The sequence below is a fragment of the Phoenix dactylifera genome, chromosome 1 (genome assembly GCF_009389715.1).
Source record: "Phoenix dactylifera cultivar Barhee BC4 chromosome 1, palm_55x_up_171113_PBpolish2nd_filt_p, whole genome shotgun sequence".
Lineage (NCBI taxonomy): Eukaryota > Viridiplantae > Streptophyta > Magnoliopsida > Arecales > Arecaceae > Phoenix > Phoenix dactylifera.
Genome location: NC_052392.1, coordinates 20711244 through 20783332, shown reverse-complemented (window position 1 = coordinate 20783332; position 72089 = coordinate 20711244). Strand labels below are relative to the sequence as shown.

Genomic DNA, 72089 nt, shown 5'->3' with positions numbered 1-72089 from the left:
CTGCGCCGAAGTTTCCCTCGTCCTCACTTACATGCACCTCTGTGTGGAGGATTGGAGGTGGTGGTGGAAGGCATTCTTCGCATCCGGGTCGGTCGCCATATACATCTTCTTGTACTCCGTGAACTATCTGGTGTTTGATCTCAAGAGTTTGAGCGGGCCGGTCTCGGCCACTCTCTACCTTGGCTACTCGCTCTTCATGGTCCTTGCCATCATGCTTGCCACCGGCACCGTCGGCTTCATTTCTTCCTTCTGGTTTGTCCACTACCTTTTCTCCTCGGTGAAGCTAGATTGAGATGCCATGGCACGGCACACAGAAGCTTTTCCTGAGTCCGACAAGTATTTGAGATCCCATTATCAGCTGGAGATGATACCTCCTTAATTTGAGCTCTCATGATTCTTCTATGCTCGACCATCTATCTCCCTGCTGCTTTTGTCTGCTGGAATCTTTCGGTTTTTTCAAGATGTAGTTGCTTTTGTATGAGTCCAACCTTTTCTATTCTTTTCATATAGTCTGTTAGTCTGGAAATGAAGAACTGTTTCCGATTCTCATTGGATAGATGAATTTGTATGTATAAGTATGCTTTGCTCTTTGCTATGATGTGTTCTCAGGGAGAATGTTCGAGTCGAGCCATGAGCAATATATCCAATACAGGGTATAGCATGATTGAAATGTGCATCTTTTCCTCCATCCAAGATGATTATTCTTATTGATTTTGGTCTTTATTGATCTCTCATGAAAGCATGTTGATTTCTTGTTTCAAAACAATTGTTCCCATGCATTTTCACTGCTGGAAGGAAGGTTTCGAAGTACTTGCTTACTGTGTCCCCCCCGCAGCGTTTTGTTAGATCTTCTCTCTTCTGGCAAGAATCTTGATATTATTTTTGACTGGGGTAGCATATGCATGTGGGAGGAGACACCTTAGTGTCTATCTGTATCCAGTGACCAAACTTTAATTCATCGGAGGGCGGGGCATTGACTTGGAAGTACACTTATGTGTGGCATTCAGCCCGAGTTCTGCCTATCAGAGGCTTGAGGTTTACCTCGGCCAGATATCCTTGGGTGGTTTGAGCTCCACCAATCAAGGGGGTTCGAGTCACCTTTTCCAGTCCAGCCATGATGAGAAAGGGCCACGCTGTCTGTGAAGTGGTCCAATCTCCTGTGTATTGAGCAATCTGGCAACACTTTTCCTTGAGTCTCTCTAAAAGCTTAAAAAAAAAAGAAAAGGATGCAACCTTTTAGAACCACAATCTGGCAGCAGTTGGTTGTCAAGTCGTACAGGGTAAGAAGCCTGGAGGAAAGTTGTCGGTTCTCATGTTCATGGCTCTTTCCATGATGCTTTTCACCTCCTGACACTGCTCCCTTGTTGGCTTGTAGCAGGATTTGTGGATTTATAACTGCGGACGCTTGCAATTTGTTTGTAAACCTAAATTAGTTTATGGCAGCGATACGAGTCGTACGTCTCTAAGCTAATCTCTCCGTGTCCATTTTGTTGCATAAGATCCAGGAACCCTGTCTGCTTTTCCGTAGCCATGAGGTTCTCCTTCCACCATGTTTTCCAAAGAGATTGCAAAAATTGATGCTCTGCTGCTAAACCAAATTTCAGGAGGGAACCGGCGAACAACGATTGTTTTGCTCGGCTAGAAAATAAGTAATAGGATTCGAGCAGTGTGTTTTTCTTGGCATTTTTCTGGCAGTAGATTGCGTGACAAAGGTTTCAACTTGCGCCTGCCTTATTTTTAGTCCCAAAGTAGGTCACAGATCCTTCTCAATTGCAAGTTGGCCACATTCTCCTAATCGCTTGTTTATGATTTTGACTTCTGAGCTGTTTCTGGCCATATTTCTTGCCTACTATGTATCTTATTGCAAGTTGAGCAATGCCTCTTAGGGGTACAGGGGTGCAACCCAGGCACATGCACATCTAATCTTGATTACTTGCCGTTAATTCTCTATCATATGCGTTTGCAAGAGTTGTTGGTTATCTTAATATTTTTCTAAACCTAATCATCATATAACTCCATTTGCTCCTCACAGGATATTTCTTGTGGCAATGTGCTTGCTGCCAAATATTCCACTATAGAGAGAGGACGTCAGACCCCATTATTTAGGTTCAGCAGGCAGCACGCTTTTAACTAAGGTGATGATGCATAGTCCTACATTTTTGGCCGTAACGTTGAGATGGCGAAAAATCCATTTGAAGAAGAAAAAGAAATAGACACAAACCAGCATCTTCCATTTGGAGGGGAGAACTTTCATTCCAATCCCATAAAATGCCAAAGTTCATGATGTTGGTCGATGTTCCACAAATCACGGGCCACCTTGCATTTTATTCTAATGGTAACTCCCCTTAAGCATTTTTATTCAACTTTGCTAGCCCGCCACCCTTGTTTGAACTTTATTTGGACCAACTGAAGCTGCCATGGCATTCTTTTCCATGCATTTCCACTTAGCCGTGTCAATATTGTCGTCGGCGCGGTAGGTGTGGAAAGTTGACATGGATCGCTGTGAACGAGTGCTGTTTCGGTGTATGCAGTTCAGCATGCTTTGGACCGGAAAAAATTGATAGTCCTGAGGCTATTCCAGTTGGTTTTCCGGCATTCTGATAACCTTTAATATTTTTATTTTTATTTATATGTCTAGATCAAATCTGTTCACGAGACATCTTGGTTCTTGTGTCAACTTGTCCAAGTTTTTTTCAATCAGATCTCGAGTTCTCAGTTTTTGAATCGTGATATAAATTTCTCCATCATTGTCTCTGATACTTTATCCAAGACTAAATCTATAGTACTCTCAAAAGCTAGTAGTTCTAAGCTTTTAATCCTACTCATGGCATTGGCTGTTAACCTAATTTAAATCAATTTAATCACTAATGCAATGATAATCATGCAAAGTTATGGTAACAATCCAGGTTCTTACATAAAATGACTAGTGAGAAGGTATATTTTTGAGTTTCTTAGTCCTATATAAGTACCCAAAATCTTCTTGGCGAATAACCGATGTGGGACTAAACACACACCCACACAGATCCTCACATAACCGAGGACGTTAGGGCTTGAGGACCCATGCGGGCGTCTGTTTAGTCCCATATCGGTTATTCGCCGAGAAGATTTTGGGTACTTGTTGCCCAAGGAGACAACCCAAGGGGGGGTGAATTGGGTTTTAATTAATTATTGACCAATCAAAAATAAAGTGAGTGATTAACTAAATCTATTGCAAGTGGATTAGTTATATCACTAGATGCAATGAATGAAGAGAGAGAAAGAGACAAAGACCAATACAAACACAGAGAGGTTTATAGTGGTTCGGAGCTAACACTTGCTTTTACGTCCACTCCCCAAGCCGCACTTGGGAGTTCACTATAATCCCTAGGATTATAGCTAATTGTTTTTCAAGCTCACAACCAAACTTGTTGTTTTCACGAGATCACAACGAACTCGGTCGGTTTTGACAGGCTCATCGACTAGAACTAAACGATTGTTTTTCCGGGGTTACAATCAAACCCAGTTGGTTTTCCCCGGTTCACCAACCACAACCTTACACCGTTAGTTTTATCTTTGGCTTACCAACAAACCTTACAACCCTTGATTTAATTCCCTGATTGAGTCAAATACAAAAAGCAAGAGTTTAAAGTTCACAAGTAGAGCTTCTGAAAAGTAAATATGAAACAATATAAACAAGATTGAGTTAGAAGCTCTCAAACAGATTTGAGATGAGGAAGTGAGGCTTCTCGATTTCTGAGTCTCCTCTTGAATGAACCGAAGGATGGAAAACAGTCGGTAGAGCTTTTAATGCGAAGAAAGCCTATTTGGTTTTAGTTAAATGCACTTCTCCCTTCTTTTGCTTGGATTCGCTCTTGAGATGCTTTTGGTGGTTGAAAACCTTTTATGCTCAAGTGGAATAACTCTCTTCTTATCTACTACTGTTCACTCTGGCTATCTAAGTGATTCCATTTGAAAAATAGCTGTTAGAGGGGAGAATAGAGCCGTTCTAACCCATCTACACAATCTGATAATGTATACGTTGGGATCGGAGTCGACTCACGCGATTTGGAGTCGACTCGGCTGTTACTGGAGTTGACTCGCGCTATACTAGAGACGACTCGGCCACTGTTTCAAATTTGAATTAAAGTGCATGCATTGTCCTGGAGTTGACTCGGACCAAACTAGAGTCGACTCGCCAACAGCTGAAGACGACTAGGGCACTTAGGGGTCGGCTCGTTCTCAGGAATCCAGAGAACCCATTTTCTGTTTTTCTTCCTCGAGTCGACTCGGGTTAACTTGGAGTCGACTCGGCTGACTTGAGAGGCGACTCGAAATCTTCGGAAGACGTCTCGCTCTCAGAGACTGAAAAATTGATTCTCTGTCTTTTGGAACTAATCTGCCTCGAAGTCGACTCGGGCTTTGTTGGAGTCGACTCGGCTAATTTGGGAGTCGACTCTAGATCCATTGGAGACGACTCGATATCAGGTCTTCAAAAATCAATTCTCTGCTGTTTTCGCTGTTTTCTTCTGGAAGTCGACTCGGGACCATCTGGAGTCGACTCTCTAAGCACCGGAGTCGACTCGCAACCTTTTGGAGTTCACTCGCTCTTAGGGTCGAAAATCCAACGTTCTATCTTTCTGTTTGTTCTCAGTGGAGTCGACTCGGAACTATCTAGAATCAACTCGCCAAGCACCGGAGTCGACTCGCAACCTTTTGGAGTCGACTCGCTCTCAGGGTTGAAAATCCATCGTTCTGTCTTTCTGTCTGTTCTCAATCGGAGTCGACTCATAGAGTCTCGGAGTCGACTCAAGCTTGTGCCAGAAACTTCAAGTGTCCCGGAGTCGACTCGCAGAGTCCAGGAGTCGACTCGTGATGCAGACTTTGGTTCAGACAGAATTCAATACTTAACCAAAAGACTCTGAACTAAAGCTCAAGGCACTTAGACATAATTTAATAAAGATTTCTTTGAAATACTAGATTGAATTTATTAGAACAACATAAAACATACTCAAGTGCTTTGAACTAATCAAAATCAACTAGGGGAATATTCAATCACTCTACAATCTTCCCCTTTTTGATGATGACAAAACATTGAGTATTTGTAAAGTGAATTACTTATTTAAGGAATGAATCATGGTAAAGTTTTGAAATGAATTCAAATGTCTAGTCATTTAGTATATCCAAAATTGAAAGGTATGAGTCAGTAAACTCTGAAATTAAAGTTTTCCCTTTTATTTGGAATTATATAAGCCTTCAAATCATTCAATCAATTGTTTGGCTTGTATGTCTTTAACGAGTTTGCTTTCTTAGAATTTCAGATTCTCTCCCTTAACATGTGCATTTAATTTTGTTTAAACTTTGTTCAAGTTTTCTGGATGTTCTTTTAGTGTTCTAAACTTGAACTTAAGTTCTTAATTATAGAAGAAAAAATCTGACAATTTTGCTTAAATGTTTTCTTGTTTAGTGATTCCCTTTACTTACAATATATCATATTTTCTCCTCCTTTTTGTCATCGTAGGAAAAAGGTGAAGTATTAAAGAGTCAAAACATACAAGAAGCATAGTAAATGAGACAAAAGGATATGCATTTTCATTCACTGTAAACTTGAATACATAAAAGATGTTCTGAAAGTACATTTATAGTAAAAAGATACATGTGTTAAAAACACAAAATGCATACAACCAACACAAAATACACTATGCAGCAAATACAAAATCATCCTCTAGAGGAGGGTGGACGAAGGCGAGCACTCCTCTGCGCAGAACATCGTGCTTGAGTAGAAGACGACGCCCGAGATGATGATGGTTGTGCCTGAGTGGCAAATGAAGGCAGTGAAGAAGTCGAGTTCGGCCTCGATGATAAAGGCTGTGATGGATTAGGTGCGGAGGCTCTGGCCGGAGGAGCAGAAGGCCTGGGAGGAGAAGGCTGAGGCGCTGGCGCGCCAGCACCAAAACGAACCTCCAAACCAAGTAAGAGCCTCTCCATTGCATCGGTCAAAGTACTGAATTTTGACCGCTGCAGTTCATAAAAGGTTGCCAGCTGAGAGCAAATCTCAGCTGTGGAAGCTTCCATCCTCCCCTTCAGGATTTCGGCCTCCTTTGCAAACTCGGAGATGTCGAGTTGCTCAGGTTGCGTCAGTCCTGACACATAGGCAAGGATGCTCTCAAACCACTCAGTGATGCTTTCCTGATGACTGCACTGGCTCCTCTCAACTGACTTGACACTCTCCTCAAGAGCGTCAATCCGGTGGTGCAGCCTCTCAAAAGCAGACTCATACTGGGCAGTCACCTCACCAGCAATCCTCCCTACCAAAGAATCGATCAACTCAATACTCAGCTGTGGTATGAAAGAACTAGAGGTGGAGGAGGGATGATTAGAGGGAGCAGATGGTGGCACAGTGGATGAAGGGCCAGCAGTGGATGGGAAGGTGGAGGGATTAGTGAAGGTATCTGGATCACGATCAGAAGTGGGAGAGTGAGAAGCAATGGGGTCAGATGGTAGATCAGAAGAATGCTTTCTAATCCATGTACCCTCAACTTTGTAGAATCCCATTTGGTGGAGTGTCTCCTCGTCCATATAGTTAGTATAACGAAGTGAATGGGAGGGTTCCCCCTCAGGAATAGGGACCTCAAACTTCCTAAAGATTAGAGTGAAAAGCTTACCATATGGAAGACTCAATCTAGATTTTTCTAAGGGATCACATAGATGACTGTAATTGAGTTTAGGAAAATTGAGAGGGGTGTCATGTAGGGATGTGGAATATAATAGCAAGGTCTCTCTCAGAAATAAAATCAAATCTTTCCATTTTTGAAAAGAGGGTGCGAGAAATAATGCTAAGAAGAATCCGCATCTCAGCGGAGAGCTGATTTGCGAAGACTTCTTCAAGAGGGGACTGGGGTACTCTTCCTAAAATGGCCTCGGATTTGTCAGAGGGATGAGTGGGGAAGATACCCTCCTGAGAGAGGTGGAGGACTCGGATAATGAGGTCCTCAGAGATGCAAATAGAGACATTGGCTATCCTCCCTTGAAGACCACCGCCACCCCGTGTGACAGTGTTATAAAATTTCTGGACTGACCTAGGGTATGTGGGAAGATCAAGAGAGCAAAAGAAATCTAGATCTTGACCCCTAAGACGATGCCCTAGAGTAAACCCTTCTCGGGAGAGGAAGTCAAAATTGACTTTCCTCCCGGTTGAGACGACTCTCCCGGCGCACGAGCGTGAGGGAACCGACCGAGGCTGAGAGGGAACCCAAGGAGATGATCTTACCGGTTCGTTCCTCGCCTTGGATCGTCTCTCGGCGCCGCTCGCAGTGAGAGGTCTCTTCCGGCAAGACACGGTGGCTTTCCTAGGACACATCCCGAGCTACCCATGGAGGGAAGGACGTGAAATGGAAGGAAAATAGGAGGAAAAACGAAGGAGCCTGAGACGACAATGGGGGACGACTCGAGGGGTTTTGGGACAGTGACGGCCGAAGAGAAATATTTGGGAAAAAGTCGATTTGGTTAGGGTTAAAAGATGATTTTCCGACCTCGAGTCGACTCCTGAAAATTCGCGAGTCGACTCACGCACGAGTTGACTCTCACGATCATCCGAGTCGACTCGAGCTCTGGCACAAACCAACTCAGTCAGAACCATGCCAGATTAGAGAGAGAAAGTAATCTTTAGAGCTTGAGGGATGATTTGATGATCATAGGCATAAGATACTATATAAAACATGAATTAGTGATCAAAATCAATGAATGAGAGAAAAGAATCAAAGAAATGGATCAATCACTCCTAAGCCTCTTCTAAGAATACAAAATCGATCTTCACTCAAGAGTTTTGTGAAGATATCAGCAAGTTGATCATTAGTACATACAAACTTAAGTATCACATCACCATTTAACACATGATCTCTTATGAAGTGATGTTTTATCTCAATGTATTTAGTTCTTGAGTGCTGAATTGGATTTTTAGTTAGATTTATGGCACTTGTATTATCACAGTTTATGGGAATATTTGTTTGCTTAATGCGATAATCTCCAATTGTTGTTTGATCCATAGAATTTGTGCACAACAACTTCCGACAGCAACATATTCGGCTTCCACCGTAGATAATGCAACCGAGTTTTGTTTCTTGCTAAACCATGAAATTATATTTTCTCCTAAGAATTGACATGACCCGCTGGTGCTTTTCCTATCAAGTTTACAACCAGCGAAGTCAGAATCAGTGTACCCTATTAAGTCTATGCTTGATTCTTTAGAGTACCATAACCCTATATCTTTTGTTCCTATTAGATACTTAAAAATTCTTTTAACTGCAATTAGGTGTGATTCCTTAGGATTAGATTGATACCTAACACACATGCATACACTAAACATGATATTCAGTCTACTTGCTGTAAGATATAATAATGAACCGATCATATCTCTATACAGCTTTTGATTTACTGATTTACCTGATTCATCTTTGTCTAGATTGCATGACGAGCTCATGGGGGTGCCGATTGAGTTGTTTCCATCCATATCACATTTTTTTAGCATCTTCTTGATGTACTTATCTTGATTGATGAAAATTCCTTCCTTAGATTGTTTGATTTGAAGTTTGAAAAAGTAGTTCAGTTCTCCCATCATGCTCATCTCAAATTCACTTTGCGTTAAATCAGCAAACTCTTTGCAAAGGCAATTGTTAGTAGATTCGAAGATAATATCATCTACATAAATATGCACTATTAACATATTTTTGTTTTTCTTTTTCAAAAACAAGGTTGTATCAACATTCCCTCTAGAAAATTTATGATCTAATAGAAATTTACTAAGTCTTTCATACTATGCTCTAGGAGCTTGTTTTAGACTATAAAGTGCTTTATTTAATTTGTAAACATGGTTGGGGTATTGATGATTTTCAAACCAGAAGGTTATTCTACATAAACCTCCTCATTAATATACCCATTTAAGAAAGCACTCTTTACATCCATTTGAAATAATTTGAAATCTTTATAACATGCAAATGCTAGTAGCAATCTAATTACCTCAAGTCTAGCCACAGGAGCAAAGATCTCATCAAAGTCTATACTTTCTTCTTGATTATATCCCTTTGCTACTAATCTAGCCTTGTTCCTAATCACAACTTCATTTTCATCAAGCTTATTTTTGTACACCCACTTTGTTCCAATTATTGAGTATTTAGAGGGTCTTTCAACTAAGTTCCATACATTGTTTCTTGTAAATTGGTTAAGTTCCTCTTGCATAGCATTTATCCAATTTACATCATCTTCAGCTTCTTCGATGTTTTTAGGTTCTAAATGTGATACAAATGCAAGATGATTATTTAAGTTTCTAGAGAAGCTCTAGTTCTAATAGGTTGAGATGGATCGTCTAAGATTAACTCTTTAGGGTGATCGTAAGCATACCTCCAAGCCCTTGTAAGCTCATGATTAGCAATTACCTCTTGGTTTGTTGAAGTCTCTTCGATTTGCTTCGGTTCTTCCTCTTGCAAGGTCATATCATTCATCTTTTCTTCAAGTTTCTTTGCATCATCATTAAAAGCTACTTTCTTACTAGTGGAAGCATCATTAGTCTCATCAAAAATAACATGAATAGATTCTTCAACAACAAGAGTTCTTTTGTTGAAGACTCTATATGCCCTACTTAATGTAGAGTATCCCACAAAGATACCTTCATCAGATTTGGAATCAAATTTGCCTAAGTTATCTTTACCATTATTATGAATGAAACACCTACAACCAAAAACATAAAAGTAGTTTACTTTGGTTCTCCAAAGTTCATAAGGTATTTTCTTTATAATTGGTCTCAACAAAACTATATTTAGAATATAACATGATGTGTTAATAGCTTCAACCCAAAAGTACTTTGGGAGATCATATTCACACAACATGGTCATAGCCATTTCTTCTAGAGTTCTATTATTTTTTCTACCACTCCATTTTGTTGTGGAGTCTTAAGTGCAGAAAAATTATGAGTTATGCCCTTTTTACTTACAAATTTTTCAAAGATATGATTTTTAAATTCTATTCCATGATCACTCCTGATAGCTATAACTGACGTATTTTTTACATTAGTTACTTCTTATGGAATTTCTTAAACATTGAAAATGCTTCATCTTTATGAGCTAAAAATATGATCTATGTATATCTAGAAAAATCAGCTACTATCACAAGACCATACTTCTTTCCACCAAAGCTTGTGGTCCTAGTTGGTCCAAAGATGTCCATGTGAAGTAGTTCAAGGGCATAACTCATAATTTTTCTGGCTCCACAGTACTTATATGACTAAGAAACCCAAAAATATATCTTCTGGCTAGCTATTTTAGATGAAGTCATGGGTTATTACAAATGGTATCAGAACGGATCCGACCCATAACCTATGTGAATTAGGGGACACTGCAGCATGATTCCATTGGGGTTGACCACGGGCTGATTGTGATGCTTGTGATTAGATTTGAATGGATTTGAACCCTTAGCCTGATGGAGATGCCATGGCTTAAACGGTCTATGTGAGGACCCGTGCGGACTGTGTTTAGTCCCATATTGATTATTCGCCGAGGCGTCTGTTTAGTCCCATATAGTTATTCGCTGAGGAGATCCTGGATAATTATACATGATCAAAGAATCCAAATAATATATTTCGGTTAGCTATTTTGAATGAGGTCTTGAGTTGTTATATCAAATTAAATCATCATTGCAATGGTTGAATCATTGACATATAATTTTATAGAAAAAAAGGATTTACTGATTTGTTATAAATCATCCTTAATCCCAAATACTGGCTCTATATATGATAAAGCACCATACGTTAAAATTAGAAACTCCGCGTTATATGTATCGTGTACTTCTTTCCTTTCAACTCTCCTTCGTTCTTCCTTCTTCCCGTGACACACTCTCTTCCTTGGCCTACTCTCTTCGTGAACCCTAGCTTTCCCAAATACTAGCACAACATTTCTTCATTTGGCTAAGAAGGATAAATTAAAGTTTCTCAAAATCAAAAGAGGAGGTTTACCTTTCTTAATGTTTGCATTTCTGGGTTTTCATATGTTGCTGGAATTTGGACCCGGGGGCAACTAGTGGCTGAGAAGGGGGGAGCTCCGGCAAGAGATGGCGGGTGGCGGTCCGTCGGCGGGCGGCGTCCTCTGGAAGACCTGCAAAAAGCCGATGGCCGAGGTTTCCGGTGCCGGCCCTTCGATGCTTAAGTCAGAGGGGGCTAATGTGTAGAGGGAGAGAAAGTATTCTCTAGAGTTTCAGAGTCCCTCCTTCTAAGGGTGAGGGATTTTCCTTTTATAGAGGGGTACAGGTATACCTGTGATATGACGGGGCGAACGGATTACCATCGTGATTGAGCATGATCATACGAATTAATGCATTGCCGTGGAAGATCAGGCCGGAGCCAGTGAGTCGTCGTGGCTGATCGGACGTCGCTGAGTAGCTCAACTGTCTGCCGTGGAGGGCTTGAGGTCCGTAGATAGCATTAATTGTTGAGTGAGCCGGAGATCAGCAGACGCCATGCGCATTAGTTGTTGAGTGAGCTGGAGATCAAAAGAGGCCCTGCGCACTAATTGTTGAGTGAGCCGGGGGTCTGCAGAGGCCATGCCCATTAATTGTAGACAGCGGTAGCAGGGCATGGTCCTCGGTCGAGCTGCAGAAGGATGTGACCGCAGCGGGCGAATGGCGAGGCCGGACTTCCGAGGTCAAGAATGCTAAGGTTGGGTGCCCGGGTCGGACGTCTCGAAGTCGAGCGCCTGGTGGGGCGCCAGGTCGGGAGCTCTGATGTCGGGAGTCCTGAAGTCGGGCGCCTCGAAGTCGAGCGCCTGGTCGGGCACCAGGTCGGGAGCTCTGATGTCGGGAGCCCTGAAGTCGGGCGCCCCCAGGTCGGACCCCTTCTGGTCGGGTGCTCAGATCGGATGCCTTCGATCACGTGCTGGCGATGTGCTCACGTGCTTCGGGGCGATTTATTTTCCCCCAACATCATCTAACTTTAATTAATCCATTCTGATATTCTGGTGAACAAAAGAAGGATCTGAAGATGAGACCAGTCAGGCTAAGATTTGTTTCGACATCTCACCGTTTTGCTTGGTTTGGGTTTATCTTCAAGTTCTATAATCATAAACTCCTACAATAATTTGCTTTCCTCCTTTTATTTGATTGTTAATTTAAAGACTTTTATATGTCTTGCATTAGCTTAGGCTAGCTGAACTTAAACAATATTCATATTATAATATTATAAATATGAATAGATAAAGTTAAAAGGTTTGATAATGACTTGACTACAATAGATCCTTATACGAAATTATTTTAACTTTGTAAACAAAGTTTCCTACGGAGTTTCTAATTTATTTAATTTAGTGCTCTCCCTGTTACTACAAATTTCTCTCATTGCAAAATCTTAGAAAAAAAAAATTGTTGAGGAAAAGTGGAAGGTTTCAGTTTTCTTATCAAAGATTGAGAATATATATATATATATATATATATATATATATATATATATATATATATATATATATATATATATATATATATTTTGTAAAATGAATACGATAGACCATCTTCCTTCAAAAAAAAATAAAAAATAGTGCTGCAAAATATGTTTTGGGAAGAGAGAAAATAACCTCTAGATATTCATTGTATGTAATATAACCCCAAATGGTCAAATAAAGAATAGTATTTGATGTGTATCTTTAGGTGTATTATAATCCAGTGCCTTTATTAGGATTTATATTTATTATTTTTGCTTGAATGAGATAAATGCTATTGCCATTTTATACTGTATAAGTTATTTCTAAGTTTATAATAACCTCTAGATATTCATTGTATGTAATATAACCCCAAATGGTCAAATAAAGAATAGTATTTGATGTGTATCTTTAGGTGTATTATAATCCAGTGCCTTTATTAGGATTTATATTTATTATTTTTGCTTGAATGAGATAAATGCTATTGCCATTTTATACTGTATAAGTTATTTCTAAGTTTATAATGCAATTTATTACTAGATGATTGATAGTTTGATACACAAATTTTCTATTATGAGCTATAATATTATAGCAGTAGCAACCTAGTCAAAAAAAATTTAGTTATATCACTTCAATATGTTGGAAAATTTTGAAATCTGAGCCAAGTTTAAGGCTCCAATTGAATTCTGGACCCCAACTAGTAATACTAGTTTGAATCGGCAGAGATTAATATGTAATAATATGGAACTAGCAAAGAAAACTTAAAATGAGGTTAAGCAATTCAAAATTAAACTCAATCCAATCCAACCTAATAAGTGAAATGGTCACTCTAGCTCTAATAGCCCTTTTTTTTTTTTTATGAATCGACTCTAGCTCTAATTGTCAAACTTTAAAATTAGGCGACGAAAAAAAAACTATTTTTTTTTAAATAAGAGAAAGAGAGGGAGTCTCACCTGAGGAGAAACCAATATTTTATTTTTAATTATATAAGACCAGAATTTAATCAAACATTATATTGTTATTAAACTTAAACTCAGTTAAAGATGTTGATTATAATTTGGCAAATCAAGCATATTTGTAAAGATGAACAAAGAATTTTTGTACACTTTAAGGGTAATTGATCACAGCCATAGGGTTTATCAGTCCATTTCAATGTAGGTTCAATTATAAGCTGAAAGCAAGTGGCCCAAATTGATATGGTTTACAACAATCATGCTCTCCATCAGTTATGATTTTAAGTACAAGCTCATAAAGTATTAGGCTGCTAAAGAACCTTCTCCTATAGTTGTCCCTTGATATATGCTTCATATAACAGCCAACTCACCGCTGACAACTCAGGGGGTAGGTCAACAATTAAACATTATTTATGTATCTCTGGATAATTTCACTATTTCAAAGTAAAAGGAGTTAGCCCTACTGGCTTTTTTATAAAATGGTGACCAGGGATTGATGCAAAATTAATACCATTAATTAAGATCTAGATATAGCCCATTTGGGGGAGCTTTTGGAGGGCCAAAAAGTAATTTCTGGTCCTCCAAAAGTACTTTTAAATAAAATAAGGATATTTGGTAAAAATATTGGGAAGCTGTTTTAGCTTTTTTAGAAAGTTAAAAACAACTTTTTGGAAAAAGCTCTATTTTGGAGCTTTCTGGAAAAATACTTTTAGGCTCCGTCGGGAAGCTTTTTTTTTTGGACCAAAATGTCCCTTTTTTGATAAAATATAACAATTATACAAAATATCCCTTTATAATTTTGAAAATTTGCAGGAGGGTGAAAAATTAATTTATATTAAAAATTATAGTATTTATACCTTTATTATTATATTATACTATAAATATAATATTATATTACATTATATCATAATACATTAATATGTTATGTTAAATAATTTAATATTATATTATATTATGAAAAATTAATTTATACTAATAATTATAATATTTTAGACCTTTGTTATTGTATTATAGTATAAATAAAATATTATGTTACATGATATCATAATATATTGATGTGTTATGTTAACTAATTTAATATTATATTAAATTATTATAATATAGTATATAATATTATATTACTATATTATAATAATATTATATTATATTAGAGTAATATTATACTATATTATATATTTATGTATTAATATATATTATATTCTATTATGCTCTATTATATAATACTATGCAATATCCTTTATAGTCATTTTGTCATACAAAGAGTATTTTCTCAATTTGTTTACCAAATACATGTTAAGATGCCAAAATATTTTAGAAATGCAGCTACCAAACAACAAACTTCTTTTTATAAAAGCTCTATTGCCAACAACTTCCTCAAATGGTGCTATAGTTTTTTCTATAACATTTTCATCCTTCATTTGTTTAATTGGTACTACTACCTTTAGGTCCCTCTTTATTTATCAGTCTCTACGCACCAGTCTCACATAAAGTCATTAGTTTTTGCCAGTTTCATCTGAACCGTTAATGTTGTGCAATTTTTTTTTTTTGCTACAATAGATGACTTATATACTTTTAGTGCGAACATATCCAAAAAAATCAAAATATAGTAAGTATTGGAGTATTCTAGGCAACTATATCTCTTCAATCTATGAAATTTCCAAATGGTCGGCCAAATACAAGTCCACTCAATCTGCAAGACAGTCTCTAAAACACCCAATCTACGGTCCCATTAGCTTCTCTAATCAAATGATTGGCCAATCTGTAAGACAATATTTCTAAATATACCTAATCTGCAATTTAATTAGCCCCTCTAAATATATACCGAAAGACAATGCATTTATTTACTATCAAATATTCGAAAGCAAAGGTGGCGCCTGACTTCATATGAACTTCCACGCGGTGTCGTTTTCACGCACGGGTAGAACTTGAGAGAGAAACCAACGGTCCCGGATTATCATATATTTTCTGCTATATATATATATATATATATCGGCGGCGACACTCCACTTCGCTCCCGTATTCCCCCTATGTGCAAGAAACCTCAGCTGCCGCATATACACCCTATTTAAGAACGGAGAGAGGGGGAGAGAGATCAGTAGCCTATTTAAGCGAAACCCAAGTAGCCTCCTACGCCTTCCTCATCGACTCGCCCTCCTTCCCCTTTCCTCCTCTCCTCTCCTCTCCCGCCCCTTTTTCTTTTTCTTCTCTCTCACTCCCCTAGAATCGAATTCAAGACATCTTGGAGGACGAACCCTAAACCTAAGGTCAGTTCCCGGATGTTTCCCTCATACCTTTTAGCGCTTCTTGAGTTTTGTTGATGCCGCTGTAATTTATTTGGCAGGCGCTGAAGGTGGATTGCCCGGCCAAGGAGCCGATGAAGGCGATGGTTTCTGGGGCTCCTGCGGCGGGGAAAGGCACTCAGTGTCAGATGATCGTCGAGGAGGTCTGTTCCCATTATCCTCTTCTGTGCAGTCTTCTGCTCTTTGTGCTGTTTTCTTGTATGAGTCAATGCCAAGAATCATATGATAACTCTTAAAGAAGAATGATGCAAAAATTTCTTTTTCTTTTCTTTTCTTTTTTTGTTCTTTCTTTCTTTCTTTCGTTTCTTTTTTTGTTGTCTTGTTCATTAAGAATATTGGAAAAAGAAGCTATTTTTCTTCAATAAAGAAGAACAAGAAGCTAATTCTGAAGCATAATCCAACATCAAAGATCTGCTGGACATGATAATGAGAGTTTTGATGCTAAATCTTGATTCACTGTGGACGTAAGAGCATAGAAGGTGGTAGGAAAAGGCAACGAAGAAACTAGGATGCCTTCTAGGGTTGGAGGGTTGATTACAACCAAAGGTTTTCTTGCACAAGAACATGTCGAGGGTAAGGTGTCTACTACTTTCTGGGTTGTTTTGGAAACGAATGGAGAGGGATCTTACAGTCATCACACTCATAAGACAACGTCGTTGCCTTCAACTCTTGTATTTGCGGTATATTCCTAGGGTTTCTTTATCACCTACATCGGAAAGGGAGGACTGAGGATACAGGAGCACCAGAGTCACGTTTTTTTCTAGAGATTCCTGTCCAGGGCACTGGATCCTTGTATTTCTTCTTGCAACCACAATCCCTATTCCTTTTTTGTGCGAAGGGTCCATCTCATTCATCCCAATTACATATATTTATATGTAATGATTGCTTTCTGTCGGGCAATGCTCTAAAGGGTGTAATTGCAAGTTCCATCTCGCGAACACCTATTATCCCAACAATTTTGGTCTAGGAGAAATGAAATAAGCTATTTCGTTTTGTGCAAGTAAATGGGATATATGCTGATATAAATTCCAGTTCTGGACAAATGTGAATATTATTCTTTTATGAGTTATGACAGTATAAAACAATGAGGTTGAGACTAAGAGAAGGATTGGGATAGAAGATGAGAAGTACAGAGAGAAGAGTGAAAAAAAATCAAGGGAAAAACCTCTTAGAGGAATTTATTTATGCTATATATAAATTCTCATTGACCTATGTAGGTTAATACTTAAACAACCATTAAAATGATGATTCCTAACCACGAAACTTGTTTGCAGTGGATCCAAACTAACATAATTCAACTCAAAATAAAACTTCTAATGAACCTAAAGCTCCACTGCATCTAGACCATTCACTCTAGCAGAAGCTAATTGAAGGCTTGCCAACAAGAGAATTACTTGCATTGCGTGGAAGGCTGCACAAAAAGCTGTGGAAATCCCTCCAAAACACAAAAACAATGACTTAAAACCTTTCCTAACCCTACCTAGACATAATGAAGTAGGAATTATAGACAATAATTTCACCATAAAAGCTAGTGCAAAAATTACTAGAAAATATAATATAAAAACCTAAAGATCAGAATTAAAATATAAATTCTGAAATTTGTCTCTGAAGTCCCAGTTGCATCAGTTGCTCTCACTTGACTCATTTACAAGTTTGTTGCTTTTGCGAAGAACTACTCCATCTATTGAGGGAATGTGCATTGTTTTCTTTGTTGGAGAGGGAATGTGCATTGGAATTTTTTGGGTCAAGCCAAAATCTTTCTATCCATAATTGCTATCTGGTTTGTTTGGAACAAATTTCTACCTTGATCCTGAGCAGTGTAAAGGTTGTCGCAAGCATTGTTTTCTGAACTTATTGACATCTTAAATCGAATAGTCTTTGAATAATCCCATAGTAAAAGAGATGAAGAAATGTTGTTCTACATTGAGACTTTCAGGGTCATGCAGCCATGCAACTTATAAGGGGATATTCTTTCACTACACCTTCAGATTCAGCTTTTCCACTACTTTTGTTGAGACAAAAATTGTCTATACTTCTCCATTAGAGAATACTGTCATCAGCTTTTCACTGTAAGCCACTGTCATTTGAAGGCACTTGTCTGCTTTGAGTCCATGTGTTGTCCTTTCAACACCCTAATCTCTCTTGCAACTAGATTGTTTACATCTGTTTGCTAATTTGTGAGGTAGCTTTTGTCTTCTTAAAAGCGTCGGAAGGGGTTAGTGATTAGGGCTTAGATTTGTTCTCTAAGTTGGGCTAGGACTTAGTTTTGTTGACTAGATATAGTTTCAAACATGAAGGGATTAAGACGTTGGAAGAAGTTGACAGCAATGGAGGAGCTGGAATCTTGAACACAACATGCTGCTCCAATAACACATATATTTTCTTCATATCCTCCATAACAGACTTGAATTTTGCATTGATTCCCTTGGCGAACTCTCTCAACTTGTTGTCCATTGTCCCTCATTGGGTAGGATCTCATTGCTCGATGACACTCAAATGCAACCCATTATCATTAGGGTCACAAATAAATTGATATAAACTAAAATAAACTCCAGATTTGGATAGATATGAATATTCACAGCAAGGAAGAATGTAAAAGGAAGGGAAAAGAGAAGAATAAGGGTCAAAATGGAGGATATAAAACCGAGAGAAAAAAGACAGAAATAAATGAGGATAAGAGATTTACAATTACTGAACATCTTAGTAGAGGGAGCTCGAAGTGTGAAACTAATGTTGGCACAGGTGGAGAGTGCCTTCCGCAGTTAGAAACATTTATCAAGCTCCAATTCACTGTTGGTGTATTGTATGTAGGGATAATAGAGTTTCGTATAAATCCCATGTTTATTTAGTGCAAGAATGTAACCTTTTGACTTGTCTCACTTTGTTTTTCTATTAAGTTGTATAACATGTATGGGAGGAGCTGAAATTCATTATCTGAACATTTGAGTCCACGTTCTATAAGCAGTAGGTCGCATTAGATATTCTCTTGGATAATATATCTGAAGTATATGCCAAACTGCAATAGAAATGCACTTAGATGACTGTATCAATGCCACCATCCCATGATCCATTCATGATTATGAGGCTTCATGTTGTATAGGTTCTGGCCTTTGAGTACATAATTTGGTTGACATGATTTATGATTTGTACTTTCAGTATGGATTGGTGCACATATCAACAGGAGATCTATGTAAGAGAGAAAGGATGGCTACTTGATGTGTACCCCAGGAGTTCTTCACATTCACAAAGTCTTGAAAGGATCAAAATAAGACCAGGCATATACATTGTGCTAGATGTATGCCATTTATATTCTTTTATTCATTCTTCATTTTTGAATTAAACTGTTATTTATGAGTTCTATGTCTGAAGCATGTTGATGCTAGATAACTGTGTTTGCATGTGTCTCAAAGCTTGCGTATTCTGCTTCAGTACTGATTTGTCCTTCAGGTGTATACTCATCTGCTTTATGTCTTAATATAGATCTTTATCATTTTAAGGTTGTTCAAGTCTGTGATGGTCATATATAAGATATAGTTGATTAAAAAAAAACAAAATACTGCTTCCATCTTCGATTCATTTTTGATTTCTATTGGATATCACTAGTGGACCAATTAAAAGCTTGTTTCTTCTGCTTCAGTATTGGTTGTGTCCTTCAGGTGTATACTTGTTTGCTTTATGTTTTTAATATAGATTCTTATGATTTTAAGGTTGTTCAGGTCTGAAGGTCACGTATAGGATATAATTGATTGGAAAAAATAAAATACTCCTTCCATCTTCAGTTCATTTTCGATTTCTATTGGATATCGCTAGAGGACCAACTAATAATTCCGGTACATTGACACACCATACTTAGTACATCTCCCCTTTTGTTTTGCTTCTAGCAGTTGGCCTATATTCTGATTGGGCTGCAATTATAAAATGATAGATGGGACCTATCACTGGTGATCAGCTATTTAAGTTTATATTCAGCCTAAATAACTTTGGTATAAAATGGTTGTTGCTTCTTAGTAATATTCTTAGGCACCACCTAGCTAGCTAGATAACAGACTATGCAGTTTCCATCTACCCTCCCACTTTGAATCTTTTCCTCTCTTCCTTTCTCTCAGCTTATACAAGTAAGAATTCCATCCACATGATTCTTCTCAAGACCCCTTGTGTATCATGTTAGTTCTATGTTCTTCATGTAACTGCAACATAAGTTCCACAAATGGAGTTCTGCAAAGATAGCCATAATGAGACGCACCAAGAAAAAAAATATAAGAGATTGTTTTCTTTGTCATCAAGTTTCGCACATGTATAACTTGATTCTTCTAGTCTCTGTTTTCATGCCTGTATACATAAAATCTCAACATAAAGGTCCATATCTAGATGGTGATGCATTTGTTACCCTCTTCTTCTGCTACTCCTCCACCTCTCTCTCTCTCTCTGTGGCTGGGCGATATGACATCTGAAAGCAATTTTAGTCCTATTTGGCTGGATACTAAGAAGGCCCAAACCCATCAACTCAGCCATGTATCTCAAACAACTGGTGTGATTCAGCCCAAGAGGCCACTTAGCCCTGATACATTGATATGCAATAACTGATTTCTGAAAAGGAAGAACACTACTTGCCTACTACCACAGGTCCTAATGAAAGAACTTCCTAAATTGACCAGCATGTATCAGGTTAGTTTTCTGTTTCTTTGAGTATCAATATTATTTTGTAGAGTGGTTTTGACTCAATTTGCTACTGTTGTTATCTCTTCCAAATGTGAGAAATACTTTCTGTTGTTTTGCTTATATGACATGAACATATGAGCTAATTAAGTTGCTTAATTGAAAGTCATGATGAGGAGCACCTGATGGAAGTTGAGTGGTTGTTTGTCATGCTTGCAAAGGTAAAAGTATCTATTCAAATTATCGAGAGAGCTAATAGACATTGCAACAAATACATGGTAAATATTTTGAACATTATGGAGGTGCAGATCATATGCCATGCGATATGATCTAAGCAGATGTAAAATATGTGATGAATAGTTGGAGGAACCAAGCCAACCGTTTAAGGTTGAAAGATAATTTGAGATAATATAGTTCTTATTATTTTTGGTTGTAGTTGACATTCAGATTCCTCAGTAGCAACCACAGAAATACTTACACATACATTGGAAGAACTAGTTATGTTAAAACTTGTTATTGTAGTCTATCCTCTTGCTTGATTAACATTGTCACAAGGTCGGTGGAACTGTTCCGAACTGGGCGGTTCCGGCCGATTCGAGCTATACCAGTGGCTCACCGGTATGGTTTCGGCAATGAAAATGAGATCCGTTGTCGGAGCTGGAGAAGGAGAAAGAAAGAGAGTGCGCGGGGGAGGGAGGGAGGGGGAGAGGTCGGGACGCTGGCGGAGGCCACACGGCAGTCGAGGCCGCGGCCGGTTTTTCTGGTTTGAACGAAACAAGGGTCCGGTTGTGGCCTTAATAACTTTTGCGGTTTTTAAGTGAAGTCAGCAAGCGATTTGCCGACTTTACTTAAAAATTTCAAATTTTTTAAGATCGCGGCCGCTTCCCCTGTTTTGAACTGCGGCCTTGCTTCCCGCAGATTCCACCGGCCTCCGTCGGCCCTCCGCCGGCGTCCGCACCCTCCTCCGGCCTCCCTCCCTTTCTCCCCCTTCTCTATCTCTCTTTTCCTCTCTCCCACGGTACCGTCCCTCTTTCGGTATAGATCCGGCACGGCCCGTACCGAGTCATGCTACCGGAAAACTAGTACGGTGCTTAGTACTGGTTCCTCCGACCTTGCATTGTCATATATTGATTTGCACACACTGTTCTCTCTAATGTTTTATCTTTATTTTTGTGTCAAAAAATTCTAATCTCTAACTAATAATAAATGAAGATTGGCATTTTATTTCCTTTAGCGTACATGCCCTTGATTTTCTTTTTTTCTATATAAAAGTGTAAACGTACATTTAATTTTTACATGTTGACAGCAAAACATTTAGATTTGCTCATGCTACCGTGATCCAACTTGTTATTTTGGTCCATGAACTCAATCAATTTGACCATTCACAAATCTTATCTGTTCTTATTCAGGTTCCTGATAAAATTCAAACCAACAGATGTGTTGGAAGGAGGCTGGATTCAGTGACTGGCAAAATGTACCATCTTAAAACTTTCCTCCAGAAACAGAGGAAGTTTCTACATGGCTTATATATCCTAGAAGCCGCCTCGTCCTTGAACCCCAAATGCCCAACAGGATACTCAACCAACACTTTGTCATCAGATAAAGCTTTTACAGCTGCGTCATGATAGCAGGAACCCCACTTTGCTGTTTGAATCCCTGTCATCACAGCCGCAGCTCGACAGTAAATCGAATCAAGGTTAGGGACCTTATGGTTCAAATACCAAGAAAACGAATCGCAATCAGCATTATCAGCCCAGGTAGACGACACGAGGAAAGGATAAATAACAAAACAGTGGGGTAAAGTATTGAGATGTCCAAACAAGGTTCTCATGCTTAAATGGCCAAAGGCTGGAGGTCATTAAAGGAGATAATATACTCATGAAAAGGTAATTCTTTTCTGTTATTTCTCATGCTCTCTCTCTGTTACTTCATTCTTTAATGTCTCTATAGCAAAGACAAAAAATATTTTGTGTGCTGCTATAGATTTGTTGATGTAGCTGCCACGATTTGTCAACAAGGAAAACAACCAAAATGGAAAAGCGGTAAAATGTCCAGCCCAACCCAGAGTTCAAAATTGTAGATGTGCTTCATCAAGATAACAACCATAATTTTATGTGGTAGAATTATAGTTGTTATGGTTCTTCCATGTCTTAACTACCTGTAACAGCAACAGCATTACCATGACAACTGATTGCCTGTCAGAATAAGTTGTATTTTATGAGACATGGTGGCTGCTCACACTAATCATGTTTTCATGGAAGGGTAGATATTTTGACATAAGATCACTCATGTTGGAACTCTACTCAATTTCAACTCTTCTATCATAATGTCTTATTTTATACGATGATAGTAAGTACTACATGCTGCATCCTTGCTGGTCATAGGCCAGCATAATACAAAACTATGTTGTGTCATGCCATGCTATGCTGCTCATGTGCTTGCCCTCATTTCCAGGGCTCAACTAAGAAAAATGAGTCTGCCATTCTGTGTTAATCTATGCTGGCCTGTCCAGCTGGTACAGACTAATACAGATAGGCAGCATGGCCTATGCAGCTAGTACAGATGATATAGATAGACTGGTAAGCATGATATCATGGCATATTCACCCTGTACCTTGCCTATATATTACAAGGAAGGTGTGCATGTTATGGCGTTGACTGGCATGACACTGCACCTAATTCACGGCGACACCAGTACCGGTATGGTGCGGTATGCTCAGTACTGGTATGGTATGCTACACTCCATACCATAACGAATGGTGTTCCTTGATTTAGACTTTTTCCTTTTGGATCTAGAATGCCATGTCTGACTATTGTTTCTTACATATGGCTAGGTCAAATCTAGTCTTAGAAACATATAAATGAAATGCTGAAGCTATCTTGCCAATATATTTGGACTTGTTAAGCAAGGTGATTGCATACTCTGCATCACGTTTAATTTCACAAGAATTTGAAGAAATGATTCTTATTTATTTTTAATTGCTTTCAAGGAAATAGTTTGATGGAAAATGCCCAAAAGAAATTGTATTTAAAGACATAGGCTCCCTATTGCAGCAGGTCTGTGAGGATGCTGCTGTAAATAACGAGAACTTGGACAAATTTAAAGGTCAGTATTTAACAACTTTTTCATGATATATTACCATTTACTGGATTGGTGGTTTGGTAGTAAAAGCACACTAACATTTCACGCATTCATTACTGCCATGCAAGTATAAACTTTTTTTGTTTCATTCTTCTCCATCCTTCATTCATTACGAGGAGAACTGGATATTTATTTGAGAGGAAGCTTCAAACAAGATGTGCACCGAATTGTTCCTTATGTCTACTAGTTACTATTTTGAATGTAATCAGTAAAAATTGCGAATGTATCAGCCTAGTTGCATTATATCTTGTATAGTTATAAATACATTCCCGAGGATAATCGGCAAGGGATTCCTACTCGTTTGAATAATATCCTGTACTCAAAGGAGATAAGGGGAATATTTCTATTATGATGTGCTGCAATCTACACAAAAGAACATAGAAGATAAAAAAGCTGATTACAGGTCAAAAACTTGAAGATATTTTCATTTTTAATTTTAAGTTGTTAATATCCCATTATCATATTTTAAGTATTTTTCTTATGTAAATTTATGAAATATCTTAAAATCCTGACATTATATTCATCTTTACTCTTAAGTTTTTTATCTTCTTGCATTGCTTTTTCAATCTATATTTGGTCTTCTTTCGTGAATTAGGATTTTCTATCTGGAAACAAAATTGAGATCATAGGTCTTACTGATTTACGAGATTCAAAGATGGAGATCAGCATTCTTGAACTTAAGCCAAAAATGGTAAATAGACCTGTTCACGGGCTGGGCCGGGCGGGCTGAGGTTCGCTTTACCTTTACCTCATACTCTTTTTTTTTTTTTTTTGGTCAAAACGGCAATTCATATAGCTCTAACGTGAGTACATCCTGCCAAATCAGAAGAAAGTAAATAATACAGCTGTGGCGGTAACTCCACCGTGGAAGTCCAATGGATCTCCCCAGAATGTCGTGCAACATGGGAGGCAACCCAGTCAGCAGCCCTGTTTGCCTCCTGGAAAATGTGCACTGCCATAAACTCGTCCATCTCCATCGCCAGTCTGCGGGTCTCCCGAATGAGCGGATGTCCATCCCCATATCTATCAGCACCCCGGATCCAGTCTATGACTACGGAGGAGTCCCCCTCAAGATACAGCCGGCCAGCCCCGAGCACCCGCCGCGCATAGGAAATACCCGCCCAGGCAGCCCACAGCTCTGCCCCAACGACCGTGAGCCCCGTCGTGCCCCAGCCTCCTGCTGCGACCAGACTCCCAAAATGGTCCCGTATAACAAATCCAGCCCCTCCCGACCTCCTGTCCGTCATCACACTGCCATCAAAATTCACTTTAAGATAACCAGGGGGTGGGGGTACCCAGGACACAATGGCAAACCTGGGCGCTAAAATAGCACTGCGGGTACCCCAGATGTCCCTAGTCATCCCAAGTGAAGACTCGCCAAAGCAAGAGATAACCTCCCCAGCCTGAAGCACAGCTCTCTCTGCGACCATCCTCGCCGAGAACCTCCTGCCCTCGAACATACGAGCATTCCGGTCCAACCAGATATGGTAGGCCAGGTATGCCCTAGTAATGCCCACCTCCACCAGCCTAGGACTCCGAACCGAAGCCCGCAATAACTGTATGAAATCCTGTGTCGTCCCGACGAAGTGGGGAATAGGTGCTGAAGACGACCTCCATATCTCTCGAGCCCTAGGGCACTGCAAAAGCACGTGCTGAATGGTCTCCTCACTGGCCGGACACACCTCGCACTCCTGAGGAACCCTCATGCCCCGCCTGACTAGCTGACTCCTGGTGGGAAGGCAGCCCCAGGCTACCTTCCAGATGAATAGCGCCACCCGTGGGTGTATCCGCATCCTCCAGATCCAGCCTCCCTCCATCCGTCTAGGTGACTCTCTACTGAAGAGGGCGACCAAATCCCTCGCTCGCACCTGTGATCGCCCCGTCGGCACCCATACCAACCTGTCAGACTCCCCCTGGGAAGGCACCGGAAGACCCAAAATCATCTCAGCCAACTGCGCCCCAAACACCTCTCGAACAAGCCCCACCCTCCAACTGCCCACGTCTGGATCCAACAAGTCGCTGACCCTCCGACCCGCAAGACGCACCGAGTCCACCAATGTCGGCATACGGCTAATCGGCACATCAGTCACCCAGCAATCCTCCAGGACATCAACGGAGCGACCATCACCTATAACCCATCTGATCTCCGGTAGAACCCTCCGTGCTCTGGCGCACATCTCCCGCCATACCACCGAATGGCGACGGCCAGCTCTCGCATCAGCAACCAAGGCCCCATACTTGGCCCTCAGCAGAGAGGACCACATACAATCAGGCTCCAAAACATACCTCGCTACGTGACGAGCCAATAAAGCCTCCCTCCGTACCAATAGTGACTGCACCCCCAAACCTCCATCTCTAGTGGGCTGGCACACCACCTCCCAGGCCAACAAATGGATACCACCCCTGCCATCCTGCCTCCCCCAGATGAAATTCCTAACCAGCTGCTCAATGGACCTCAAAACTGACACTGGAATAAAAGCATGTGAAACCAAATAAATGGGAATCGAAGAGAGTACCGACCGAGCCAAAGTGACCCTCCCCATCATGGATAGTGAGTGCATCTGCCAGCCCTCCAGCCTCTGCCTAACTGTGGCCTCCAGGAAAGAGCAGTCGCTCCCTCGCAGACGCCGGCCTGAGAGCGGGACCCCCAAGTATCTCATCACACCTCCATGCTCACCCACCCCTAATATCTCACTGATAGAGTGTCTCACCTCCTGCCTGGTAGACGGGCTGAAGCAAGCTGCGGATTTCGAGAAGTTAACCCGTTGCCCAGACATGGCACAATAATCCAGTAGAATCCTACCCAACACCCGAGCATCACGACATGTCGCACGAGCTAGCAACAAACAGTCATCCGCAAAAAGCAAGTGGGAGATCGATGGGCCCACCACCACAGGCCTATAAGCCCCCAACTCCTGAGTAACCACTGACTGACGCAACGCTCTGGATAGTGCATCCGCGCAGATAATAAATAATAAGGGAGATAGGGGGCATCCCTGTCGTAGTCCTCCCACAGACACAAAATAGCGAGAGGGCGTACCGTTCACCAGAATGGCAAAGGATGGAGACCTAACACAGCCCATGATCCACCGAATCCACCCCTCAGGAAAGCCAAACCCCTGCAGTGACTGATGAACAAACTCCCACCGTATCCTATCATAGGCCCGCTCCATATCCAGCTTGACTCCCATCAAGCTCCTCCTCATCGGGGCTCTCTCCAAGTCAAACATGAACTCCTGAGCAATCATGATATTGTCGGATATACTCCGACCTCCTATAAAAGCTCCCTGCTCCGGACTAATCAGCCTCGGTAGAATACCCCGCATCCTAATGGCAAGAATCTTTGTCGTAGCCTTGTACATAGTGGTGCACAGGCTAATCGGGCGAAAGTGCCCTGGCTCAGAAGCATCCCGCCGCTTCGGAATGAGGGTAATGAAAGTACGCTGCCAGTCCGCTGACATCATCGCTGTGGTAAAGTACTGCTGTATGGCCGCCGTCACATCCTGTCCCACTATCAACCAGTACCTCCGAAAGAATAAGGGTGGAAATCCATCCGGCCCTGGCGCCTTGTCCCCCTCAAGGGACCAAATCGCCTCCCGAATCTCCTCAGCCGAAACCGGCCTGATCAAAGCTGCAGTCTCCTCCTCTGACACCCTCGTCGCCGGCATCACCATCTCCCCCCGGCCCCCCTCTCCAGTCGACTCTGTCCACCTCGCTCTGAAAAAACTCTCCACAATCCTCCGGACCATAGCAGGATCATCTGACATCTGGCCATCCTCACTCCTGATAGATCTAATCCTGTTCTGGTTCCTCCTGATCACCGTAGCCTGATGAAAGAATTTTGTATTTCGATCCCCCTCTACTATCCACTGTACTCTGGACTTCTGTCTCCATAGTGTCTCCTGCTGTCTAAGAAGGCCATCATGTAACGCCAAATGAGATCTCAAGACCCCCACCTCCACCTCAGATAGCCCCCCCCCCCTGTGCCTCCCGGGCCTGTAGTATGGAAATGGCCTCCTCCTCCTCCTCTGTCCTCCTGAATATATTCCCCACTTCCTCACGATTCCACCTTCTCAACCTCCTCCTGGTCAACTCTAGCCTGCGGGACCCCCGGTACATGGCGTCACCCCTAACCGGGGATCTCCATGCCTCCCTCACCATCTCCCAAGACCTAGGATAGCTGAGCCAAATTTTTTCAAACCTGAAAGGGGAGCATACTGGAATAAGTGCCTCGGTACTCACCAGCAATGGACAATGGTCCGACGCAATCCTCGGCAGGTGTCTGACATGATAATCTGGAAAGCACTGAACCCACCCAGCTGTGGCACAAGCTCTGTCCAATCTCTCCCAAACACGTGCCCGCCCCTGCTGATTATTGCACCATGTATACCTAGGTCCGGAGAAGCCCAAATCAATCAAACCATTGCTTGAGATGAAGTCCTGAAATTCCTTGATCTTCCTATTGAGGGAAAATGGATTCCCCCCCATCTTCTCCCGAGAGTCCACAATGCAGTTGAAATCACCAGCCATCAACAAGGGATGGCCATGACTAATCATCTGAGAGGCCTCCTCCCACAGGGCCCTCCTGACTCTGTAGTCAGTGCTAGCATAAACAGCTGAAAGAACCCAAGGTCTTCTGTCACCCTCCGAAATCACCATGATCACCTCTTGATTGCTGACATTGAAACAATCCAAAGTGTAGCTCCCCAAACTCCACATAACTATTATACCACCCGACAAACCTTGAGAGTCCACAGCATAGAACCCCCATGATCTCGGAACCGCCCTTCTTGCCTTCTGTACACCGGGTCTCAAGAAGAATGCAAACATCCGGGTTGTGTTGTTGCACTAACCTGCGAAATGCCGGGGCAAACGATGGTTTCCCCGCGCCACGACAGTTCCACAGTAAGATCTTCATAAATCACCCTTCAATCCCGAACAGCCCACACCTCCGGAGCTGTTGCTATCCCCTGCATCCACATCCATACAACCAGCACCTCTAAGAGAATGAGGACTAGGACTAATTCCCTTTGCCGAGGCCATTAATTGAAGCAAAACTTGAAGGTGCTGACCACCACTATTCACTTGTGACATATGGCACGAACTCACCGATGTGCCCGTGCCATGCTCAGCCTTATCCCCACCACAACTTGAAGAATCCTCCCCCATCACATTGACACCAATTTCCTTTATCACAGGGTCACAAGCACTGCTCCCATGCGCCATTTGGCCCAGATGAACCTTCTGCAACTCACTACCCGTCGGCGTCACAGTCGGCCACTCCCCCTGCTCTGAGTCACCACCACTGCCATCCGCCCCACCAGCCTGCCCCGCCAGCTTCTCACCCGGTTGGACATCAAGCACCAGCGCGCTGCCGGACTCCGGCACGCCCACCTCCGCCGATAACGACCGGATCAGTTTCCCCGTGCTCGCGGTGCTCACGGTTGGCTCGCACCACTGAACTCCTTCAACCCCCGTGGAAAGCTCCGACACCAAGGGAGGTCGACCTCGCACCGGAGCTAACGGCGGAGGTGAGCTCCGGCTCCTCCCACGAAATCCAGCCGCCGGCCGCCGCACCTTCGCTCGGGCCGCCTCCTTCCGCCCAGCTTGAGACGAAGAATCCCCCATGGAGCGGTCAACAACCGGTTCAAAACCGGGCGGGCTCCTGAACCGCTTCAACGGACTCGAACCCGGTCCGCTCGGTCGAAGGCCTCCACTGGACTTGGGCCGAACTTCAAGCCGGCCCAAATTCGGCAGCGACCGATCCACGCACTGAGTCGCCTCAGCCCCCGACTCAGAACCCGGACCGGGTCTGCTCGATTCACCCACCAGCAAGCTAGCCCCCGCCTCCGAGACGTCCTTTTCCGGCGTCCTCCGGCGCGCCACCTTGGTCGGCTTCTGCCACCCGTCCAGATCGATCGGAGAAAGAGTGGAGGTCGACCCTTCCTCCGTCCTGCTCGGACCAGGGCCAGGCGTCGCAGGCGTCACCCCCTTCCTGGCATCCGGACCGAGCTTCTCCTTCTTCCTAGCCGCCGACGAGGTCGTTCTTATCCGATTAGACACTAGCCACGGTCCGAAGGCACCCTCCACCCGGGACCGGTCTTCCCCTCCCCCGGCTTGCCTGGAGTCCTCCATCGCGGCTTTCCCTTTGTTCACCTTCTCAGGCCCTGCTTCCGTCTCCGCCGGCTTCTTACCCTCCATCACCGGAGATCCAAAGTCACACACCGCCGGCCAATGACCCACCCGCCCACACAAGGAGCACGGTGCTGGCAGGTTTTCGTATACGAAGCTTTGCCAGAACTTCGAAGCTCCATCTGCCGTTCGCCCCAACACCCAGGTCCCCGGCACGAGAGGCGCAAGGGCATTCACTTCGACCTTCACCCTCGCAAATCCGTACCTCCGACGCTCCTCCGTGAAGCTATCCAACCCCAAGGGATTGCCAGCTCTCGCCGCCACCTTGAAAATCGTATTCTTCTTCCAGAAGTCCAACGGAAGTCCCGGGAGACGAAGCCATACGACCGCCCGCCCAACACCGCCGGCCCCCCCGGAAAAGTTCGGGCGCCACCGCTCCATCGCGAGGAGCTGTCCCGCAACTGTCCACGGGCCAGACCTCAATGCCTCCTCTCGATCCTCTCCACTGGCGAATCGAATAGCGACTACACCATCCGCCAGTGAGAAGGATTCGACGTCGTAGCTAAGCTTCAGAACTCGCCGCATCTCCTTTGCCATCCACTCCGCCGGAACTGTCCTCCCCACACTCCTCACAAGGACGGTGGAGGTTCTCCACTCCGACCGCGCTTCTTCCAGTTCCTCCTCCGCAATGTCGACCACCTCCGAGAAGCTCTGCTGCAGCTTTTCCAGATCGCGGCCGGACATCCGATAGCTAGTCCACGCCGGCTGCCTCGGCGCACCTCTCGCCACCTCCGCCCACGAAGGCCTCCTAGCCGCCTTCCTAGGGAGGGTGCGGTTCTGCTCCCCCGCCTCCGTCGTCTCCGCCGGCGCCGACGAACCTCCCCCAACCTCGGCCATGACACCCTACCACACTGTTCGACCAAATGCCCCAAAGATCCCCCGCCGAAGCACAGATCTCAAAGCATCCGCCCGCTCACGCCCGCTCACCAACAAAGATAATATCGGATTCCTTACCTCATACTCTTCTATATCAAAGCAATTCACTGATTACAAGACAGCAAGCAAAAAAACTATTGCCATGACACTTCTTACATCTGATCAAACCATTCATATAACTTGATGCTTGTAATCTACATTTTTCTTATGGTTTTCTGCTCATCTCGTAGCTAAAGGACTACAGGTTTAAGGTGAACATAGATAGCTAGTACTTTTTATAGTAAGAGAGGAAATAAAGTAATGGTGGATTGGCAATAATATTGGCATCCTAGGAATGGGAAGAAGCTTAGCCCTTGATGGGAGAGGGAGAACGGATGAGGGATTGTTAAAGGGAAGAGGTGAAGGTGGGAGGGCCATTTGTGGCTGAGTACTTTCCACGGGAAGTTGCAGAGTTCCATCCATGAGTATTTGTGGTGGAGGCAGCAGAGAGCGGGGTGTATTAAACTGGCATTTCAGGTGGCGATGGAAGCACTGGTGTAAGGACGAAAGGAGGATTGTTATCTATGGGCACTTAAGGTGGCGATGGAGAAGTTGAATCATCTGTTGTCACTGGGGATAGAAACAGTGTTGGAAGGCTGTCAAAGGGAATGGCTGGTGGGAGAGGCAGCATTTGGCTGGTCTGTGTCTGCTGGAGGAGGGGTGGAGACGTGGAGTCGATGACTGGTAAAGGAGAAGCTGGTTGTGGAAGTGTGAAGGGAGGAAAGAAAGGAATTGCGGGAGGTGGAGGTGGTGAAGCATCAACAGATAGTGCTGGAGATGGCATGGTAGGTACGAGCAGCGGCTGGGAGAAGTCTGTTGGTGGTGTAGGAAATATAGAGAAGTCTGTTGGTGGCGGAGGAAATGGGCGTGATGACGAAGGAACAAGACGTGGGGCAGGATATATGGGAAGGAAAGGCGGCAGTGTAATTGTGGTCGGAGGTGGGGGTGAAGCTACAAGAAGAGGCGGGGGTGGTGGTGATGCTACAAGTGGTGGTGGAAGTGGTGTAAATACCGGTGGCGGTGGTGAAGGAACTAGAGGTGGTGATGGTAGAAAGATGGATGGGGTTGGTGAAGGTGGTGGTAGTCGGAAGATTGGTGGTGGCAATGGTGGGGCCAGCGGCACCGGTATGGGAGGTGGAGGACACTGAACTGGGGGTGGTCGTGGTGGTGGTGGTGGAAAGACTGGTGGAGGTGATGGTGGTAGCAGTGGCGGCTGCTGCAATGGTATGGAAGGTGGAGGACATGGAACAGTGATGCAGGTGGAGGGGTGGCTTAGAGGAGGGGTTGGGATGAGCTGTGGGGGAAGAGGTGGTGACATGGAGGTTGCAGGACATGGGACAAGTGTATGAGGTGGCGGCGACAGTGGGATGAAGGGAGGAGTGGGCATGAAAGGGTTATCAGGGAAAGGGATGGAAGGGAAGGGCCATTGCCCGCAAGTTCTGTAGTGATACCGGAATAGGGGATCACATTCAGGATTGCAGGCGTGTGATCTTCTCCTGCCGCCGCCGCCGCCGCCGCTTCTGCTGCATCTACTTCTCAGCTCTTCTTTTGTTACTGTTATCTGAGGCTTATGGTGATGTGGGCGTGGAGATGGTCTAGCTCGAGACTGGATTATATTGGTTGTTGTGAAGAAGAGGGTGAGGAGGAGGAGGAGCGGGAGTTTGGAGAGGGAAGTACTCATGTTGAAGATGTTGGCCGTTTACCTCTGCTATTGCTGGAACCGGAGAAGATGATGACGAGTTTGTATAGGGGAGCATTATGACAAGCAGGAGGGAGAAAATGGGTTGGGTCTCGAGTGTTTGACGTTTGTTGCCTGTCAACTACCCATAATCTGCGCCTCGTAACAATGAGCAATGAAAGGTGCATTGAGTTGTGATTGCGTGGTCTAGGGGGAACGGTTTTGAATGCAGTAGCGTAGCATAGCATGCACGAAATGGAATCGAGCCCAACGAAAAGAATTTGGCAAAAAAAAAAAGGAGAGGGATGGGAAACATTGCATTTATGTGCGATGTTGTTAAGGTGGGGATTGCGAGATCTTGGTTGGTGTGCCGGAGGATTGGCTACGGGCTGGATGCTATACAGGTGGCATGGGTCATATACAACCTAGGTAGCATGGTCCGGTGAAGCGGCCCTCATGCAAATATTGCCAATTGGATATCAAATTGGTTTTGATTATTGGCATGTATCTGTCAAAATTTAGAAAATGAATTAATAATTGTCAACTTATAATTAAGGGGATATGTGTCATTTTTCGGGGGCCATCTAAGTTCAAAATAAATGCCATAGGTAGCATCCTGATGACATTACCTGGTCTGGTTGACTTTTGAAGAGTGCTATTTAAGGAATGTCAGCACGTCTCGAGGCTTGGAGTTTGGATATAACAATGCAAGTTTCGAGGCATCCAGGATGTACACATGAAAAGTTTATGAGACCCATAATGGCTGATTTCACAATTTTATAATAAATGAGGTCTCGTTTAACAATAAATATTATGAGTTACATTAATCCCTTCTCGCTACATTGGCAAAGGCAAGGGAATTGTTTGTATGTACATAATATAAACCCGGCAATATTACTTTTGTTTCTTTCCACGGCATTGTGAGCCAAACCGGAACATAAATTGTCCATGATCGGCTTGTATGAGCACAGAACAGCTTTTTATTGAGCCAATAGCTTTAACTTTTAAATGGATAAAGCAGGAGCGTACTCTTGGCCGAGGTCACTTGGTAATATTTCTCCTGTTTATGGGTCATCTGCATTAAAAAAATAAAAATGTACTGTAATTTTTTTTTAAAAAAATCAGGCTATAGTTGAAAGTTTGTTTGCTTCATTTTAATCCCGGCCTTCTCTTAGGTTTTTCTTGGTGCGATCACATCTATTGGCACGACTTTTATTCCAAGGCAGCAAAATTACTTTAGCAAGGCGTGCACGGTTGTTGATCACTTGATCTCATATATTTTATATTCTCAAAGTTAGTTTCACTCAATTGGATTCTAGTACAGCTAAGATCCAACCATTACCGACCAAATCAGCGGACCAGCAAGAGCATGCCATTTGGCCTCTGCTAAACCTATAATAGAGATAGTTAAAGCTCATTAGTGATAGGTTGTTATAGCTCAGCCTCATAGAAGAACGTCGCATGCGGTTATTGTTCATGGTTTACGTAACAGGCAAGTAGTTACTACGCGCCGAGCAGTTAAGACACATATATGCCTTTTTTGGAAATCGACACCAACCTCCACTCTATATAAACCAGACTTGGGGGATCTTTAGGTACGCTCATACTCATACTCTCTTCCACTGTGTATTGCTTGAATCCAAGCGCTCTTGATCAGATATGTCTCTTAAAGGCCATCGACCTTCGAAAAGGGGGACAACTCAAAAATGATTAGGATCCCTTATCTACAAGCCTATAAGGCTAGAGAGCAAACTTGGTAAAGGAACCGGTTTCTTCCGCGAAGACAACCCAGAAGCAAGGCTCAAATAGGAGGACATGTGCAAGACCCAATTAATCAAAGGCTGGACAAGCCAACAACCCAACCTCTTCAAGTTTGGAGCCCCGATGTGAACTTTGAAGTTCCTTCAGCAACTATAGCTTGTAACCTCGGCCTAGCTATGCTGAGATAGGGGGAAGACTCGTAGCGAAGTCTTTATATTGGCTCTATGGCCACACTACAGCATACTCAGATGATCTAAAGGACCTAGCGAAATAAGTCTACTCAACTAAGTATGTCGCCCCACCTGCGACCCCAACACTTGGCAAAAAAACCAAGAAACATTACAAAGCACACAAGGTATGAACAAAATGTTTCATTCCGATACTTCAAAATGATCTTATAAAAAAGTTTGTTACAAGAAAAGAAAGCTTGCCATACTAGGGGCCGATCCGTAAGAATATATAAAATATATAAATAAATTTACTTCATCCTATTAGTTTAAACTTTTGAAATAAGTGGTAATTTTAACATGATATTAGACTAGAAGTCCTGAGTTCGAACTCTGTCTCTGCACTCTTTAACCTCATTATTAAAAAAATTTACATATTGAGCTCACTCATTAAAGAAAAATCCGGCCGACATGTGAGTATTTTCAGCTAACTGCTCCTCAGCTGTTGTTGTTGACCGCCCTATAATTTCAACATACTTGCTAAGGCTAATACTGCCAAGGTCGACCTCTGGATAGAGCTTGCCGACCAACTCCTTGCACTTGCTGTATCCTTGTGCAAAGGGGATGGCGATGTCCATGAGCTCCAAATAGAAGTCATCCAAAGCTCTGAAGTCTTCAACCGCTTGACGAGCCTTCTCTTCAACTTGGGCGGCCTTCCCTTCAGCCTATGCAACTTTATCTTTAGCCTCCACAAGCTACACCTTGAGCTAAGCAGTTTCTTTCTTAGCTTCCTTCTTCAATTCCTCCAACCTCTTCTTTGCTTCCAAGGTGAGGAGTTCGGCAGCTCCAGCATGAAGTTCAGCTGCCTTTGTCAGGTCCTTGGTTTCGACCCCCTTCTTTTTACTGTCCCGAAGCTCATGCTCAAATAGCTTCGCCCAACGCTTGAAAGCAGTCATATTGTCGTGCATGATATAAATGGTATAGGCATGCTACAACTAAACAAATGGTTGGATTTGGAGGATGCAAATCCACCCTCGAGTGGCCCTATTCATATATGAAAGGTGGCTTGGCTGCTTGGGGCTGCCTATCGATCAGAAAGATGTTAGCTGAGCGAGGTGTTCGGATCTTCTCGTTTTGTAAGACTTGCCCGGATATGGAGGAGACCAGGAGGATGTTAGCTGGGCAGGAGGTCGGCGCTCTCCTGATTTGACTGTCATTGAGGTGGAGCTTCGGGCAGCATGGGAGGGTATCTCCTATGCAAAGAGGGTACTTGATGCAGACAGGATATATCTCAAGAGGAATTTTTTCACGGTGATCGATTGGATACGGGGAGGTAATCGATATAGAGATGGTCATTCACTGATTCGTGAGACTCGCAGATTGGTCAGGAGGTTGGCCTCCTTCCAGGCAGCACACGTGTATCGGAAGGCGAACAGAGTTGCTGACTGGGTCGCCTCCTATGTTGCTCGGCGCTCCAAAGAGTTTCTTTGGATTACTGCCACTGAGATTCCTTCTCTCTTGTATCATTTTATTATTTCTAGCTTGGCAGGCTGTACCTATGTAAAAGCTGTAACGATGCCATTTTGTACCAAAAAAATAAAAAAAAAATTAGTACAAGCATATGAATAAGAAAAATGTTTGAAGTACAAGAAGTGCTCACTTGTAAGCATCGACAATGAGGTCCCCCACGATCTGCTTCCTCAAGAGCTTCTTGTCGATGGGCAGCACGATACCATGGATGATCTCCTTCGCGACCCAAGGATCTTAATCGTGTCCGAGTCATTGACCTTCACCTACCATCTTGGGGTGAAGGTCTCCACCTCGGCTGTGGCAACTAGAATAAGGGCAAGCACGACCTCGGATCCAGCAGTTGGTGTGGCCTCAGGAGAAGCAGGTGGTCAAGAGGAGATGGGGGATATTTCCTCCACCTCAGGTTGCTCCTCTACGCGAGGAGCAGTCTCCAAGCTCATCCCCTTTGAAGGGACCGAAGTGGCTCGAGGCTCGGCCTCAGAAGTGGACAGGGTCGGCTTCTTCTTCTTCTTCTTCGACAGACTGGCCCCAGCATCACCCGTCGGTTTCCTCTTACTTCGGAAGGACTTTCTTAGAGCTTCCCAATCGAATCTCATTTCTGCAAAGACAAAAGAAAACAAAGTTAGAAAGCCGAGCAAAAATATATAGCTAACGCGTAAAAGAAGAAAATAAGAAGTACCCTCGGCAGTAACCGAACTAAGCTAGCATTGACCAGAGTCAGCGCAGCCAAAAGCTTGTGAAGAGGTGGAGCTCGAATCCAAAGCAGAACAATCGCAGCCTGCTGCTTGGCCTCAAACAAGAGGGAATCTATTCATCACGGCTTTCTTCGGCACTCCCCAAAGCGCGCAGAAGTGCCATGGTTGCTCGGAGGTTACAAAAAAGAAACGTCGACCCTTCTAAATGTGAATATCAAGGAAGGGCCACTCTGCAAAAGATAGTAACCCTTCATTGAGGAAAGGTATTAGCAACCTTGGCTCTGAGAATGCTCCTTCAACTGAAAGAATGCTCGGAAGAGCTCCATGGAGCGCTGGAGACCATGGAGCGAGAGGAGAGAAAGGAGCGTAATTATCATCTGCTAGCCACTGGGGACTATTTGGGTCGAGACTAATCTATAGGCGTCTGAGTAGCTTGGTTGGAGCTTGCTCGGCCAGAAGGACCAGGCAACTCTAAAGAAAAAGAAGGTGAGAAAAAAATTCAACCCTAATCCTTTTGAGGTCGTCCTCATCTAAGATGCTCTTCTTAGCATCTGGAGCAAAAACTACCTCAAGATGGTAGCCCTCCAAGCTGTTGGAAGCTCTTTTAGGAGATGACCAAGCAAAAGGATTCTATCTGACGACCAGTTCTTGGTCGACAAACTTATGATCCCCGACTCAGCTAAAAAATAAAAACTAAGGAAAACTAAAGAAATGAAGAAGGAAAAAGCCCGAAAGAAACAAAAGAAGAAGGCAAGAAATAGCAAAAGGCCGATCAAAAAAGAAGAAGAAAAAGCGAGGGAGAATCAAAAATTATTTCAAAAACCTAGGAAAGGACAAAGGAAGACCTCCAAGCACCAGCCACTTGCGATGGGATGAAGGGGAGCAACTCCGGAGCTAAAACTGTGAGAGCCAGCCCACATACAGTGGGCTAATGGGCCAAGCCCAAGTGGCCCATCTGGAGACCTAGAGGCGGTGATCGCCAGTTGAGGCAGTTACAACTGCCTGACACCACTCTCCTCTCTTCCGACCAGAGGCGGTGCCCAAGCCTCCATCTTCCCCCATCGGAGATGGAGGAGAAGAGCGGCCAGCCGGGCCGTAGTTGCTGCCGGCTGGACCACAGCCGCCGCGGGCGCCGCTGGCTTCGAGCTGGCCTCCATCTCGAGTTCACCCCCTAGCCTCATAGGAAAAGAGGAGAAGAGGAGGGAGAGGAGATCGGGAAGAGAAGAAGAAAGAAGGAGAAGAAAGAAAAGAAAAAGAAGAAAAGAAGAGGGAAAAGAAAAAGAAGAAGAGAAAAGAAAAGAAAAAGAAGAAAAAAGGAAAAGAAAAGAAGAAAGAAAAATAAAATAAAAATTGTTGTGGGCCGAATTGGGCCTGATTCCAGCGGTGGGCTTCAAATGAACCGGTCTTTAAAGGCCCGAGGCCGGACTGGGCCCTGATCTGAGCCCAATATTCTTAAATCCAGAATTAACTGAGCCATAAGCTGAATCAGAGGTTGAATCAAGTTTGAACCAGAAGCTGACCCAGATTTGAACCAGAAATTGGGTCAGATCTGAACCAGTATCCAATTAACCTAGACCTGAACCAGAAATTGGATCAGATCTGAACCTAAACCAAAAATTTGGGTCAGACCTAAACCAAAAAATTGTTTAGACCGAACTCAGACATTGGGTCAGACCCAAATTAAGGATTTGAGTAGACCTAAATCAGAAATTGAACCAGGTTAGAGACCTAAGAATGAAATTGAGTCCCATAAATGGATTGTAAATGGGTTAATTAAGAAAGAATATAAATAAATGAAGTTGAATATGCAATTAACAAGTAATTTGATGATGTTGTTAGGTAATTGAAGAATTGGTACCTAAACCTAAAGTTGGTGGGCAAATTAAGGTAAGTAACCTGTCTTAATCTTATTATGGATCATATATCACGTTTTATAAGATGAAAAAGTATTATTTGTGCAATTTGAATTGTGTATATGAATTGTGGAAAAAGTAAGTAACCTTGATATAATCTTATGTTTTAACATGTGACTATTTGATTATAAAATGGCATATGATTATTTATGTTTTTACAAAATTAGGATCAAGCATGTGTTAGCTAATGATTGCATGATTTTGGATAAATAGTATCCATCATGATTATTATTATATTGTGTACACATGATTATGATGATGTAGAAAGATGTATGGAAAAATAAAGTTTTCAATATGATCATAAGTTTTATTCATCATGATGTCATCATTCACTTTCCAAGGTATCTATAAGATAAGATTCATGAAAAGCATGATATGGTTTATGAACTCTTAGATTGCTATGTACGGCCCTTGCCAGCGGGTTATAGTAGCTCGGCATACGGCCCTCGTCAGCGGGTTATAATAGCTTGGTTTAGACCCTGCCAACGGGGAATAATAGTTGGCAAAGATTATGGCCCTCACCAGCGGGTTATAGTAGCTCGGCCTATGGCCCTCGCCAGCGGCTTATAATAGCTTGGTTTAGACCCTGCCAACGGGGAATAATAGTTAGTAAAGATTATGGCTCTCGCCAGTGGGTTATAGTAGCTCGGCATATGGCCCTCGCCAGCGAGTTATAGTAGCTTGGCTTAGACCCTGCCAATAAAAAATATTAGTTGGCAAAGATTATGGCCCTCGCCAGCATATTACAGTAGCTCGGTATACGGCCCTCGCCAGCGGGTTATAATAACTCGGCATACGGCCCTCGCTCACGGGTTATAGTAGCTTGGTTTAGATCCTGCCAACGGGGAATAATAGTTAGTAAAGATTATGGCCCTGTTATGGATAATAATAGTGACCACAGCTGCACTATCATCTGAGGCATGGATTTCAAAGCATGAATAATGACAGTATAGATTTCAAAGCATGAATAATGAAAAGCACGAATTTCAAAGCATGAATAATAGCAAGCACGAATTTCAAAGTATGAATGATGACGAGTACGGATTTTAAAGTATGGGATAATGACAAAAGTTTTATAATGCATAACCATGTTTATGAAGTTGCATAAATGGACATGCATAGTTTTATGATTGGTTTGTTTATATGAAATGCTCACTTTATTACAACTGTTAGTTTTTTAAATAATGCACTAGTATGAAAAATATTATGCTTGATCTGATAAGATTATGCATAGTTACTTACTGAGCTTTATAGCCCATACCTATTTATTAATGTTCTTATAGATGAATAGGAGATGCTAGGAACAAGGAGCGTGACATGCTTCAGGGTTATGAAAAAAATGAAATTGTTGGGGAGAAAAATGGACCACCCCACAAATACAATTAAAGCACCCAAATCCGACAGAAGGCTGCCGAGCTCATCCAGGCCGAGCTTAGAAGGCCGAGCATAGAAGGCTGCCGAGCTCATGCAGGCCGAGACCGGAAGGCTGCCGAGCTCAGAAGGCCGAGATCAGAAGGCTGCCGAGTTCAGAAGGCCAAGTACAGAAGGCTGCCGAGCTCATCTAGACCGAGACCAGAAGGCTGCCGAGCTCATCCAGGCCGAGCTCAGAAGGCCGAGACCAGAAGGCCGAGCACAGAAGGCTGCCGAGCTCAGAAGGCCGAGCACAGAAGGCCGAGCTGACCTCAGAAGGCCGACCTCATCGTCCACATGCTGCGGCCATGCCCTGCAGCAGTCTCACTGTACCGTGCTTTACTTGCCGGCCACGCCACGACATATCAACCATGGACCATACCCTGCTACGACTGTCAACGTCTCACCATTCCAAAGAATGTACTGCACTGCGCGCCACAAGCAAGCTCTGGCTACACGCCATCTCCTCCCATGATGAAAACGGGCCATCCACGGCAACTCATTACTTCCACGCCCACGTCGAATCGTGACGGTAACCCATTAATTCGTCCAGTCACATCACAGGTAACCTTGGCACTCCCCCTATAAAAGGAGAGCTTCTTCCTTCCAAGGGAGGGTTGGGGACTTTTACTTACAGTCCATCTCCTTTTCTAAAATTAAGCCCCCCTCTGACTTAAACATCGGAGGGCCGGCGCCGGAAACTCCGGCCACCGGCTTCTTGCAGGCCCCCATGGAGGACGCCGCTCGCCGACGGACCGCCGCCCGCCAGTGTTCATCGGAGCTCCTCCTCCTCGGTCCGCGGCCGCCCCCGGGTCCAATTTCCAGCAACAGTTGGCGTTAGAGGAAGGGACCGAGTTGCGGCCATGAAACTAAGGAGTAGAGGAGTCTTTAACGCCTCTCGGCATCATGCTCCAAGTCCTGGACACTCAGTCCAGAACTCGCCACTAAGGCCTCCAGCGGATCAATTACCTCAGGTCCAATCAGAGGAGTCCAACCTGCTTGTTCAACAAGTACAGGCACTCATTGCGGCCGTTCAAGGCCTACAGCAAGTAGAAGACCACCTTCTACTCCCTTCTCACGAGCATGAGTTCTCAGGACGCCGCTCACAACGTCATTTTTCTGTAGAGCGTCGCCCCCACCAAAGCTCCCATCGAGCTCGACCTTCGAGCCGAGAGGGCTTGTCGCGCGTCTATTATCCTGCGAGCTCTCGCCAAAGCCTGACGCCTCGAGCCCGGGAGCACCCATCTGAGGCGGGGCCTGCCCCATGTCGAGCTGCAATAGGAGTCCCATCCGATCTCGGCAGAAAGGTCGAGAAACTCGAGCGGCAGATCGAGGCGCCCCACAGCCAGAAGGCAACGCGTGAAGATGACTTTGAGTTCACCACCAAGTCACCTTTCTCTCGCCAGATCGAAGATGAGCCGGTCCCACCGAGGTTCAAAATACCTCAGATAGAGCCCTACAACGGGACCACCGACCTCCTTGACCACTTGGAGAGCTACCAAGCCCTTATGGCATTGTAAGGGTCCTCAGAGGTCGTGCTCTGCAAAGCCTTCCCTGCAACCCTCCGAGGAGCGGCTCGGCTTTGGTTCTTGGTGCGGGCACCAGAATCCAGAAAAGACTCCAATCAATTAACTCAAGGTCACTGTGGCTTTGATCGAGTCCTGTAAATAAATTCAATAAGTCAGAAAGCAAGCCTCAATAAGTCAGAAAGCAAGCCAAGTCAGGACATGTTGCATGTTTCTACCACCACCTTTGCACACCCTTGGAGCACCACCTCGGCATCCACATCAACATCAGCTGGCCACCTCACCACCACTCCAACCAATGGAAGCACGCCAACCAGGATGAAGTCAAGCATAAGGAGCCGACCACATCATCTCATCAAAGAAACCAATGCAACGTCATACCACCTCATCAGAAGAACCAATCACCATGCCACCTCATACAAGTTGATACGTCACCCAAATTCAAAGTCCAAGAGGTCGGCCACAATTTAAATGCAAGAAAATTTCAAATGGGGGCCAACAACTTTTCAAATCCTCCCCCTTAAAGCCGGCCAACTTTCTTTTCTTTTCTCTAGCAACCAAGCCTTCAAATGTGGAGCGCCATTCATTATGTGTTTAAATTTCAAATCATGAGGAAAGTCTATAAATACCTCCTCATGATATCTTGTAATTTCAATTGATGAATGAATAAAAAGTGCTTCTTTCTTCCTTAGCAATCTTGCTTCGTCACCTTGAGAGAAGGTTGGGCGTGAGGCCCTTGTTCCAAGTTGGGCGTGAGGCCCTAAAGCCACTACCACATCCACCACTTCCCTACCTTCTCTCGCCTCCTTTTTCTTTTGTGATTTCCATTCCCCTCTCACGCCAAAATTCTAATCCCTGTTTCTTTGCAGGTCCTTAAAGTACTCCATGTCATTGGGTCAATTATCCTTCCAAACCAATAGCAAAAGGGCCCTGTTGCAACGGAAGATGAAGCTTGATCATCCAATCATCAACCTTCGAGAGTGAGATCAAGGATCCTCCTCCAAAAAAATTCCAAAAGTTCAATGTTTGGTAAACCTCAACTCTAGGTCTGATTTATTGAAGGAAGTGTTCTAATCAAGTGGTTTCTCAACCACAACGGTCCATTCTTCTAAGTCCTAAATAAATTAGTACATGCGGGTAACTAGTCTTGAAATTACTATGCTCATGTTAATGTTTTCTTATTCCATATGTGACTGAATTTTCTGCTGCTATTAGGCTAGTTAATCAACATAACTTACTGATAATCCTTATGTTTAAATCCCTCGTATTCATCCCGCATCATTTTTGGTATCAGAGCAAGGTTAATTAGGACACGCACATTGATTATGCTGAAATTCTGCACTTGCTGAAATTTCTGCACTTTTCTGAAATCCATTGATGCCAAAATCCTAGTTTGCATGCCTTATTAAGTTTATGAATTAAATCTGAATATTTCAAATTTTAATTCTGAATTTTAGTTATTAAAGTTGAGATCTGATCTCCACAAATTTAGGATTTGAAGTTAACAATTTCAAAGTTAAATTTGAAATTCTAGGTTTGGGCTCCAAATCTGAAATTTCCAAATCTAAAATTTTCAAATCTGAAATTTCCAATATGACTTTTGCATTCGAATTTCAAAACTTGAAATTTTGAAATATTAGATCTGAAATCCAAATTTGAAATTCAAAATTCGAAATTAAAAATGGGAACTTAAATTGAAACCAAAAAAAAAATTGAGATTCAAAATTTAAATTTGAAATTTAAACTTGAAATTTGAAATTTGAAATTCAAAAGCTGAAAACTAAAATTCAAATCTGAAATTCAAAATTCAAAAGTTTAAATTCGAAATTTAAAATTTGAAATTTTAAATCTCAACTTGTGTGGACATTTAAAATAGTTGCATCCATCATAAATCATATTAAGGGCACTCTAATTGCAACATAAGGGAAGGATTTCATCACCTTTCCTTAGCCCAAAACAACCACCCTCATAAATCTAGAACCTAAGCCTAATTTAAAACTCAACTAGCCAACTTAACTTAGAAACCACAACGAGTCTTTAGGCTAATTGAATTTGGCTAATTCCTTGCTGTCTAGAAAAGTTTCGATCAGGGTCGTGGCTACCATCTTATCTGCCCAGCCCCATTAAGCGGTTGGTGTCAGCTAAGTATGGTTAATGGCGGTTACACGAACTCTTGGTCCAACTGGCCTGGGCAAGTGGTGAACCAATTTTGATTAGATAAGTCTTTGATTTAGATTTAGCAAACCCTAGCATAGGCTAGTCATTTTGTTTTGTCTTGAGCCTTGTATGACAACTAGATCAGGATCACCCTACAACCCATCACATACACAACCCATTGAAGCCATGGACCCCAATCTTGAGACCATCCTAAGGACTATGACTGAGCAGTTCAAACAATTGAACAATAGGTTTGATCAAGTTGAGGAGAGGCTAGGAACCCTAGAGGAAAATCAACAGACCCACGTGGAACCTAAATTGACACCCCAACCCCATCGCCACCTTTTCACTCCTGAACATAATCAGCGACGACCACATCAGGATCATGTAGACCAGGATGAACGAGCCTTTAGGAGTATCAGACTTGATGCACCCTCCTTCGAAGGAAGTCTAGACCCTAAGGTATACATTGATTGGGAAAATGACATGGATCAATATTTTGAGTGGTATGAAATGTCGGAAGAAAGAAAATTCAAATTTGCCAAGCTTAGGTTGACACGACATGCAAGGTTATACTGGGGAAATATTAAGAGGATCACTAGGCAAAGAGAAGAACTACCTATCAATACATGGAGACAGATGAAAATTAAGCTAAGAGAGAAATACGTCCCATTATCCTACGAACAGAGGTTACTAGATCAATGGCAAAGATTAAATCAAGAAGGAAAAACTGTATCTGAGTATATTGCCAAATTTGATGAGTTCGCTATGAGGTGCAACATAGTCGAGTTAGAAGCCGTAACCCTATCTAGGTTTAGAGCTGGTCTTAAGGAGGACATTCAAAGGGAATTGTTCTTAAGGAAAATTCATGATTTAGACCAAGCCTACCAGATTGCCAGAGACTGCGAACGATTCCAAAGGGGACCCATTTTTCGACGACCTGAACCCAATAGGATTAGCAACCCTGGAAGTAGGCCAAACCTAAGTTCAAACCCATCACACAGACCCAATCCTATCACTCCACAGGCTCATAGGGACGACAAAGGAAAAGCCCCTGAAGGTAGAAAGGAAAACAATGTCCCTTGTTTTAGGTGTTATAAAATAGGACATTATGCAAGCCAATGCCCCACTAGAGCATTACACATAGGAGAAGTAGAAGAAGAAGATCCTGAGATCCTAGAGAATTATGGAGAAGAAGTCTACGAAGCAGAGACCAATTTGGTAGATGAATATGAAGAAGAGGAAGAAATCATTGAGACGTCTGAATTTCTAGGAGTTGTGAGATGTATATTGACCCAGGCTAAAGAAAAAGAAGATTGGCGTAGGACCAACATCCTACAAACCTTTATCAAAATAGGAGAAAAAGCCTGCAAAATTATCTTAGATAGTGGAAGCTGTGTCAATGCCATATCAACCAACACCATCAAGAGTTTAGGGTTGCTTACCGTACCCCATCCCAATCCCTATAAGGTATCTTGGATAAATTCGACCTCAATACCCATTAAACTTAGATGCCAAGTCCAGATACAATTCTAATCCTATCAGGAGAAGGTATGGTGTGATGTCCTTCCTATGGGAGTAAGTAGCATTATCCTAGGCAGACCATGGCTATACGATCATGATGCTACCCTGTTTGGACGATCAAATTCATGTTCCTTCAATCATAATGGAAAGAAAATTGTAGTTCACCCTACCCCACCTAAGGACAACGTTAAGAGGGGAGCTAGTAGTAGTCTGAAGGAAAAGAAACCTGGATTGAACCTAATCAATGCTAAGGAATTAGAGCAAGAGATCAATGAAGGTTCACCCATTTGGATGTTGGCTATTAAGGAGACCCTGGACCAAACCCTAGTAGCACACCCTCAAGAAGTGGTTGAAATCTTAGAGGAGTTCAAAGATGTATTTGCTAAAGATCTTCCTGACAACCTACCACCTTTAAGGGACATTCAGCATGCCATAGACCTAGTTCCAGGAGCCACCTTGCCCAATCTACCCCATTATAGGATGAATCCTTCAGAGCACCAAGAATTGCAAAAGCAAGTTGGCGAGTTACTTAGGAAAGGGTTCATTAGGAAAAGTTTAAGTCCTTGTGCAGTACCTGCCCTTCTGACCCCTAAGAAAGATAGCACTTGGAGAATGTGTGTAGATAGTCGTGCCATCAATAAGATTACCGTCAAATATCGTTTTTCTATTCTCCGTTTAGACGACATGTTAGATATGATGGCCGGAGCCTCGGTATTCTCCAAAATCGATCTTAAGAGTGGCTATCATCAAGTAAGAATTAGGCCGGGGGATGAATGGAAAACCGCCTTTAAGACTAAGGACGGCTTATTTGAATGGGTAGTGATGCCTTTCAGTTTATCCAACGCACCTAGTACCTTTATGAGGATCATGACCCAAGTTTTAAGGACATTCATTGGAAAGTTTGTAGTGGTCTATTTCGATGACATTCTCATATATAGCAAAACAAAGATGACCACTTAAATCACCTTAGACAAGTTTGTCAATCACTTAGACAAGATAGCCTCTATGCTAATCGAAAGAAATGTGAATTCATGACACATAGAACTATCTTTTTAGGATTTGTCGTGACCACTGAAGGAGTATCTGCCGATCTCGAAAAAGTCAAATCCATAATCGAGTGGCCAGTACCCAAAAACATTCATGACGTTCGTAGCTTTCATGGTCTAGCCACATTCTACAGGAGATTCATTAGAGATTCAGCACAATTGTCGCCCCCATTACTGATTGCCTTAAGAGAGGAAATTTTGAGTGGACCAAGGCAGCTGAAAAGGCCTTTAGAGAGATTAAGGACAAGATGACACAAGCACCTATATTGAGATTATCCGACTTTTCCAAAGTTTTCGAGGTTGCCTGTGACGCATCAGGAGTCGGGATTGGAGGTGTTCTAAGTCAGGAAAACCACCCAGTAGCATTCTTTAGTGAGAAATTAAACGACGCCAAGCTAAGGTATTCTACCTACGATAGAGAGTTGTATGCAGTGGTCCAAGCCCTAACGTACTGGAGACACTACCTTCTGCCACTAGAGTTTGTCCTATACTCCGATCATGAAGCCCTACGTTTCCTCAACTCTCAGAAAAAGTTGAACCCTAGACATGCGAAATGGGTAGAGTACATCCAGGCCTATACCTTCGTCCTGAAACATAAGGCTGGAAAAGAAAATCGTGTTGTCGACGCCCTTAGTAGACGATCTATGCTCCTCACTTCTGTTAGTACCGAAATCATAGGTTTTGAAAGGCTCAAGGAGGAGTATGAACATTGCCCCGACTTTAAGAAAACCTACCAATCAATCTGTCAAGGACCCTCGAGCCAATTTCCCGATTTTACCATTCACGACGGATTCCTCTTCAAAGGAAATAAGTTGTGCATTCCCCGTACCTCCATCCGAGACTTTCTAGTTTGGGAAATCCACGCAGGAGGCCTAGCTGGTCATTTTGGTAGGAACAAAACCTTCTTAGAAGTTGAAGACCAGTTCTCTTGGCCAGGTCTAAAGAAAAACGTTGCCCAAATAGTAGCCCGATGTCGAACCTGCACCACAGCAAAGCAACAACGACAAAACACCGGTCTATACACTCCCCTACCAGTCCCCGAATGCCCTTGGCAAGATATTAGCATGGACTTTGTGTTAGGATTACCCAAAACCCTGAGAAAACATGATTCAGTATATGTCGTGGTAGACCGATTCTCCAAAATGGCACATTTCATACCTTGTTCCCAGACTTATGATGCCTCAAAAATAGCTAAACTTTTTCTAAATGAAGTGGTTAAGCTACATGGTTTACCCAAGACCATCGTATCAGATAGAGACGTTAAGTTCACTAGCTATTTCTGGAAGACCCTTTGGCATATGCTAGGAACCAAACTCAAATTCTCCACTGCCTACCACCCTCAAACTGATGGTCAGACCGAAGTCGTTAATCGGAGTCTAGGGAACTTATTGAGATGCCTTGTCGGTAACAACCTAGGAAACTGGGATCTCCTATTATCACGCGCTGAATTCGCTTATAACAGCTCAGTCAATAGATCCACAGGAAAGAGTCCCTTTGAGATTGTCCATGGATATAAACCTAGGAAACCTGTAGATCTTATTCCATTACCCTCACATGCACGAGTCTCAGAGACAGCAGAATCATATGCACAACATGTCAGGGATTTACATAATGAAATCAGTAAGGAAATTGACATGAGTAACAAAGCTTATGCGCAAGCAGCTAATCGTCACAAACGGGCTAAGGAATTCATTGAAGGAGACTATGTAATGATTAGACTAAAACCTGAAAGGTTTCCCCCGGGAACTATGAAAAAATTGCATGCCCGCAGTGCAGGTCCATTTAGGATATTAAAGAAAATTGAACCTAACGCTTATGTGGTTGACTTACCCCTTGATTTTGGTATTAGCTCGACCTTCAACATCTCAGACCTTATAGAGTATAAGGGACCAACATTGATACCTAGTGAGCCTTTTGATCATGCTCCCATTGAGAGTGAACCCACACCTGAGTGCCCTCCAGCCACATTTCCAGAATCGAGAGATAGGGTTGAACATGTTTTGGATGATCAAGCTATCACCACCCGGAACAAAGGGTACCAACGCTATTTGGTTCACTGGGAGGGTCGACCAAAATCTGATCATTCATGGATTACTCGAGAGGACCTACAGAGACTCAACCCAGATCTCTTAGAAAAGTACCACAGCCAAACCAACCCCTGTTCGACAGAGTCGAATTCTTCCCACCCCGGGAGAATTGGTGTGGGCACCAGAATCCAGAAAAGACTCCAATCAATTAACTCAAGGTCACTGTGGCTTTGATCGAGTCCTGTAAATAAATTCAATAAGTCAGAAAGCAAGCCTCAATAAGTCAGAAAGCAAGCCAAGTCAGGACATGTTGCATGTTTCTACCACCACCTTTGCACACCCTTGGAGCACCACCTCGGCATCCACATCAACATCAGCTGGCCACCTCACCACCACTCCAACCAATGGAAGCACGCCAACCAGGATGAAGTCAAGCATAAGAAGCCGACCACATCATCTCATCAAAGAAACCAATGCAACGTCATGCCACCTCATCAGAAGAACCAATCACCATGCCACCTCATACAAGTTGATACGTCACCCAAATTCAAAGTCCAAGAGGTCGGCCACAATTTAAATGCAAGAAAATTTCAAATGGGAGCCAACAACTTTTCAAATCCTCCCCCTTAAAGCTGGCCTCCTTTTCTCTAGCAACCAAGCCTTCAAATGTGGAGCGCCATTCATTATGTGTTTAAATTTCAAATCATGAGGAAAGTCTATAAATACCTCCTCATGATATCTTGTAATTTCAATTGATGAAAGAATAAAAAGTGCTTCTTTCTTCCTTAGCAATCTTGCTTCGTCACCTTGAGAGAAGGTTGGGCGTGAGGCCCTTGTTCCAAGTTGGGCGTGAGGCCCTAAAGCCACTACCACATCCACCACTGCCCTACCTCCTCTCGCCTCCTTTTTCTTTTGTGATTTCCATTCCCCTCTCACGCCAAAATTATAATCCCTGTTTCTTTGCAGGTCCTTAAAGTACTCCATGTCATTGGGTCAATTATCCTTCCAAACCAATAGCAAAAGGGCCCTATTGCAACGGAAGATGAAGCTTGATCATCCAATCATCAACCTTCGAGAGTGAGATCAAGGATCCTCCTCCAAAAAAATTTCAGAAGTTCAATGTTTGGTAAACCTCAACTCTAGGTCTGATTTATTGAAGGAAGTGTCCTAATCAAGTGGTTTCTCAACCACAACGGTCCATTCTTCTAAGTCCTAAATGAATCAGTACATGCGGGTAACAAGTCTTGAAATTACTATGCTCATGTTAATGTTTTCTTATCCCATATGTGACTGAATTTTCTGCTGCTATTAGGCTAGTTAATCAACATAACTTACTGATAATCCTTATGTTTAAATCCCTCGCATTCATCCCGCATCCGTTCTCCGGTCTGAAGCCGAGCAGTGTGTCCTCCTTTGAGCAGCTCGGCAGGCAGTTCGCTGCTAACTTCGCTGCCAGCCGACGCCAGCGGCGAACATCGGATTCTCTCCTCAATATCAAGCAAAAGGGAGGAGAGTCCCTTAAAGACTACATCGACCGTTTTACCGCTGCAACGTGGGAGGTACGCGATCTCGACCAGTCAATTGCAATGTCAGCATTGAAGACTGGAGCTCGGTCCTACAAATTTGTCTTCTCGATTGAGAAGAGCTTCCCTGCCGACTTTGTTGAAATATTGGCCCGAGCTCGCAAGTACGCCAAGGCTGAGGAAGCCATGGCCTCTCGGCGGGAAGCACCGAACGACCTGCCAAGTTGCAAAAGAAGCACCCCGAGGAGCGCTCCCAACTAAGCAGCAGATCCTCCTGGCGCGAGGAGAATCCTCCTCGGCTCAAAAGTCCAGCTCGGCAGAGGTTTTCCCTCCATAAATTTGAGGAATACACTCCCCTCACATCCACCCGAGCTGAGATCCTCATGGAGATTGAGGGTCGGGGCTACCTCCGACCTTCCCCAAAAACATGGCCGTCAGAGTTGCAGAAGCACTCGAAGAAGTACTGCCGCTTCCACAGAAATTACGGCCACGACACGGAAGATTGCTACCGGCTCCGTGACGAGATCGAGGCACTCATCCGCCGAGGTCGACTGGGTCGGTTCGTCCGCGACTAAAAGGAGGGAGCCAGAAGAACGGAACCCAGAGCCCCCTTTATGAAGACCAAAAGGGTGTTGAAACCCCTCATAGCCATACTGTAGTTATTGCAAAGTCTGACGTAAAAAGACTTGTGGATAATAAAAGCACTATGGACATCTTGTCTCTTGAGGCCTTCTAATAGTTGTAAAACAACTGGAGAAGATGAGCAACCCTCTGGCCGACTTTACAGAAGGTCCCGTACCGGCGAAAGGGGTTATCGGCCTGCTAATCACGGCTGTGCGCGCGGCCTGAGAGAGTACTGTGAAGCTAAACTTTCTCATAGTCCAGGTCGGCTCGGCCTTCAACGCTACTATTGGCCGACCAGGCGCTCTCCGAGCTGCGGTCCCTATCTGCCACCCCCTCGTGCAGTTCTCCGCTGGCCGAGCTTAATATGGAGAAGAGGACTCTCTCAATATAGCTCCTATATACTACATATCGATGACTTTGCGGCCTTGGGGGGGCAGTGGCGCAGCCAAGAATTCAACGCCTGCCCCTAAGGGTCTCCAACGACTCTCCGCCGGTGCTGAGCCAAGTCCTGAGAGACTTTGGAGCTCGGAAGCCGTCAAAATGCCTGCAAAAGGTACGAGACGTCACTTCGGCTTTAAATAATTTCAATATTCAATATATTCCCATGTCGGAGAAGGCAAAAGCTGATCTGTAAAAATCTACATCTCCAACGTCGCCCCGATCTGAGTGGGGGCACACGGTCGCCAACGGACAAGGTCCGTCGTCTCCGGAAATCTACATCTCCAACGTCGCCCCGATCTGAGTGGGGGCGCACGGTCGCCAACGGACAAGGTCCGTCGTCTCCGGATATCTATATCTCCAATGTCGCCCCGATCTGAGTGGGGGCGCATGGTCGCCAACGGATAAGGTCTGTCGTCTCCGGATATTTACATCTCCAACGTCGCCCCGATCTGAGTGGGAGCGCATGGTCGCCAACGGACAAGGTCCGTCGTCTCCGGATATCTACATCTCCAACGTCGCCCCGATCTGAGTGGGGGTGCACGGTCGCCAACGGACAAGGTCCGTCGTCTCCGGATATCTACATCTCCAACGTCGCCCCGATCTGAGTGGGGGTGCACGGTCGCCAACGGACAAGGTACGTCATCTCCGGATATCTACATCTCCAACGTCGCCCCAATCTGAGTGGGAGCGCACGGTCGCCAACGGACAAGGTCCGTCGTCTCCGGATATCTACATCTCCAACGTCGCCCCGAATTGAGTGGGGGCGCACGGTCGCCAACGGACAAGGTCCATCGTCTCCGGATATCTACATCTTCCTGCTGAGTCGACCACAAGCCAAAGAAGGCCACTAAGTCGACCTGAAGCACTTAGCTCCAACTGCATGAGAGGTATACCCTACTTGGCACGTACATCTCCATAAACATTTGGCTATATTGCAGGATGATCGATGACTGGATTACTTCCTTCGCCCGAGCCAAAAGGCAGCTCGAACTCGAAAGTCGGGGGGTAGTGTTGAGGAGAAAAATGGACCACCCCACAAATACAATTAAAGCACCCAAATCCGACAGAAGGCTGCCGAGCTCATTCAGGCCGAGCTCATCCAGGCCGAACTCAGAAGGCCGAGCGTAGAAGGCTGCCGAGCTAATGCAGGCCGAGCCCAGAAGGCTGCAGAGCTCAGAAGGCCGAGACTAAAAGGCTGCCGAGCTCATCCAGACCGAGCTCAGAAGGCCGAGACCAGAAGGCTGCCGAGTTCAGAAGGCCGAGCACAGAAGGCTGGCGAGCTCATCCAGGCCGAGACCAGAAGGCTGCCGAGCTCATCCAGGCCGAGCTCAGAAGGCCGAGACCAGAAGGCCGAGCACAGAAGGCTGCCGAGCTCAGAAGGCCGAGACCAGAAGGCCGAGCACAGAAGGCTGCCGAGCTCAGAAGGCCGAGCTCAGAAGGCTATCGAGCTCAGAAGGCCGAGCTCAGAAGGCTGCCGAGCTCAGAAGGCCGAGCACAGAAGGCCGAGCTGACCTCAGAAGGCCGACCTCATCGTCCACATGCTGCGGCCATGCCCTGCAGCAGTCTCACCGTACCGTGCTTTACTTGCCGGCCACGCCACGACATATCAACCAGGGATCATACCCTGCTTCGACTGTCAACGTCTTACCATTCCCGAGAATGTACTGCACTGCGCGCCACAAGCAAGCTCTGGCTACACGCCATCTCCTTCCATGATGGAAACGAGCCATCCACGGCAACTCATTACTTCCACGCCCACGTCGAATCGTGACGGTAATCCATTAATTCGTCCAATCACATCACAGGTAACCCTGGCACTCCCCCTATAAAAGGGGGGCTTCTTCCTTCGAAGGGAGGACTGCGGACTTTTACTTACAGTCCATCTCCTCTAAAATTAAGCCCTACTCTGACTTAAGCATCGGAGGGCCGGCGCCGGAAACTCCAGCCATCGGTTTCTTGCACGCCCCCCACGGAGGACACCGCTCGCCGACGGACCGCCGCCTGCCAGTGTTCGCCGGAGCTCCTCCTCCTCGGTCCGCGGCCGCCCTCGGGTCCAATTTCCAGCAACAGAAATATTAAATATTAATAATTTTAAACGCTCTATAATCATTTTTACTGATGCATGAGATATTTAATGACATTCATGAATATAGTTATTCTCAATTTGATTTGAAGTTTTGAAGTGGCTGCGTATTATTGCGGGCAAAGATTTGCAATAGCATGGCCATATCATGAACCGAATTTGGAATACGACAAAAATAGAAATACCAAAATGATAATTAGTGAAGACTAGCTTATCTCGTATAGAAGCTCAGACGATCCTGATCAATCGGCCGATCAGCTACTTGACCTTATCCTTCGTCGCTTTCGGAAGTTCAATCGGCACGTCCAAATTTCTGCCATAAATCATGGCATCTCGAGAAAGTCATCGGACGTCATCCTGGCAAATAATGCTGCCTCCACAACCTTCTCGAAGATTGCAGACTTGTCTCGAAAGTGCACCTTAAAAGCCGAGCCAAAGAAAATAGCTTAATTTTGGAAGTAGGGGGCAGATGTTGACTCGGATCCGAGTTGTTGCCAAGTCAGTCGACCAGCAGGAGCATGCCATGTGACTTCCACTAAATGCATAAAAAAAAGTCGTTAAAACCCATTAATAGAAGACAATTATAGCTCGGCCCCAAGAAAAACCAGGTCCCATAATATTATTGTCCCACACCAGCCTCCACTCTGAATAAACCAAATCCAAAGAACCTACTGATATGCTCATACTCGCACTTTTTTTTTACTGCGCATCGCTCTAATCTCCATTGCAGGCTAGAGATGTTTTTCTTGAGAGCAACCCCATGGCAGTCATTGAATGGCCTTCACAAGCTTCAGACAGAGGCGTTACCATCTATTGGTGAGAGATATCCGGGCCATAAGGTGTAATAGGATGGTTGTTCAGACGAGGCATGTGTTTAGGAAGGCGATGAGGCGGCAGACTGGATCGCCTCCTTTACTTAGAGCCATCCGTGATGTTTTGCTTTTTTGATTTTCTTGGCTGTATCCGTACACATTATATATGATACTTTTGTTTTTAGCACAAAAAAAAAAAAGAAGTTAGGATCTTTTGCTGGATAAAGTTTGGCAACTTTTGTTTCCCGTCTTTTTTTTTAATAAATCTAATCTCGTACTCCAAGCACCATCTGATCAAACAACCAAAAGCAAAAGTCGAGCTGATCGAGCTTCAATCTTAAAGCACTCGGTCGAGTTTGACTGAATTTTGGTGGCAGCAGATTCAATCAAAAAGAGAATTTCCATAAGCAATCTTAAAAATGTAAGAGGGCATGCAAAAGTTGAGAGTTCAGTGCAACCATGCTGCACTGGGGATTAGTCTGCCGCTGGTGGCGCCAGCGATCGGCTTGAAAAACTTAAAGCGGACACGAGCGCTGCCACGCACGGATGCACCAGGGTGAAGGGCTCGGCTCCTATATGCATTATGAACCGGATCACATTTTATGAATGACACACTTATAATAACAGGCCTTTTCTTCAATAAACGAGTTTGCAAGGAACACAACGTACAGATTGCCCTTGGTTCACATAAACGTCTTTCTTTTCTTTGTTTTCTTTTTTTTATGTTTTTTTTTTTTTTTTTTGAGACAGAGAGAGTATAAAGAGAAGCTAATTCTCATCTTTCTGTCCTATAGTTATGCTATCTGGGAGGGATTGGCTCCGATTAAAATTGAACGCCACTCTTTTCGGGTGGTAAAAGATTGCATCTTCCAAAGAGGCATTCGATGGTGGATGCTGGATCATTTTAACCTCCGAATTTGCCATCACCTTGCATTTGTTTCGAGCGAACCATGCATAGAATACTGGTCAGTTTTAGTGGCGCCGCAACGTTCTCCCAGTGGGACAAGTCGTGTGCGGTGAATCCCTGTGGGTTCCATACCAGTCAATCCCCAACACGATCTTGCAGTGGTCACGAGCGACGCGCCGCTTTCGGCGCCGATTTCCGTACTCCGCAAATTCTCGCACGTGACAGGATGCGCTCCCGCCCAATCTTATCGTGTCCGGATTTTCTGCTGGCGTTTCTCCATTACCTTTCCTGTTACCCCAGCCTTATTCGTCCACCTGTCCACATCTTATGGGGTCCACCGCTCCAAGTAGGAAAGAAGAGAACGGTAAGGGAGGCCCCTCTCTCTGTCCTTTAGAGAAAGCTCAGAAAGGACACAATTTCACCCCACCGGAGCGCCGGCGGAGGATCCTCTACAGCCATCCAATGTCCGGCGGACAACCGCCTAGATTCTCAAGTCTCCACCCTCTCTTAGTGTTTGCGTGAGGAAAAGAAAAAATTTAGCCCCATAAAATTTCTTCGGACATCAGCCGAGACCAGCAGCCCGGCATTTGGATCCCCAGACCTCCGTCCAAGGCGTCGCAAGACAATGCCCCCGAACAAAAATTCCCAACGCAGAAAGGCTACTGGAGTAAATTGACCGTGCCAACATAAAATCCAGTATAAATATTAAATAATATTTGTAAAGAATTGTGAAAAAAAACAAAAAAATATTTTTTTTCAAAAAATAAGAGCAAAATAATGGATTGACTTCTCCTCACAAAACTCTTTACATAAAAAAAAAAATCTCTCTAATATTTGTACATAACTCTCTTTGTTTATTTATAAAACTATAATCACCCTCCTACCAAAACATCAACATTATATTTTAATTAAAAAATAAATATAAATATATTAACCTTAAGACTTAACGTAATTAAGATAGATTAGTACTGAAAAATAAATTATTTTAACTAATAATAGATCTAAGTATAAATAGAATTTTAGTATAAATAAGAGGGGCAACAGAGCTCCAACATGCAGGAGCCTCATGTTGTCCTTATCGGATCTAAGCGATGTTGCGGAAGATACAGAGAGCTGGGGCAATTCTGAATCGTCTCCTCAACTGAGTCACCGGACGGACTCCGTCATATCACACCAGCAGACGCTGGCCCACGCGTTTCCGCCGCTGTGTCGACATCGCGTAGACCGACCCATCGCATGCCGCAAGTGGCCATGTTGCGGCGCTGGCCGCCCGCAAGCCAAAACCAAGAAACTCGGCGCTCCATGATCATGCCACGTGGCCCACCAATCGGGGGCTGCTACACGTCCCTTGCCCCGTTGCCAGATTCTTTATCGGTCCCTTGTGGAAGTCGACGTGTGGCACACATCGCAGTTGGACCATTAACCGAATGCCACTTGGATACCTTTGACCGCCAAATCGGATGGAGCGGTGTCGCTTAGCATTTTCGCTTTCGCCTCTCGTTGCGCTTCCCCAAATCAGACTGCGCCTGTATACGGCGCCGGGTCCTCGTTTTCACCGCAGGCGCCCCCGAACGTAATCCAGTCCCATCATGGAGGTCAGTTTCGTCATGTCGCTGGGGGCTCTGCCGCCTATATGTACGGCCTCACGGACCTCCTCCCCTACCTCCATTACTCTCTGCTTGGTTCGGTGAAGAAGGGAAGAGGAGGAGAGGAAGGGGTGTCATGAGACGCGCACGGCGTGGAACGGTCAACGTTGAGGAGTTCGGTCGTGCCACGCTGTGTGCGTCTCATGGGCTCTCTCCGATGGAAATCCGGAGTGCCTCCGAGGCGTCGCCGGTACCTGTCGTTAGAGATTTTCTCGCCATTAGATAGATCAACTCCCGCAGCACGTAGCATCCATGGCATGGTTACTCATGGGGCGAAGGTACAAATCTAACCCAAGGGTTCTGTTCCTCTACATATATATATATATATATTATACTACGTACGGAACTACGCGAACGTAGTTTACGGGGTCTTCTTGATACAAGGATGGCCCATCCAGATGGATGTTATCGTGCATCTCTGACTTGGGTTGTGGTCTTCGTCGAACCCCCTTGGGTGTCTACGTACAGCCACAGGCATTAATCCATGTGATCTTCTGTCTTCTCATGGTAACTCAACAGTTCTAGTCATGGCTAGCTGTGTTGTCCTCCATGAAAACTGGGTTTCATCACTTTTTTCTTTGAGCTCTTTTTTTTTAAAAGGTAGCAGGTACATAAGATATGCAAGGAGTATATATATTGGTTACCTCTGCGACCACCGGAAGAGGCTTTCGTTTGAGTAAGCACAAGCCCGTAAGACCATTTCGATGTAGTGATTTACACGCTATTGAGTTTCACACCGTATGCGCCTTTCTTTTTCTTTTTTTTTCATGCGGGATTTCTTTTGGGTCACACCAAATATATAGGTCCCATGCACCTGGTGTCGCGCTCGCCGCGTGCCAGCGGACAGGATGGACTCCGAGTTGAGAGCGGACGGCAGATCTGACGCTCGTATAGAATTGTGTGCGCGAAGCAACATCAACGCTCATTTGATTACGTCACGTATGACGGCAAAGTCGGGCCGGACGGAAGGGGGACAGACTTGTATCTTTCGCGCGAATGAAGGATTCACCTTCCTTCGCGCGAACTCACCGTTGGATCGCACAATGGTTATTTCGAGATCTGCGTAGGCAGATGAACGGAAGATTCGGAGTGCTTTGAGATCGGGGGAAGTCAGATTTTCTGTCGGAAGTACGGTGTACTTTTTGTTGTTGGTAAGTTGGACGATATAATTTCAAGATGGACGGTGTGATGATCGTATCTCAACGTCACGCCTGGCGCGACAGGATATGCATCAACCGAGAATATTTTTAGCAGCTGGCGTACCGCCGAATCTCACACGATATATAAATATTTCCTGTACCTTATCGTGTACTAGCTATAAGAAGAAATTGTTTATTGCTGTTGGTCTCGTGATTTTGTTACTGTTAACCTTTTCAAAAGAATCTTGAACTTGCTTTTTTATTGAATAAGTATATGAATACATAAATAAATCCATAATTTTTCAATCATGTTCTCTTCAAATTTAAATTATTTCGAGTCTCTTCAATCTTTCAGCGATTTCTCTAAATTTTCTGCACCATTGGAAACCACACCAAACAAAATTGTGCTCGTAAGTGCTGGCGTGACCTCCCACTCCCAAACAATTTCCTTTAGCTTGTAATCAAGGAAAACGCTGCACAAGTTCTTGAAAAAATCTCACACGGAGAATGTTAAATGACCAGGCAACTGTCTTTGAAGATCCTTGAAAGATAATATGGATCTTAAATTCACCAATGTTGCATTTCTGCGTCAAGAACTACAGCATGAACGCCCTTGAACTGATGGCCGTATCTGTGGCTAGCTGATTCCTTTTTCCGTATTTCATCTACAGGACCTCAAATCCTTTTTCGAGCCTACCTACTCCATTTCCCTTACCTGAAGGACCCATGCAATAGACCGCCCACTGGCTGAAGCCCCTGACCATGTAGTGTGGGCATTGGTTTCTCCCACTCATTGGGTGTCACAAATGTCTGTCTTAAGAAACAACCAGTGCAAGCTTTAGAATATGTAGAATTAGATGCCCACAAAAATATCTGGCAAGAAGATAGAATGCTTGTTGAATTCGCATGCGCATGCTGGTGCAATTTTCCCTCTGAAAAAAAATGTAGATCTGGCATGTAAATCAGACCGATGCAAAGCCTCAACCCTGCTAATTAATCAGGTTGGGCCAGATTTGATCAAGCCCGGCTCAGGTATCATCGATCCTGTCTTTTAATTATAGGGTTTGGCATGAAGAGTAACAGACCTAATTCAATCAATCGAGGAATACATTAAGTATGAAAGTGGATCGGATAATATCCGTTCATATCCATCTAAGAAAAATGGATATAGATATCAGTAGACATGTATCTAATCCTTATCTAAATATCCAATTTCATATATAATCCTATTTAATATTATATGACGCTCGTGAGTTTTTAAAAAAAATAAATGACCATATTAATATACCATTAAATTGATTTATCATTAGTACCATTTTTGATTTTGTAGTCATAAAATTTGATTATCCGATTTATATTCATATTTATTTCCATACTTTTTGCATCCAATTTGTATCCATATTTATTTAAAATAAATATAAATATAAATTTTTGCATCTGACTAATATTTGTATTCGTCAAATAAAATAAATATATATATAGATATACTAATATCCAATCCGATTTCATCCAGCACATGCATAAAGCGAAAGTCCCAAATTAAAATTAAGAAGTGACAATGGTGTCTTATGGTCCAATGCCTTTCTAGAGAAAGCAGGGCCTAAGGCCCAGTGCGGTCTTACATTCAAATGTTAAAATGGAAAAGGGCTAGTTTTCAAAACATTATCCTTTTGCATATATATACAGAAAGAATATCCTAAAACATCAAAATATATATTGCATGTAGAAAAGATAGATAAGTAGTCTATGTCGATCTTTGAGAAGCCTAACTAATTAACTTTGATCAAGTCTTCGCAGTTCTGCGTCCAGTGTTTTTGATGCAGCAATCATGCTAGGGCAGCAAATTGCTGATGACAACCCAGATTCTCGAAGCACTGAACTGCTTATGCTTTCGCTGGGAGGGCGCAGAAGTTCGAGGACCTTTTGAGCTGCTGAAGCTTGCTGATCACGAACACTGTCATCAGCAACTACTCTACTGCAGAGCCAACCACAGAGACTACCAATTACACAACAATGTCAATATGGAAAGTAGGAAAGGACAGTGGCCGTCCTGAAATGTATCAACAAGAGTAAATGGGACTGGTGAGCCAAACTCAGAACTCTTAAGGGTTGTCATATGTTTTGATGGTTAATGATGTTTCAGTTGTCAGTGGAACTATAGCACCATAATGCCAGAAGAGGCCAGAAATTGGCTTTATATCATTCGTCATTGATCCTTTTTCAACAAATTGTTTCACATAGCATGTGATAGATCTTTGGAGCTTTCGGTGTAAAATGTTTTTTTCTCAAAATTGATGCAATGATAATGATAAGCTAGAGCCCAGCTAACCCCCCATCCCACATCAAAAGAGAAGCAAATTGAAAGAATAAATTCCTGAAAAATGGAAATGAGCAAGAAGTATTACCTAAGAATTGTAGCTAGCTTTTCGGATGTACATGCCCGGAAAAGGACTTCAGGTATAACGGCCGAGTTCAAAATAATGTTGGGAAGGGAGATAAAGTTTAACTTTGTCTTGTATTGGATCAACCATTCCGTCAAGAAATGCGCTTGATATGCAACGACGCAGGATAACCCTGCTAGCTGCAATTCCATAACACCTGTTCCAGAAGTACACAATGCGGCTGAACTTGCCTACAAAAGTTCAAAACAATGAATCAGATTCTAAATGTTGTAATGAACTCGTGCTAATTTCTTGACCAATCTGAATCCGGATTAGTCTCATAACAGAGATGCCATCATTTTGGGATGCTTAGGCACAACTTCACAAGATTAGACACTACGGAACATATGCACTTAGTATGTCCCACGAAATAGTGAATGATGGAACTGAAGAATAGGCGAGCCAATAATAACATTCTTTAAGTCAAACTAAGTGGAATTATATGCCAATACTTTTTTTAAAGGAAAAACAGGAAAATAAAGCATATGCAATGTTGGAACATTACAAATGCTGGTAAAGCATGTCCTCATCACAACTTCTAATGAAACATATTAATGCTGCCTCTCTTCATTCATGATTTCAAATGGCCATGCTAACTAGACAGTCTTTAAACAAATCAAAAGACACTATAGTGACTAACATGCTATGGAGAACTGTGGTGGACATACACTGAATGCATTATATTTTTTGTCAAGGGATGCCCCAGATATCAATACGGCTGATAATGACCATGACTGGACCTCTCTATTAATGTAGGCCTCCACATCACGATTAGGAGCAACAGGAATGATGATTGACAAATCAGCGAATGAGTCTTTTAGTAGTTGTACTGCCTGTAAATAAATAGGAAGCATTCTAGTGACCTCTTGTAATCTGCTTCCAGGTAGTAAGGTAATGACTGTCGCTCCTGTCATATAAATTTGTTGTCAGTAGATGGAAATCACTAGCTACTTTGCCATGAACAAGCAAATTTTCTGGAATCAGAAAAAAGGGAAGATAATGAAGCATGCCTTGCTTAAAAGGTGGTTCAATGGCATATGCATATGGCAATCACAAATAAATGTACTGCAGACTGCAGTTACTGCAGATTGCAGCAGTCATTAGAAAGTGTAAACAAACTGATTTCAGTGGGCTTAGACACCAACATCATCTTTATGATTTCTGATCATGAGATTTAGTGCTAAACATGAATTAAACTTTCTGAATCAACATAGTCTAGGAGGTCAAGGGAGAGAACAGAGAGCTGGTTGATCTGCAATCCAAGGTATTTGAGATACCATGAATCATCTTTTAAATGAATTAGTCAATTAGAGTATTTCATAATATAGTGGCAATTGGGAAAGCTGATGATAACCATATGCTCACCCTTTCAACCCTATTAAAACTTGCACATTCGTCTATTCATCATATAACATTATATTCCACAAACATCATGGTTAGGCACCTAGGCAGTCTCCTAATCGTACCATACTGTACCATTTGGGTATCAAGGTTTGGTTCAATATATAAGCCGAACCAGTCCATACAAGTCTGAATCGAGTAGAACCGCCCCGTACCATCCAATACCAACCTGTACTATCCGGTACCAACCTATACCACCCTATTTCGGGCGGTTACCATGGTGGTGAGTGATATATAGAAAGAAAAAAAAAGGAAGCTTATCTCGGTACGGGGTGCATGCTGTACTACCATATGATATAGTTTCCGGTACCAGTTTTGCGAACCCAAGACAGCATAAACTCCTATGCATTTTTATATGTAATTTTATAAGTTATTAGAACTTTCAATTGTTAGACATTTTATCTAATATAGTAGCAACAAGAATAACAAAAGTACATCAATCGAAGAAAAAAAAGTCTACCAAGCATAAGAGGTTTACCAAAATTGATAGATAATTTGGGCATCAAAAGTCGATAGCATGTGGTATAGTTGAGGTCCATAGGATATGGGAGGGAACAAGGTAATCTGGTTGGTGTGAAAGGAATGCAACCGGAGATCCAATACTTGAGTTTGGACTGGCCTATGATTTAGCAATAGGAAGAACATATTTTAATAGGAAATCTGCATATTTGGTTGTAAAGGGATCAAATGGTCGTGCATAGATTATTCAATCTTACGAAAAAGATAGAAAATGGCATGCACTGATTGTAATGTGATGCAGTGGAAAGCTAAGAGAACACGTCACAATTAAGACATGCTTAGTATGTGTTAAGTGACTCATCCTTACTTTGGCGACTTAGGAAAGTTCTGGAAAACAACAATAAGGCTCATAATGTTGTATGTTTGGGAATGATAGGAAATAAAAAGGATCCAAGCAAGCAAGATAAATGTGGTAAAATAGGAATTTTGAGAAAGATGTGAAGCATAGAAGTTAGATGAGGCATAGAAGTTGTGCCGTTCATACGAAAATGATGGAGAACCAATTGAGACATAAAAAGCTTGTGTAATGAAGATTCCAGCATGATAAGGGGAGGCACTTAGATTTGTGTTGAAAAGTCAATAAAGATTGTGAAGCAGAAGCCCTTACTATATGAAAAAGATCAGGAAAGGCTTGAGTATTTCCAGAGGTAGCAATAAATAGGAGCGACTACCAAAAGAGGATCATAAAGATAATCTAAAAACAGTTATGATAAAGCTTAATTGTTGCTGTTAATGTAATTGCAAGTGAAGTGAAGATACTACACAACATTGACATATGAAATGAAGAACTAGAGACACATTAATATAACAAAACCCTTCATTTCTATACTATCACAACAATAACCAAAATGCCCAAAATAATCTTCAAAATGTTTGAATTTGGATTAGGAATCAAACCAATATTGAGACTGACTATTGAACCTTGATGATGATATGGCCTTTCAATGTTAGTACTAAAGGGTCAAGCCAACTAGTTATAGAATATGCAAAAACAACCACATCTACCTTGCATTATTTATCTCGATGTCAGTTTTTTGAGTATATCAGTGAAGTCTGCTGTTGTTTTGTTGTTGTTGTGTGTAGTAAGTTGCTGAAGGAATAGGGAAAAGGAGAAAAAACTAATTTCTGATAAGGCTAAATGTCTCCATTTTTTTCAGCAACAAATGCCACTATTTTTCATAAACCTGCCACAAATTTTCAAACAATTGTACTACTAAGTGCATTAGCATAATCTATATTTACACAGCTAGTAGCAAAGTAATCTTACCTGGAATACAGAAACATGAACATCATACGAGTAAAGAAAAGTAAGTCATCTAACCAGGGGAGAGTCCATGTTCATGCCGAAAAGCATCACCATTTCTTCGCATCTTTTGCTTATTTGATGAGGGGTCCAAGTCCTACACAACAAATTTCGACCAATGTCAATTTATAGAAATTAATTGTATACATGAGGAACAAATAACAGGATATAAAAAAATTGAATAACAATTTGAAAGCAATAAGATGGTTCGCTTCTTTTTGGTGGGAAGGATGATTTGTTTTCAACAAACTAAAACAGAAGATTTTAAACTTGACGTCTCATTATAACTTCACATACTTTTATCCTTGGCATAGTGCTTATACCTACTAATAGTCAACATATCATATGGGGAAACATTTGTGTACAATTTAAACCATAACAGGCTAGCAACAGCCAACATGAATGATTACCAAAATATGGGGCAAAACTTTTGGAAGTGCGCTCAGAAAGATAGTTGTTCCTTATAACATGCATTTATGACCATGGTTCTTTTATATCAAAACAAGATGTCTCCAAGATATAAAGGTCGCATCGTGGATGACAAATGAATGGCTTCATGATGAAACAAGAAGACTGCTTTTGAGATTCTCTGAATCTGAAACTTTTCTTAAATTTCAGCTAAAACACCATAAGTGGCAAGACAAGGATTCTAGTTTAGCTGGAATTCACTCTGAAATAAAGGATGTCTAGTGAGACCAGATTCAGACCTGTATGACAGTCTGAGTCTGATGTTGAACAATGTTGTTGAACTCGATGTTAAAATATGGTTTTTGTCAATTTTAAGAAGTCAAGCACAATAAGTTGGACAAAAATTAATGGCAGAACTAGAGCCTCCTCGCTCAAGGTCAAACTACAAACGATATGTTAGCCTACGGTCGAGATGTAAATTACATGTCAGATTCCCTAGCATTTGATGAAGGCTTGTGCTGGAACTGAAGAAAGGTTGTAGAACAAAATCGTGGACGATCTCCTATAACATAGACTTGGGATGGTTGTCAGATAAGTATCTGGATGGCTCTACTTCTCAGGCAGTTGACTACTGATTTTCAGAGCACTTGCAGAAGATATTGAAAGAAAATGAATTCGAATCTACTCAAATTACTTATACATAATGTATGCACTATAATAACAAGATCAGTGAAAAGTTGTACCAAGTCCAGGTGAAGAGCATCTTCCAACACGGGATGACCAACATATGTAGCAGCTAAGCCATTCCATCTGCAAACTTCGGCTTCAAAGGGAAGAATACACAGGATATGGTCCACAAATTGCCTTAGCCTCTCCAATCTACGTTCACCCCCTTTCCATGCCCAGAATGATGGCGCAACATAATGGACATGCACAGGCCTATCCTTTTCTCCCCTAAATACATCTGCAAAACATATGATTTAACATCTTCCAGCTAAAAAACTTAAACTTTTACAAAATTGCGAAAAAAAAAGATAATCCTTTAAGCAGCAGCAGCTGATTACCATTCAGCTGCTTCAGAAGACGGAAAGAGAACCCTTTGGAGTCAACCGTCACCACAACTTGAGGCCGAAAAGAAACAGCAGCTTCGACAGTTTCCTTTAGTCTAGCCTGTAACATTCCATCCGATGTCGAACACAAGATATAAAATGAAGCGAGCTAAGTATGTTTAATTTTTCAAGAAGAAGAACTAGATCCCCGTGCAAGTTCACCCTAAAATTAATTATATGGGGCAGCAATTCCCACAAGCCCATGACTGCGAGGTCTTCCATGGGAAAGATACGTTGCAAACCTTCCCTACGCATCAAGTCCCTGAAACGTATCTAAAGGTCAGTTCCTTTCCAACTTCTATGTACGTGGAAGGTCACAAGAAAACCAAAAAAGGGAAAAGAAAAAAAGGGGGGAGAGAGGGGGGAGGAGAGGATGGACGGACCCGCCAACGCCAGCGAAGCGGACGGGGTAGGGGGAGAGCTTCTTGAGGGAGGCCATGAGGCGGGAAGCGATGGAGTCGCCGGAGACCTCGCCAGCGACGAGGAAGACCCTGAGCTCGCCGTCCCGGGTGGCCATGTCGATGACTGCGCGGGACGACAAGGGTCGCGTCACCGTCCGGGTCATCCTCCATGGCCCGTGATTGCCGCGCCTCGCGGCCCCGATCACTCTCAATAGCATCCTCTATTGCTTCGTATAAAATCCCCGGATTGCTTAGGAGAAAACCCTTCCAGGGTTTAAGAGGTGATGGATTCGGAAGCCACCGACCGCCTCGCCCTCCCCTTAGTCGGCCCCCAAATCAGGTATAAAAAATTGAGACGTTTTTATATATTTTAACTAGGATGGCAATGGATCCAATATCGACCAGATAGGGTTACCTATATCCGACCGGTCCATGCGTGGGAGCTAAAGGTACACCCAAACTGAGCCGGATCGAGCAGCCAAAAGCTCAAGCCCGATTTGGTCTGAAATATCCAGACTTAAAATTTAACTTAAAATTGATTGAGCCTTAATGCTCAACCATAAACTCAATTCAATAAAAAAATAATATTTGAGCTTTGTCATAATTAAAAAATATAGTTAAAAATTAGAAGTTAGATTAAATTGAAAAAATATAAATATTATTTATACAATAAATTATTAATATATGTATAATAAAATATAATATTATTCAAAATATATATACTCGAGTAGATTTTTGGGTTTTGAATCAAGTATTTTGCTATAAATTGCTCGGGCTAGTCAAGCTTGGTAATAGTCAACTCGAGTCGAGTTGAGCTTGAGCCGCTTGTGACCTGTTAATTTACACCCCTAGTTAAAGTGGAGCAAGGTAGGTATAGTTAAATATGGCAGGTTGGACACATCATATCATGTAAAATTGCAAAAAATTTTCACACGATCAAATAAATGAATATATATATATATATATATATATATATATATATATATATATATATAATATAGTCATGTCCTCTCAACTTTGGGTGTTTTACAGAGGTACCCTTTAACTTTAAAAGTTTCAAACCAATGCTCCAAGTTTCCAAATCATTCCAAACTAATCCTCCATCTCCCCTGATGAGAGCACAAAAGTGCGATCTACATGCTGTTTAAATTAATATTATTGCTAACAAATAGTGATAAAAGTGCTACATTAATTTTATATTTTTATTTGGCACAGATTATCGTAAATCAGAGTTTAAATGTGCATTTGGTACAATTTGGGATGATTCATGACTTCAAGTCTGATTACACTGGAGCAGAATTGAACCTGGTCAAACACACTTGCACCCGAGCAACACTTGTCTACTTGTCACAGTCCCTTGAGTGCATTGGAATTCTGCATTGGAATTCAAAATAAAGAAAGAGATCAGCAGCATGTCCAGATTCCTTCTCGTCTCATCTCGCACAGCCATTTGAAGAAGATCACGATACAGCCGTCTACGTCCAATCCCCCGCGTCCGCCCGCGTGGAAGAGATCCGGATCCTTCTCAATCAGGCCACATAATCAGAATCCCACGCATCTCACGTGCATCGTCAGCCTTCCCCAGCCATTCGTGAGCTTCCACTCAGCATCCCGAGCCCAACACCCAGCTGTCCGTGGTGGTCTCCTTCCTCCCGGATCCGTGATCTAATTTTCAGCCTGGATCCGTCCGCGTGCAGCCTCCCAGCATCATCCCATGCACAATTTCAGCGTCCACGCTTCTGCCTTCCGAGAGTCTTTCCATCTTCGCCAGGACGATCCCGCGACCAACGCCCTCCTCGTCCGCCCGCCTCCTCCATCGCGTCCGTTCTCAGCCCGGATCCAGCCGCGATTACCTCCCAGCCCCATTCATCCCGTTCGTCCGCTCATCCCAGCACTCGTCCACGCCCCATCTCATGCGTTCGATCCAGTCATCCGAATCCCAAGCGCCAACAGTCCAAGCTTCATCTTCAGCTCTCACGCGCTTCCGGATCTTCCTCCCCACCAGCGCATCATCCGAGTCCCAGCGATTTTCGCAGCATCTGAGTCCCAGATTCCAGCGTCCGTTTTGATTTGCTTGGAAGATTATTCAAAATTTGGGGAGGTTTTCATTGTATAAAAAGGAACAGGGGGATCGGTTCAGGGTGGCTCATTTTGGGGGGAAGAAGAGGAAGAACAGAGGAGGCGGGAGCTGCTGCGGTTGAAGGAAGGAACAGAGGAGGCTCTCCAGCCATTTGGGAAGGAAAGAAAAAAAAAAAAAAGAGAAAGGAAACAGGGGATGCCCTGTTTCCGAAAAGAATAAAAAAAATGGTGAGGCTGATTTTTGTAATGGGGGGCTAATTCCTTTGGTCAGGGGTGATGGAAGAACCCTTGACAATTTGTTTTCTTCAAGTAAATTCTGAACGATTATTCTCTTTGATTTACATCTATTATATGCTCTTGATTATTGCATACTTATTTATTAGATAGATTTTGTATGGTTTATATTTATTGATGCATGGATTGTTTCGATTTTTGATTTGTCGTAGACGTAACCGGCACGATAAATACTTAAATGTTGAATTCATGTTTTCAAAGTATATATCTCATGCTTAGAACTATTCTATCTAATTAATCCTTAATCAAGAATCGCAAAATTTAATTGTTGAAAATAGCATTGTCAAGGGGGAATCCAGATCCCTAGCCTTATCTATATTCTTGAACTTTGTTTAATTACCGATTATTCTCTACTTTTGATTTCTGAAAATCAACTAAAAATTACATCTAAAATACGCTGATAATACCTATACCGTTTCCTGAGGATTCGACCTCGGATTTCCGAGTTTTACTACTTGTGCGATTCTCCTGCACTTGGGAGAGCAGTTTTATTTTTGTATCATCCCCAACAAAAGGACAGCTTTAACCTGCCATTTTAAATGGCCAAACCACCTGCGTCCTCTTTAAACATATTTGAATGTCTTTTCATTTGTGCAGATGAATGAAGAGATTCGAAGTGCTTTGAGATCTATGTGTTTAGTGATCCTTAACAACTATGGGCCAATACTAAGGGTGCTTTGAGATCTATACAAATGGGTGAATAGAGTTTGGAGGGCTTTGAGATTTGAGATTCGGAGTGCTTTGAGATCTATGTGATTGGTGATCCTTTAACCATGGGTCATATACTAAACATGATTTGAAATATGTATAGGTAGATGAATAAAGGGTTTTGGAGTACTTTAAGATTTGCATAATGAGTGATCCTTAACTATGGATTATATACCAAGAATGCTCTAAGATCCATGCAAATAAATAAATGAAGCAGTTTAGAGTGCTTTGAGATATATGCAGTGGGTGATTTTTAACTATAGGCCATATATTAAGAATGCTTTGAGATCTATATAGGTGAATAAATGTTCGGAGTGCTTTGAGATTTGTGTGATGGCGATCTTAACCATGGGACATAGATAAAGTGTGCTTTGAGATATATGTGAGCAGATGAATGAAGGGGTTTAGAGTGCTTTGAGATCTATGTGGTTATAATCCTTAACTCTGAGTCATATACTAAGAATACTTTTAAGATCTATGCAGGCAGATGAATAAATAGTTCGTAGTATTTTGAGATCTGCACCAAGGGGGGGGGGGGGGGGGGGGGTGATCCTTAACTATGGGTCATATATTAAAGATATTTTGAGATTTATGCAAGCAGATGAATAAAAGTGTTTGAAGTGCTTTGAGATACGTGCGAGGTGATCCTTAACTATGGATTATATACTAAATATTCTTTAAGATTTGTGCTAGGACTTCACCCCACAAACAACAAGTATGAAGGATATTTTTGGTTATAATATAATTTTATACTTCTACGTGATGGTCATATGACACCACTTTGTTAATAGAGATAAACGATTGAGTTTGGAACGATTTAAAAACTTGAAGAGTTAGTTTGAAACTTTTTAAAGTTGAAGAGGTGTTACTATAATTTTTCGTAAAATAAATGCTAGTGCTTCACATAACAAAATAAGAAATCAAAATATGAAACATAACAAACCAAATTTTCAAGAATAATAGAAACATAACAAACAAAAATATTATTTTAAGAAGTTAGATATTCTTTAAACTGAGAAAAGCAATCAACTAAAAAAATGAACAACTAAGCATCATGACATGTAACCTTTTATATGTTCAATCTTTCTCACAAATGGAGCGACTAGGGTAAAAGGTAGGGAGGAGATTGGTGAAGAGTTATATGTGTATATATATTCAAGTCAATTTCGTGGCAAGTTTTGATAACAACACTAATATAAGGGATCAAACTGATTCTCCAAATCTTCATCAACTTGGTAAGAAATCAGACAAATCCTGTTTGAGTACAAGAGATCAAAATGATTCTCCAGATCTTCATCAACTTGGCAAGAAATTATGCAAATCTTTTATGATTATGTGACTTCTGCTTAAGTTTGGAATGTAATATTTGTAACTTTGATGATATACAGAATCATATATTGTTATTATAAATATAATGACATACATATTCAATTCTCACGTTGAGATTGAGTCACCAAAAGTCTATTATCTCTCAATTTTTCTTAGTATCAGGGCCTTTCTCTCTATTTTGTGAGAAAGATCTTTGACCCTCCACCCATGGCCACATCAAACTCAACCTTGGCATTCAAGCATCCCTACACATCAATGTAAACATAGAAAATTTTGCGTCATTGAAATTAACACAAACAAACTACTCCAGTTGGAGAACTCAAATACTTGGTCTTATTGAGAGCCAAGATCTCCAAGACTTTATTACTGTAGCTCATCTAATTCTGAATCCAATCATATTAACTTGAGCCCCAGATGCTAGCGAATCAGATGGTGAGGAGGAAGTAATAAACCCAGACTACGTGCAATGGAGGAACATCAGTTTGATCCTCTGTATCAGTATTGTTCTCAAATTTTACCATTACCCATATCCGTCCTAGAGTCACTACCAGAAAACACGCGTATAGTGACGGAAAATTAGTGACGGACCGTTATCAGTTACTATTTGTGACGGATTAGTGACCGACAGAAATTTGGTCACCGTGGTGTAAACTTAGTGACCGTTTAGTGACAGACCGGTCACAGAATGCGCGGGTAGGATGGGCGCCAAACCTTAGTGACCATCATAGTGACGGGGTATCTGTCAGCAATATGATAACCAAAATTGCAACCAGACAGTGACAAATGCAGCCGTCACAAATATAGTAACCCTAGTATTTATAAATTTTTAAAAGATTATTTTTGGCAGTAACAGATTATTGACAAAAATTTCTGTCACCAAATTTAATTTTTAATTCCAAAAATATTAAAAATATTATTTTTGAGTAAACCTAAATTAAAAGAAAAAATAAAAGGAGGAATATCCAAAATGAAACTAAGTGTGCCCGCCGTTCCGCCCAAATTTCTTCGATAATCCAAATTCCAATCGCTCTCTATAAAACTCAAATTTCTTCTTCTCATTTTAAAATCTCATGGTGTCGGCCATGACCCATTTGCACCCCTATTGCAAGTTTCCTGCTTTATAGAATTTTTTTACCATACTTTATAGTTCAAAAATATTTTTGCCTTGCAAGTCCCATCCAATCAGCCTTATAAAAAAAAAAAATTTGATATGAAATTTGGCTTGCAAACCGATTTAGCCCAAATCACGATTTAGCCCAAATCAGCCTATATACAATTTGGCTTGCAAACCGACTTAAATACCAAAACCCTAACCTTTCCCTTCCCTTCCCTTTCCGTCCCTCGCTGAGAGCAGCCGCCGCCCCCCCCCCCCACTCCCTCGCCCCCCCTCCCTCGCTGAGAGCCGTCGCCGCCCTCCCTCGCTGAGAGCCGTCGCCGCACCCCCTCGCTGAGAGCCGCCGCCGCACCCCCCCTCCCTCGCTGAGAGCCGCCGCTGCCTCCCCTCCCTTGCTGAGAGCCGCCGCCGCCGGCCCCCCTCCCTCGCTGAGAGCCGTCGCCGCCCTCCCTCGCTGAGAGCCGTCGCCGCACCCCCTCGCTGAGAGCCGCCGCCGCACCCCCCCTCCCTCGCTGAGAGTCGCCGCTGCCTCCCCTCCCTCGCTGAGAGCCGCCGCCGCCGGCCCCCCTCCCTCGCTGAGAGCCGCCGCCGCCGCCGGCCCCGCCCCCCCTTTTCCCTCGCTGAGAGCCTGATAGCCGCCTCCTCTCGGTGTCGTCGCCTCTTCAACGACCGGCCGGCAGCTCTTCGCGTCCTTCTCCCCCGGACGGCAACCTCCGCGGCTCCGGTCACCGACTCACAGTCACCGGTAAGAGTTTTCTCCTCCTCCTCCTCCTCTTCAAGCTCGATCCCGGTAGATTTTGCCCAAGCCCGAAGAGAGAAAGAGAGAGAGAGAGAGAGGTGGTGGGGCAGCGAGACAGCTCGGAACAGTGGGAGAGTGGGGAGTGGGGACAGTGGTTTTGTTTTGGGTGGAGACGGGAGACAGAGAAAGAGAGGAGGGATTTTTTTTTTTTTTTTTTTTTGCTAAAATAGACGAAAGAAACTTTGATATATCTGAGTAGCTGCTTTTATTATGATACTTGGACACATCACTTGGTTGGGTAAATCATGATACGGGCACTGTGTCGAATTTACTGTTGCTAAAATAGACAAAAATAATGTTGTACTTGAGGAGCTCCTTAATATTATGCATTTTTATTCTGACACATTTGTTAGTCCTACCAATGGTTTGCATATATTTAGACTGCTTCACTGATTATTGTTGTAATTTTGAGGGTTGATGGGTTGGAATTATGTAAAGTTCATGGATTTTAATTTTTTCGTCATGTTATTCATTTTTACAATCATTGTTCATCTGCAAGGAATAATGGAAAGTGGTGGAAAGTGGTGTTGCTTCATGGTTGTGAGTTATTTCCAGTGTGCAATCAAGAAGCTGGTCAAAAAGCTTGCTAAGAAGTACCATGCTTTCCTAGCATCAGAGGCGATCATGTATATTCACATTTGTTCTATGTGAAGCAGATAGTATTCCATATGTAAATTTGGATGATTTGACTTGTATTCCTTGTCTTTGTAAAGATTAAATGCTTTTTGAATATTGCTGGTATTAGATGAATGAACAGATAACTTGTAAAGGTTAATTCCTTATGTTCAGCTTTTTGTAAAGATTGAATGCCTTCTTAATGTCAATGATGCTGGGACAAGATTGAATGACTTATTTTTGTCATGCTTATGATAACTTCTCATCTTCATAAATATCATACCAGTTTTTGTTTCTTTTACATTTTTTACGATCTTGCCTTTCGTGTTTTTAATGGTTCGGTTTTTCTTATGTTGTTTTCTTTTTTTATCATCTCTC

The 72089-nt window shown here is 42.9% G+C and overlaps 3 protein-coding genes and 2 long non-coding RNA genes across 16 annotated transcripts in view; 4 read left to right on the top strand and 1 right to left on the bottom strand.

The window, feature by feature from the left end:
* LOC103715971 (transmembrane 9 superfamily member 11-like) overlaps positions 1–723 on the top strand; it is a 2655-nt gene extending 1932 nt beyond the window's left edge. Inside the window, exon 1 of the mRNA XM_017844921.3 lies at positions 1–723. This exon is cut by the window's left edge and continues 1932 nt beyond it. Coding sequence (XP_017700410.1) covers positions 1–292 — 292 coding nt within the window. The 3' untranslated portion in view covers positions 293–723.
* A 14681-nt stretch (positions 724–15404) lies between these two features.
* LOC103715970 lies at positions 15405–24003 on the top strand. Of its 5 annotated transcripts, none has more exons than XR_003387336.2 (5): positions 15405–15642; positions 15720–15821; positions 18835–18973; positions 21744–22220; positions 23391–24003. It is a non-coding gene; the product is annotated as an uncharacterized LOC103715970 (long non-coding RNA). The 5 variants fall into 5 exon arrangements; XR_003387337.2 differs by having other exon boundaries at positions 23388–24003; XR_003387334.2 differs by having other exon boundaries at positions 23331–24003.
* Positions 24004–31190: 7187 nt separating this feature from the next.
* On the top strand, positions 31191–31730 carry LOC103715989 (glycine-rich cell wall structural protein 1-like). The gene has a single exon (XM_008803808.1). The coding sequence runs from the start codon at positions 31191–31193 to the stop codon at positions 31728–31730; it is 540 nt and encodes a 179-aa protein (XP_008802030.1).
* Positions 31731–56012: 24282 nt separating this feature from the next.
* On the top strand, positions 56013–57401 carry LOC113462652. The gene is made up of 2 exons (XR_003385456.2): positions 56013–56728; positions 56856–57401. It is a non-coding gene; the product is annotated as an uncharacterized LOC113462652 (long non-coding RNA).
* LOC103705962 (probable lipid-A-disaccharide synthase, mitochondrial) lies at positions 56649–65097 on the bottom strand. 8 transcript variants are annotated; one of them, XM_008789883.4, is made up of 8 exons: positions 64756–65097; positions 64535–64634; positions 64328–64433; positions 64007–64227; positions 62874–62952; positions 60301–60539; positions 59597–59823; positions 56649–58005 (listed from the first exon to the last, which is right to left on the bottom strand). In XM_008789883.4, exons 1-8 carry the CDS (start codon positions 64989–64991, stop codon positions 57903–57905), a joined length of 1311 nt encoding a protein of 436 aa, XP_008788105.1. In that variant the 5' UTR covers positions 64992–65097; the 3' UTR covers positions 56649–57902. The 8 variants fall into 8 exon arrangements, with proteins under 8 accessions (XP_008788105.1, XP_038985287.1, XP_008788103.1 ...); XM_039129359.1 differs by having other exon boundaries at positions 57909–58005; positions 60273–60539; XM_008789881.3 differs by lacking the exon at positions 56649–58005 and adding an exon at positions 58718–59187.
* Positions 65098–72089: the final 6992 nt, after the last annotated feature.

Bases quoted from the DNA above. Each gene is read 5' to 3' on its own strand.
- LOC103715989 (XM_008803808.1), top strand. From the start codon at position 31,191: ATGGCTGGTGGGAGAGGCAGCATTTGGCTGGTCTGTGTCTGCTGGAGG.
- LOC103705962 (XM_008789881.3), bottom strand. From the start codon at position 64,991: ATGCTATTGAGAGTGATCGGGGCCGCGAGGCGCGGCAATCACGGGCCA. The intron at 64,434-64,534 runs GTGAACTTGCAC...GGAATGTTACAG, and splicing joins CCCATATAATTAATTTTAGG to GCTAGACTAAAGGAAACTGT. The intron at 59,824-60,300 runs GTATGTCCACCA...GAACTTTTGTAG, and splicing joins AAAAATATAATGCATTCAGT to GCAAGTTCAGCCGCATTGTG.